Here is a 62,037-nt window from a genome sequence, read left to right as displayed (position 1 = left end):
ACAATTATGGGTTTGTGTGTCTTCCTGCCACATGACAGGTCTTTTGCCCACTGTGTGTGTGTGTGTGTGTGTGTGTGCGTGCGTTATCTCCCTGTACAACCTGGTTTGAGGCTGAATACAGATTTTAAGATTGACAGGGAGACCTGCCAACAGAACTGGGGACCGCCGTTCTATATTATGAAGGTGTCATGTTCAGCGTTTTTTCTTTTTGACACATATATGGCCTCTGCTCTTACTGCCCTCATTCTGGGTATATGCAGTTACATTTAAAGCACACCATTATCTCTGACATTTACAAAAAATAGGACATAGGAAGACAGCAGGTGCGATTCACTCGATGGTTGTTTTACTGTCTCTTTTTCTCCTGGTCCTTCATCCCTGACTGCACACATCTCTTTTAAATATATCTACAAAGAAAACCATGAAACTATAAACTTATATTTATCAGTTTTATGCGTGCTTTGCAGTTGTGTAGTTTGTTTTACTTGTATATTAGTTTCCATGATGGTACTTGGGTAATAATGGTACTTTGGGAATAATGTTATCGTGCCACTCAATTTCATTTTTGGAATGCTGTATTTAGCTATGAAGCCTAGTAAACAGAGTATATGCATATATAACACAGAATATATATATATATATATATATATATATATATATATATATATATATATATATATATATATATATATATATATACATATACACACTTAAAAAAATGCTGGGTAAAATATGGACGAACTTGATTGAAAACAACCCAGCATGTGTTCTGTGCAATATTTACCCAGCACTGGGTTGTATTTAAACCATCATTTTTAGAGTATTTTTAGATATAGCTGATATCACTATTTTTAATTGTTTGTTTGAATAAAATCTATGTTTCAGAGCCAATGCATAATGCATATATGTGGTCTTATAATATGTAAATACTGTAAAAATATGGTATTTTCCATGAATTTGTCAGAAAACGTATTCAGCCATGTTGTTATAAAAGATAATCATAGAAAATTCAATTTTATTAGCATTAAATTCTTAACTGTGCACTTTTATTTCCACTATCTATTACATAGGGCCTATATTATAATATATATTAAGTTTGTATATATGTAGATTATGAATATGGAGCACAGCTTTCATCAAGCATAGCTGGGCAGAAATCTAGAAAGGATATTTTCCATAAACTCATTCAGTTATGGTTTTATGAAAGAATATATATATATTATATATTATATATATATATATATTATTAGATTTATTTCTTAACTTTGCATGTAAAGAAAGTTACTACTTAATCCTCTTTGTCCCACGTGAGACATAAGGCCATGTATAAAGAAAGTTGAGATGCTTTAAAAGTTTAAATATTTTTTTAATTTATGTATTTAAATGCACACAGTATAAAATATATATTTTACATGTTTTTATAAATATTTCTATACATTTTTTCCAAGTATAAATATTTTTTATAATAGTAAAAATGATGCTTACTCCCCATGCTTACATTTACTGTACCAGTGAATATGTGTGCATATGTATGTGTGTGGCATCAGCCTTCCTATTGTTTCATGGGGGTCCATATCCACCCACCCACATATAATCTCTCTATTTCAAAAGACGTCAATACCTATACCACTCATACAAATGCACAGAGACAAAAAAAATCCTTTTAAACGGTTCACATTTTCATGCCACGCGTCACACCAATCTTGACATCTGCCTCAGAGCTTTTAAAGTGATTAGCAAGCCTTCAATGCACTTCAATACGACACTCCGCAGCATCTCCATTTATTACAGCTAATTAAAGACTTTAAAAGAAGTCTTAAGAGATTGTCGCATTTAATTCAATCTACAAGTGCCAATATTGCATCCTAAAGTGGCTAATTCATTTTTGGGGGGGTTGTGTGAAAATGTAGGCACATTTCCGGGGGCAACGGGTGGTGTCGGGTTGTTCTTTCTGCGTGTTTGATATTTCCTGTGGTGGCATTAATAGCAAAAGAGCTCTGCTTAATGACACCACACTTTGACTTTCCGGAAGGAGCGAGGAGGGTATATGTTGGTGTGAATAAGTGTGTGTTATTCCTGTATCGTTTATTACTGTGTATAGATGTGTGTGATTTACGTTATCTTAGAAATAAGGTAAAAGAGAGAAATGGAAAGATAGCATGAACCATGAAGACGTGTTGAAGATCTCCACAGAGAGAAACACACAACCATCTCGTTATCACATTGTTTAGCACTTCATAAAATTGCAGTAGTCACAAGACTGTGAAAAAACGTAGACTCTGACATTCTTCACACTGCTGGAGCTTCATATAATCACACAAGAGCAAAGTAAATATTCGTTTAATGACGTAATATAGCCCCAGGTCCATTAGCCCCCAGCGGTTGATGCAGTTCTCCAAGAGCTTTAGATTAACTGATGTGTAAACAATGTGTTTTCATTATGCAGTTTGTTTTGCTGTAATTGTCCATATTTTGATTTTAAATCGCACCGTGTAATGTCTGTAATATGTGTGTGTTTTGATTTCATACTTGAGCGATGATGACAATGATTATTTTGAGTAAACAAAGACATTAACATGTTCATTCATCCAATTTACTGTTTTCCCTGACTCTCTCTCTCACTAAACCAATTCCTTGTTTTGCTTACTTAACTTTAATTAAGTTGCTATAAAAATGAAATCTCCACAAAGTGGCGATTATATATGTATGAACTATATATGTGTATGAGCTGATTTGTGACTGCGTATTTTGAATTTGAGCTCCATCAGATTGATTCTTTATCGTCTATTTTCTATCTTAAAAACTATTTTATACACTATCATTTTTGTTTCTATAACGTGTGAATATATACCCTATAGCATTCTAAAACAAAACCAATCAGAGTGCCTTGTTATCACTAGTTTTATTTTGATTTCTCGAGTCTGCTATTAGCTTATAGCCTGTTAGCATCGGCAACGTGGCTGCCGCTAATCTCGCTTACATTGCTAATACTCAATTCACACACATCACCATTGTTTCACTGTTACTTGCTTAAATGGTGGATCTGTGTCTACCTTTGAGTGCAGGTGAGGACACATTCAAGCTGCATTCGGTGCAGCTGGAGCTGGAGGCCGTGGAGAAGCAGATCCGCGACCTGGTGGAGAAGCAGGCCCAGCTGAGAGAGCGGAGAGTCGCGCTGGAAACATCCGCTCACAAGTCCGGGGTAAGTATACAGCACGCTGCTAACACTTCCACCACCTCTACTCCGTGTGTTTCTCTGCACAGACCCTGTTCACCCAGGACGCAATCTTCCCAGATGTCCTTCACTCCGGCGGCGGGATGTCAAGGACCCTGGGTGCACCAGCAGCGGAAGATGAGAGCCAGGCCCCGGGCGACGACCTCTCCCCCTCCGCCGCCTCCGGTCTTCGAGATCTCCACCCGGAACCGCTTTGCTCCCCTCTGCGAGACAGAACGCGACGCTGTGATCGTTGGAGACTCCATCGTCCGGCACGTCCGTGCTACGTTAGCTGAAGGTAAAGTGCGCACTCACTGTTCCCCGGTGCTCGTGTTCTCGATGTTTCTGATGCCTGCAGATACCCGCGATCCTGAAGGGCGACGAGAGCATCGGTGCTGTCATGCTGCATGCCGGGGTTAACGACACCAAGCTGCGGCAGACGGAGACACTGAAGAGGGACTTCAGGAGCCTGATCGAGACGGTACGCAGCACATCGCCCACGACGACGATCATCGTGTCATTACCGCTTCCCACGTATCGACGAGGACATGAAAGATTCAGTAGACTGTTTGCTTTAAACGAATTGTTATTGTCATGGTGTAAAGAACAGAAACTGCTCTTTGTTAATAATTGGAATCTTTTCTGGGAGCGTCCTAGGCTTTTCCGTGCTGATGGCCTGCACCCCAGTAGAGTCGGAGCGGAACTCCTGTCGGACAACATCTCCAGGACGCTACGCTCCATCTGACTAGTAAGCCAACTCTCAAATAACTGCTATGATGACTTTTGTTCTACCCACTGAAAGGATAGAAGTACTTGCGTTGTCCAATCTATACAGACTGTGTCTGTTCCCCCAATAGCGAGGTCAAAATATAAATTTAATGCAGGATCTAGAAAAAAATCTGATCGTGATTAAACCAGAAAAACGCAAAATAAATGAACAAAAACAATTTTTAAAGCTTGGGCTCCTAAACATTAGATCACTCGCACCCAAAGCAGTTATTGTAAATGAAATGATCACAGATAATAATTTTGATGTACTCTGCCTGACTGAAACCTGGCTTAAACCAAATTAATATTTTGGTCTAAATGAGTCTACTCCACCAAGCTACTGTTATAAACATGAGCCCCTTCAGACTGGTCGTAGCGGCGGTGTTGCAATATATAGTGATATTCTCAATGTTACTCAGAAAACAGGATACACAAAGTTTAACTCATTCAAAATACTTCTGCTTAATGTTACACTGTTAGATATGCAAAATAAATCTCTCCTATCTCTTGCTCTGGCTACTGTGTATAGACCGCCAGGGCCATATACAGATTTCCTAAAATAATTTGCAGATTTCCTCTCAGATCTATTAGTTAATGTTGATAAAGTGCTAATTGTCGGAGATTTTAACATTCACGTTGACAATACAAATGATGCGTTAAGACTTGCGTTTACTGACCTAATAAACTCTTTTGGAGTCAAGCAAAACGTCACCGGGCCCACTCATCGTTTTAATCATACGCTAGATTTAATTATATATTGAATTGATCTTACCGATATAGATATTGAATAATTATATATTGAATTGATCTTACCGATATTGATATCGTACCTCAAAGTGGTGCTGTTACTGATCATTTCTTTGTATTGTGCATGCTGCGTAGTACTGATATTAATTATATGGCTCCGCGTTATCGTCCGGGCAGAACTATTGTTCCAGCCACCAAAGATAGATTCACAAATAACCTGCCTGATTTATCTCAACTGCTCTGTGTACCCATAAATACACATGAACTAGACGAAATGACTAGCAACATGGGCACTATCTTCTCTAATACATTAGAAGCTGTTGCCCCCCTCAAATTGAAAAAGGTTAGAGAAAAACGTACTGCGCCATGGTACAACAGTTATACCCATTCTCTCAAGAAAGAAACTCGTAATCTTGAGCGCAAATGGAGAAAAACTAACTTGGAAGTTTTTAGAATTGCGTGGAAAAACAGTATGTCCAGCTATAGACAGGCTCTAAAAGCTGCCAGGGCAGAGCATATCCGCAAACTCATAGATAATAACCAAAACAATCCAAGGTTCTTATTTAGCACAGTGGCTAGATTAACAAATAAACACACGCCACCCGATCTAAATATTCCCTAAATAGTTAAATAGTAATGAATTTATGAATTTCTTTACTGATAAAATAGATAACATCAGAAATACAATATCAACTGTATATTCTACTGCGTCTAGTATTTCAGCTTCATTCATCGCACCCAAAGAAAAACTGCAGTGTTTTACAACTATAGGACAGGAAGAGCTAAATAAACTTAGTGCATCTAAACCAACAACATGTTTATTAGATCCTGTACCCACTAAAGTCGTGACGTATTGTCAAGTATGGTGACCCATACTCGAAATTGGTGCTCTGCGTTTAACCCATCCAAGTGCACACACACATCAGTGAGTAGTGAACAAATGCACACACACACACACACACACACACACACACACACACACACACACACACACACACACACACACACACACACACACACACACACACACACACACACCGTGAACACACACCCGGAGCAGTGGGCAGCCATGCTGCGGCGCCCGGGGAGCAATTGGGGGTTCGGTGCCTTGCTCAAGGGCACCTCAGTCGTGGTATTGAGGGTGGAGAGAGCGCTGTACATTCACTCCCCCCACCTACAATCCCTGCCGGCCGGGGACTCGAACCCGCAACCTTTCGATTACGAGTCCGACTCTCTAACCATTAGGCCACGATTTCACAACTTTAGTTCACGACTAAACTACTGAAAGAGTTGTTAACCGTAGCAGAAGAACCGCTTCTCAATATTATTAACTCATCGTTATCTTTAGGTCACATCCCAAAACCATTCAAGCTGGCAGTTATTAAGCCTCTTATTAATAAACCACAACTAGATTGTAATGAACTGGCAAATTACAGACCCATTTCAAATCTTCCGTTTATGTCTAAAATTTTTGAAAAAGTTGTGTCTGCTCAATTGTGCTCCTTCTTGCAAAAAAATTATCTCTATGAAGAATTTCAGTCAGGTTTCAGGCTTCACCATAGTACAGAAACTGCACTTGTTAAAATTACAAATGACTTGCTTCTTGCTTCAGACCAAGGCTGCATCTCATTGCTAGTATTACTTGATCTTAGTGCTACGTTCAACACCATAGACCATGACATACTCACAGATCGATTACAAAACTATACTGGTATTCAAGGGCAGGCTGTAAGATGGTTTAGATCCTACCTGTCCGATCGCTACCACTTTGTTCATTTAAATGGGGAGTCATCTCAATTATCACCAGTAAAGTATGGAGTACCACAAGGATCTGTCCTAGGTCCTCTGCTATTTTCAATATACATGTTGCCCCTTGGTAATATTATTAGAAAATACGGTATTAGTTTTCATTGTTATGCTGATGATACTCAACTATATATCTCAACAAGACCAGATGAAACTTCTAAACTATCTAAGCTAATAGCTAAGCTAAAGAAGACAGAGATATTACTTATTGGACCAAAAAACAATACACAAAATCTCTTGGATTACAATTTGCAACTAGACGGATGTACTGTTACGTCCTCTAAAGTAAAAAATCTGGGTGTTATATTAGACAGCAACTTGTCCTTTGAAAATCATATTTCCCATGTTGCAAAAACAACATTCTTCCATCTTAGAAACATTGCCAAGCTTCGAAACATGCTACCTGTTTCTGATGCAGAAAAGCTAGTTCATGAATTCATGACCTCTAGACTGGACTATTGTAATGCATTGCTAGGTGGTTGTCCTGCATCTTCAATAAACAAGCTACAGATAGTCCAAAATGCAGCGGCTAGAGTTGTTACCAGGTCAAGAAAATATGATCATATTACCCCAATTTTACAGTCTCTGCACTGGCTACCTATTAAGTGCTGTATAATTTACAAAATATTATTACTTGCCTATAAAGACCTAAATGGTTTAGCTCCTGCATACCTAACTTGTCTTCTACCACGCTACAATCCAACCCACTCCCTAAAGTCGCAAAACTCTCGACTTTTGGTAGTACCTAGGATGGCAAAGTCCACTAAAGGAGGTAGAGCTTTTTCACATTTGGCTCCCAAACTCTGGAATAGCCTTCCTGATAACGTTCGGTGTTCAGATACACTTTCTCTGTTTAAATCTAGATTAAAGACACATCTTTTTAGCCAAGCATTCACATAATGCATCTTATAATCTTGTACTGCAGTTATATCTGATCAAATGTACATTATTATTATTCTTTAGCTTGGGTGAACAAATCATTTTTGCTTAGATGGAACAGCAGCTACGCTAATTATGTCTCTATTTATTTCTCTGTTTCTGCCACGGGATTAACATCCCATGGTAACTAGGAATGACAGAAGCTTCAGTCTGGATCCAACCCTTAAATGATCTGAGATGACCGAACACCTGAGAAAAGATGATGCCAACCCCTCAGAGGACCTCAGAGGATGCCAAATCTCAGACAACATACAGAATTACCAAATTGTGCCGTAAATTAAATATATTAAGGTTCTGCAATATATAAATATATTGTGGAAACTTAATTTCCTGTAGAGTGGCTTTGCAAAGACTTGTATCGTAAAAAGCGCTATACAAATAAACTTGAACTTGATGTACATTTTTTGAATAAAATGTGATTTGTGATTGCTGTGGACAAACAATGGCACTATTGGATTGGGTGCAGAGGTGAAATTTTAAAAGTAAAAGCCTGAAAAGTTTTTATTCCCATAATATTTACTTAACAACTTAAATAATAATAATAATAATAATTAAAAATTACAGTGTAAAACAATATGACATTTTACAATCATTTTACACTTATTGGCTTTCAAAATATCTTTTTATTTCGCATAAGATTGATCACCCTTTTTTTGGTGAACTATTCCTTAAAGTGTTTTAAACCTTTAAACATGGCAAACTTTGTCAAATCCATTATTTCATGCCCTAAAGCACTCGCCAGCATCTTATAAACAACTTTTTTTTCACACATGCATACACTCTTATTCTAAATCTATTAAACACTGTTCCTTCATGAGGGGTTTGTTCCCTGAAACATGGGGAGGTTAATTCAGTTCCCCCCTTAAACTCAAAAGCATTCTCCTGATCTGATCATGTTCATGCATCCCGGAGCAGTTCCATGTCTCTTTTGGGGATTCAGAACTGATTCAAATTTGAGTTGGATCCCTCTCTTGAGAGCCAAAACTGCCAGTATCTAAGTAATTGGATGCAGGTGTGAAGATATAATGTCTTTTTGGGGGAGCAACCAACGTAAGAGAGACCCCAAGAGGGAAACATCCAAACTTAGAATTTTAAAAATGTCAGAAACAAACTCAGAAAATGAGACACTGCTGTGTGAATGAGGAGAAAAGGCCTTTGGCTGTGCGAGTTCTCGTGGAGAAATACGTAAGTGTCATAGAGTGTTAAACTGGATTTCTCCATGCTTTAATAATGTGAACAGATAAGCATTGTCTCTCTCTCCCACACCACACGCAAAAACACAAAGTGCAATCATGAGAATCTAAATCTATGATGGGTTAGTAATGATGTCTACAGAGAGCTGAAAACTCAATCAGAGTCTCAGCATGTGTGTGTGTGTGTGCATATTTGCATGTGTAGTCTTTGCAAATGCGACCAGGTCTGTCTGCCTGTGTTTTTCTCCATCATTAGCAGCTCTCAGGGGGGCAGTGGCCCGCGGGGTTTGTATGCTGATGACATAGCACCCCTTGCACTTACTCCTAATGGCATACTTTCCTCATAACTCATTAAATCTCTCTTCCTCTCTGTGAAGGGAGTGTGAATGTATTTCTGTAAACTAGCCTTTGAAATTTCGATAATCTTTCATTCATTTTCAGCCATAATGTACTTCTAAATGATCTTTGTGACACTTCACCCACTTCACTCATAATCTTTCATGATTAGTCGGGGTAGCACCTTATTTTTTCAACTGAGGAAATGTCTTTTTGAAGAAAAAAACTACAAACTTCAAATACAAAAACTCTTAAAACAGTTTTGAACGCGTGCTGTGAAAATTGCGTGATATTGTATGTGTATTGTATGTGATGCTTTTCAAAATGGTGCTATAGGGTGACGCAGAGGAGACAAATTGTTGAATAAAGTTATTATTTTTGTTTTCTTTGCACACAAAAAGTATTCTCGTAGCTTTGTAACATTACGGTTGATCCACTGATGTCACATGGATTATTTTAACGATCTCCTTGCTACGTTTCTGAGCCTTTATCGTGTAAGGATCCTTGCTTTATATAGAAGGGTCAGAGAGCTCTCAGAATTCATCAAAAATATCTTAATTTGTGTTCCGAAGAGGCAAAGGTTTTACGGGTTTGGAACAACATGAGGGTGAATAATTAATGACAGAATTTTCATTTTTGGGTGAACTATGCCTTTTATTGGACGGCAAAACAGTTATTAGGCCTAAATAGGAAATATGACAAAAGTTTGTGAAACAAGCTGATAAGAGTCAAAGATCAGGCTAAACTTGTTCGGGAATCAGGAAACAGTGGTTGTGCTGTGTGTTTTGATTTACTAAAAGATTTGGCTTAGAAGAGTCATTTGTTTGGACTGCATTACTGGCACTGTATATTTTTGATTCGCTAAATAGAACTAGCTCACAAGAGTCATTCGTTCGAAAAATTTAGGCTAAACTGGTTGCGCTGTGTGTTATGATTCATTAAAAGAATCAGTTCATGAGAGTTATTTGTAGAGGAATCTGACTGCATTAGTGGCACTGTATTATTTTGATTCACCTAAAGAATTGGGCTACACTTGTCATGCTGTATATTGATAATGATATTGATTCACTAAATAGAACTGGCTAAAAGTCATTTGTTCGGGAATCAGACTACACTGGTTGTGATGTGTGCTTTTGATTCACTGAAAAGAACAGGCTCATAAAAGTAATTCATGAAAAAGGTTCATGAATTGGGTTGTGTTGTATTGTTTATATGTTTCCATGCAGCCCACGAGGACAACTTAAAAAGATGCTTCTTGGCACAATCTTTTCGCTACTGAAACTCTTTGACGTGGAATTGCATCATAACTCAATCATATTTGCTAAAAACAATGTGATTGATGCTATAATAACTAATCTACTTTTATTCTACAGTATCTCTGTCTTGTCCATCTATGGTATTTCCCCAGCACACCAAGTCTCGGTAAGTCTTGTCAAATGAAGTCAAGTCAAGTCAAGTCACCTTTATTTATATAGCGCTTTTAACAATGTAAATTGTGTCAAAGCAACTGCACAATATCAAAATCAAAATCCTCTGGCCAACAAACCAGCAGTTCAATTTAACTGCAGCAAAGTCAGATTGTAAGGTCTCAACTAGTTCCAGTGGTCATTTGGTAATTCTGTATGTTGTCTGAGCGTTGGCATCCTCTTAGGTCCTCTGAGGGGTTGGCATTATCTTTTCTCAGGTGTTCGGTCATCTCAGATCATTTAGGGGTTGGATCCAGACTGAAGCTTCTGTCATTCCTAATTACCACGGGATGTTAATCCCGTGGCAGAAACAGAGACAAATAGAAACATAATTAGCGTAGCTGCTGTTCCATCTAAGCAAAAAAAAAAAAAAAAAAAAAAAAAATGATTTGTTCATCCCAAGCTAAAGATTAATAATAATGTACATTTGATCAGATATACTACAGTACAAGATTATAAAATGCATTATGTGAATGCTTGGCTAAAGAGATGTGTCTTTAATCTAGATTTAAACATAGAGAGTGTGTCTGAACCCCGAACGTTATCAGGAAGGCTATTCCAAAGTTTAGGAGCCAAATGTGAAAAAGCTCTACCTCCTTTAGTGGACTTTGCTATCCTAGGCACTACCAAAAGTCCAGAGTTTTGCGACCTTAAGGAGTGGGTTGGATTGTAGCGTGGTAGAAGACAAGTTAGGTACGCAGGAGCTAAACCATTTAGGGCCTTATAGGCAAGTAATAATATTTTGTAAATGATACGGAACTGAATAGGTAGCCAGTGCAGAGACTGTAAAATTGGGGTAATATGATCATAAAATGAAACATGTCCATTAGCTGTATTTACATATAATTTGCATAACCATTATTACAACTGACTTGAAAAGCATTGGGGCTAATTGACAGCAGCAGCGTTAGGCTGAAGATCCTCATTTCCACACAGTATGTGTTTAACTGATAAGGAGAGAAGTGGAACGGCTTTGGTGTGTGCTTAACTGGTAAAAATTTAGATTATTTTACAGGATTTCACTGAAATAATGACTTCTCTATTTGCAATAATCTGTTCTCTCGCAATCAATTATTGACGTAGCCAGTGAAACCCCTTTCTGACACAATATACGTTAACACACACACAATTTAAGATGCAAAATCTTGAATACACAATTTTCCACCAATAAAAGCCTATTGTTTTAGCATTCTGTATCACTTTTGTGGAATACCAGACCTTAATATAACATCAAATGCACATTGTTCAGCACACACACTTACTTGATCTCAATATATAAAGCCAATCAAAGACCAACAAGAGGCTTATCCTGGATCTGTCTGAAGATGATTGTCTCTGATCGCTACAGTGATGAGTGGGTCGTGGTTGCTGGTGAAAAGCATTATGGGAGCAGATAGAGATCAGGCAGGATGTGCCTCATGACTTTATCTGAAGGAGCACAAGGATAAGATCATCAGATATTCTTTCTCCTAATACTTATCATCATTATCTTCCTCTATGCCTTTTTTCCCAAAGCCTCGGACAGTGATGTGAGGTGCTGCTGTGTTTGACCTTGACAGGATTATGGGATCAGCAAAGAGGCTGAAGAGGGTAATAGAGGTGAACATCTGTCTCACACTGAGACTTTTATAAGTCAACCACAAACAAATGACAAAGAGGGAAAACAGAACCTGTTGACTTCCAACTTTTGTTTGATGAATAGTATTCATCTCAGCTGGAAACGTATGGAATTATTTTTGTGTCAATAAAAATGAACATAACTTTATAAAAATGAACATAACTTTATAAAAACAAACGTAACTTTTCCAGAAACGATCAAAAATACGCCATTACAAAAGAAGAAAAACACAATGAAAATGAAAAAAATTAACTCAGTCGCACAAATGTAACATGCTCTTCAAATAGGCTTAATTCTTTGTTAATGATTTTCATAGATTCGTTTTCGCAAATCGTGGATTCTGAATGCGTTGCTACAGATTTCGCTTACGCTTCGCAAATTTTCGTTTGCTGTTTTGGCACAAACCTCTCGTGGGGGCGGGCTTAACAGCGATCCACTCTGATTGGCTGGTGAGCTTTTGATGGACAACCCATCAGCTGTAACTCAGTTGACAAGGATTAACACGGTTGACATTGTTGGCAATTCAGGGTCAATTTATGCAATTTATACACACTGAGGAAGGCCTTTGAGCCGAAACATACGTGTCCTTGTCCTATTGGTGATAAAAGGTAGAATAAAACAAAAAGAAAAGACTATTTCATGTGAGTGCGGATCATGGTTTTGTCTAATAAGTGATTTAATGGATCAATGCGCCTAAACGAAAGATCAAGCAACGAAAGAGTGCAGTGCAAACAACTTTTGTGGGTCAAGTTATGCTCCCACTGAGTGCTGTTGATAAAAATAAAATAAAAAATATTCACAAACTATTGTCATTACACAGAAATTACATAGGAATTGCCTAAATACCATGATTTGCATTACAATGGATAAACTTAACTGATCTAATCACGCCCACACTTATATGAACTCAGTAGGCCTATCCATAATATTATATACACATTATATTCACATTCCTCATGATTGACTTAAACCTATATAATATTATAGATTTCGCAGATATCCGTTTCTGTATGGTAAACATACGTGCCATTTTTCCCAGACATGTACTGGCCAGGATTTCTACATTGCCTAAAATATCTAGGTTTTGGCTTTGTTTGCGTGTGGTGTTTGACTTCGGTTCCTTATGTTTTCGAAACGCTCTCGAGGTACTTTGAATCAAAGCAATATAGAAATCCTGGCCAGGACATGTCCGGGAAGAATAGCATGACTGATAAAGTTTTATGATGTTATTGAACAAGTCCTTACAATTTGAAGTGTCATGATGCACTTCATTTAACTTTATAATAATGTAATATAGTCATTAACTTTATAATGTATGTTATTATAATGTGCGTGTGTTTAAATTGCTTTATGGATACTAATTTCATACCCGTCATCTGTGTTACTTTGTCAACTGTGTTATGTGTGGTTTTTATGTTATACATCTTTTAAATGTGAACTAAATCATCAGACAAAAAGATGGGGATATCTCTGGAGATGGATGTCTTTGGTAAGGATGGTGAATAACGCTAAATTCAGCATACTGTGGATTTATGTTGAAGAAAGTTTCATCCTTCATGATAGCATCTCACAGAACGCCCATTATGATGCCCCAAATTCATATTTTCAAACCAGTTAGACAATTAACATCAAAAACTCTGGTGAATAGACTCAAAAACCTTCAAACAAATGCGTCATCAAACATGTGGTACTTCATACATGTTTCCTTTGACACAGCATTTGTCCGTAACACAGTTGACAAAATAATGAATCAAACGATAATTTTCATTAACATATTTAAAAAGTCATCAGAGCGTAAGCTTGCCAAATAATTAATTTAGCACATTAAGGGGATATATTATTCAACCACCTAGTTTATTTATCAAAAACGAATACTCATTTTCTGACTTCTTGGCTGACCTGAAATGTACCCCTAATTATAGAATGACTCTTAAATGTAAATTAAGTAAATTAAGGACAGACAGAAAGAGAAAACGTTTTGGATGATGTCACGTTTTCCTGAAGGGTGAAAAAGAGACAGACAAGGTGTGGAAGATAAATGATGGAAGAGGAAAAAGGTGGGAGGGGATGGAGAGGGAGGGATGAGGTTTCTCTGTTCAGTCTCCATTGTTGTGCTGTCTGTGTGAAGGAGGCCATTACCCTCACAAAGGAGACAAAGTCCTTTAATTCAGGCATTCAAGTAGACAATACAGCCACTGCTGCAGGAGCCTGCTGATAGAACGCCTCTTTAACCCTGAAGCCTCCCACACACACACACATAATCAAAACATACACAAACATGCATGCATGCATATATACAAACTCTAACAAGCATATGCACACATGCACTTACAAACAAATCACATCACCCACTCATATCATGTTTATATATCATCATGTCGCATACATTATCATTATTTGATTCAAGAATGTGTGCATTTGTGTGAGTAGGCTACTATATGCTAATCATCCATTTGGTCATATTTATTATCTGAAGCTGTGGTAATTAATGTCTAAAACAGATATTGAAAAACGTCTCAGGTTACGTATGTAACCATGGTTCCCTGAAGGGAACGAGACGCTGCGTCGAAAACGCATATGGGAACGCCTTCAGCGTGACCAGGCTCTGAATATGATGTGTAATCAGTCAAACAAGGGCGAGGCGTCACGGGCGGGGTGACGTCACGACCAGGAAGCATATAAGCACGTGCGGCGGAGCCGGCTTCAGCTTCAAGTCATGAAGCAAGCGCTGGCAGGGATGCCGGAAGTGTGGCAAAGCGACGCAGCGTCTCGTTCCCTTCAGGGAACCATGGTTACATACGTAACCTGAGACGTTCCCTTCCAGGAACTTCGAGCTGCGTCGAAAACGCATATGGGAACGAGATACCAACGCCGCCAGACTGACAAGTCCCTGCCTGGTGTCAGGACGAAAGGACAGAGGAGCCGGGAGTGGCTCGGATGTCGAGGTCATAGAACCTAACGAAAGTCAGGGGCGTGGACCACCCAGCTGCGTTGCAGATGTCCTGCATGGAACACCTGCCCAGAAGGCCTTGGAGGCCGCCACACCTCGGGTTGAGTGCGCTCTGACTCCCACCGGCGGGGGGAGCTCAGAGGCCTTGTATGCCAAAGCCATGGCACCCACAATCCACCTACTAAGAGGAGGGCTTCGTAGCAGGAAGACCCCTCTTAGGCGGACCATAGCACACGGGCAGCTGGTCCGCTTTCTCCACAGGGAGGACCTGTGGATGTATGCGTCTAGTGCTCGCACTGGACACATACGGTTGTGCTTCTCCTGGTCTGGCTCCCCGAAGGGAGGAGGACAGAAGGTCTGCAGTACGACCGGCTGTGGAACGACCGATGGGACCTTCGGAACATACCCCACACGGGGGTAGAGGAATACTTTCGCCGAACCGGGCGCAAAGTGAATAGAGGCCGTAGTCAGGGACTGAAGGTCACTCACCCTCCTCAGAGAGGTGATAGCCAATAAGAAAACGGTCTTGATAGTGAGGAGTCTCTCAGTTATCTCCTGAATGGGCTCGAAAGGTGCATTGCACAGAGCCTCCAGAACCACAGCCAGATCCCACGTAGGGACGAGATCGTACCGGAGGCCTCAGCGCACCGCGGAGGAAACGTGTAACCAGGGGGTGTCTACCCACTGACTGGCCACCGGTAAGGGCGTGGTATGACGAAATAGCTGCCACGTACACCTTAACAGTGTAATGGGTTACCCCTGCGGAGAAACGGGCCTGCAGGAACTCCAGTACTGCACCAACGGGGCAGTTGACTGGGTCGAGCTGGCGGTCCCCGCACCAAGAAGTGAAGAGCCTCCACTTCAAGGCGTACAGTTTCCTCGTAGAGGGAGCTCTGGATTGGAGGATGGTCTCGACAACCTCGGTTGACAGACCGGAAGCTTTGAGCTGTGCCCCCTCAGGGCGTCACACCAACAGCTTCCATCACTCCGGGCGAGGGTGCACCTCGGTGCCCCCGGCCTGTGAGAGGAGGTCCCTCCTGACGGGCACTTCCCACGGAGTGCCGTCGAGGAGAGATATCAGGTCCGAGAACCATACTCGGCCCGGCCAGAACGGTGCTACTAACAGTAGACTGACCTCGTCCCGGCGCACTCTCGCCAGAACTCCAGGGAGCAGAGCGATCGGGGGGAAGGCGTACAGACGGAACCTCGGCCACGTCTGTACCATAGCGTCCAGTCCCAGAGGAGCTGGAGGGGTCAGCGAGAACCAGAGAGGACATTGTGCTGACTCTTGAGTCGCAAAGAGGTCCACCTGGGCCTGGCCGAAAATACCCCAAATCTGCTTCACCACCTCGGGGTGAAGCCTCCATTCCCCGGGCCTCAGCCCCTGCCTCGACAGGATGTCTGCTCCCACATTGAGATGCCCAGGTATGTGCATAGCTCTCAGAGATAAGAGCTTGCCCTGGGACCACACAAGGATCTGGTGTGCCAGCTTGTACAAGGGGCGCGACCGCAGACCTCCTTGGTGGTTGATGTAAGAGACCACTGCCGTGCTGTCGGTGCACACCAGCACGTGGTGATCTCTCAGGTCTGGGAGGAAGTGCTTGAGTGCACGGAACACCGCTAACATCTCTAGCCGATTGATATGCCACGTCAGGTGGCAACCTCTCCACAGACCGCGGGCAGGGTGGCCACTCATGACCGCACCCCAACCGGTGAGGGAAGCGTCCGTCACTAGCGAGACGCGGCGACAAGGAGCTCCCAACACCGGGCCCTGGGACAAGAACCAAGGATTCCTCCACATGTCGAAGGCACGGACACAACGGCGTGACACTTTGACAGCGCGGAGTGAGTTTCCCCTCAGGGAGACCCCCTTGGTCTTGAGCCACCACTGTAGGGGTCTCATGTACAGCAGGCCAGAAGGTATCACGCTGGACGCAGCTGCCATGAGCCCCAGCAGTCTCTGAAACTGCTTGACAGTGAGTGACTGGCCTTCTCGCACTCTCCTGACTGTAGTAAGGATCGACTCGATCCGAGCAGGGGACAATCGTGCCTGCATCGTGGTCGAATCCCACACCACGCCTAGATAAGTGATTCTCAGAACCGGAGAAAGCACACTTTTCTTGGCGTTCAGTCTCAACCCCAGTTCTTTCATGTGGGCGAGAACGACATCTCGATGCCGAACCGCCAACCGCTCTGATTGAGCGAGGATCAACCAATCGTCGATATAATTGAGTATGCGGATGCCCTGAAGCCGCAACGGGGCCAGTGCCGCATCCACACACTTGGTGAAAGTGCGGGGTGAAAGTGCTAGGCCGAAGGGAAGAACCCGATATTGGTACGCTTTCCCCCCAAAGGAGAACCTCAGGAACTTCCTGTGAGAAGGAAGGATGGAAACATGGAAATATGCGTCTTTGAGATCTATCGTGACAAACCAGTCCTCGGACCTGATTTGAGTCACGACCTGCTTGATAGTAAGCATCCTGAACTTCAGCTTTCTGACTGAGCGGTTCAGTAGACGCAGATCCAGTATGGGCCTCAGCCCTCCATCCTTCTTCGGAACAATGAAGTACCGGCTGTAGAAACCGGACTGGGTCTCGTGAGGAGGAACCAACTCGATGGCTTCCTTCCTCAGCAGAGTACCAACTTCCTGTTCCAAAACCAGAGCCTGCCCGGGGCGGACCGCAGTCATAACAACCCCGCAGAACGGCGGGGGTGGCCCGCCGAACTGAATACGATAGCCTCTCGCTACGGTTTGCAGGACCCAAGGAGACACATTCGGCAGCCGCTTTTTTTTTTGCCAGGCTGTCAAATGCTCTACTAAGGGAATCAGTCTCTCGAGACTGACCTCTGGTGCAGCCAGACCGCTGTCTCGAAGCGGCGCACCGGAAGGAGGCACGTGGCCTGGCTGCTGGAGCGAGTTTATCGGCTCCGCGCTGCCGGGCGGACAAACCTGAGAAATATACTCGCTGGGACCGGCTGTGCCCTGGAACAGCGGCAGGGTCAGCAGACAAGTCCCTGGAGGGCACCGAGGTGAAGTGGTCACCGAGTGCCACGGTGCAAGCCACTCCACCCCAGTAGGGGTCGCCCTCCGCGGTCCTGGGGCTCGCCCGTCAGGACCTTTTGCGCGAGGAGCTGGTATGCAGAGGAGGCTGCACCCGCCCAGCAGCCACCTGAGATTATAGAGAGCGCATACCTTCTGCCCACCAAAGATGTTGTAAGCAGAGCAGGAGCCTTCAAAGGCGATGCCGTAGAGGGAGACAGACAGCTCGCAAGCGTCTGTTCAACCCGCGGCATCGCCGCATACCCGCGCTCTTTCAGTTCCCGCGGGAACGAATGGCCGGGACGAAAAGATTTCACCCGCGATCTCGACACCTCGGTGAGGAGATCGGGGAAAACGTAAGGCTCCTGTGTAGAAGTAGCTCTCTGGGGCGAGAGAGGCGGCGAAACCTCGTCAACGCTCGTCACATCAACCTCCTCGGAGGACGCAGCGTCAAGCCCTCGTCTCGGGGGAAGAGAAGAGACCGCTTCCGAACCGAGAGACGGAGCGCCAGATCAGGCGCGGGAGGAGATAGGGACATGCCCGTCTGACTCTCGCCAGCCAGATCAGCCTTTTTCTCTTTTTTTTTTTCTCTCCGCAAGCCCCGCGAGCGCAGCCGCCGCTCTACCTTTTTTTCTCTGATTTAAAGGCAGAAGCGGGACCGGCTTTATTCATTTTATGCTTGTGCAAACACTGCAGCTTACAAAGCTTTCATAGTTATATCATATTGGGGTGACAGAGGCGGCGAAACCTCGTGAACGCTTGTCACATCAACCTCCTCAGAGGAAGAGAGACGAAGCATTGAGCCCTCGTCTCGGGGGAAGAGACAGCTTCCACACCGAGAGACGGGGCGCCAGATCTGGCTGATACGGGAGGAGATAGGGACATGCCCGTCTCACACTCGCCAGCCAGATCAGCCTGCGAGCCCCACGAGTGCAGCCGCCGCTCTGCCTCGGCAGCAGCGGGACCGGCACCGCGTGGGGAGCTAGCGAAGGCTCCCTTCTCGAAGAGAGCCCTCCGGGTGCGGAGACCGATTTTGCGTGCTCCGCACCCAGGCAGACCACGCGCAAATCGTGTGTGTCCTCGCTCGTGATATAGCGAGGGCAAGGATGCACGCACGACTCAAAACATGGTCTGAAAGCTTCACCCCTGAGCTTGCCCTTGGCTTTGGCATGATACTGAATGCTTTCCACTTAAAACTAGGACAAACAACAGTAAATAAGACTGACACACACAGAGCTCTTCGCTGAATGACAAAAAGCTGAAGCCGGCTCCGCCGCACGTGCTTATATGCTTCCTGGTCGTGACGTCACCCCGCCCGTGACGCCTCGCCCTTGTTTGACTGATCACACATCATATTCAGAGCCTGGTCACGCTGAAGGCGTTCCCATATGCGTTTTCGACGCAGCTCGAAGTTCCTGGAAGGGAACCTAGCATTTTCATCATGGCCATGGACATAACCATCATCTTTCACAACAAAAAAGGTTATTGTGATGAGAAACACTTTACCTGTATTTCATGGTCACTGACACATGCATATACACAGATTGTGCTGAAAGATCTTCTGGCTGATAGTGTTTGACAGACCTAAATATGTGACTAATGTGTGATTCATTTCATAAAGTCAGCCATGACTCGAAATGAGAAGAATATTGAGCAGAACTGTTTACCGAGTTTGTGTTTGCCTGCCGTGGAGTCATTTATCTTGGATATTTATTGATTAAAGTATGAAGCATCTGAGGGAAACAGGGTCAGTTTAATGTGTGGTAAAATATATTAAAGATCTCTAGACCTGCACACACACAGCTCATTAAATGCAATTAAACTTTAGCACTGAAATACGAGTAATTATCTTTCAATAGAGTTTGGAAATAAAGTTTTCAAAATGTGCCCCAGGTGGGACATGAAAGAGATAAAATAATACAAAGACATACACAAAATGAAATGGATGTGCGCATGTTTTCAGAGTTGGAATTGCTCATTAAGTATGTATATTTTCAATATTGGAAGCTATTATTTCAGTGCCTACTATCTCTCCAGTAAACGGCAGTATGTAAATAAGTAAGATTATTCATGAAACAATACATGAACAATACCCAGATTGCTTTGTGTGCATGAAGTAGGGGAGCGCGGGGCTCAACCTAACACTTTTTAACTTTCTCAATTTGTGTAAATCCACAGGGGGTATTTTTTTTCAGAGTATTTTTTTTTTCACAATAATTTCACACTTGTCTAGTACAAATATCAAATATGTCACTTTGTTTCATAATTACAGTGTAGCCTATACTGATTTTATGCTGTGTTCCGGGCAACTCGTAACCCGTGTTTTTCCAACCTTTCTCACATTTGAAGTCGTGACTTACTGGCTCAAAAACCTGCCTGGAACGCAGCATTATATTCAGCATTTGTTACACCTACGTCATACGCTCGACTGCCTTGTCGTGAACGCACCTGCTTGAGATACTGGAAGCTGCACATACATAACAGTTTATAAAGTTTTAAGAATCAACATTTTTCTTAAACTAACGCATCATTTTGCTTCAGAAGGCCTTTATTAACACCCCGGAGCCATGTGGAGTAGTTTTATGATGGATGCATACTTAACAAAAACAAAATCTTTGCTTGCTTTATTGACTTTGAAAAAGCTTTTGATTCAATCTGGCATGAAGGACTAAAACTACTGGAAAACGGGACTGGAGGGAAAACTTTCGATTTAATCAGTATTATGTATAAAAACAATACATGTGCTATAAAAATGGGGAACAAATGAACAGAATTATTCTCTCAACGACGAGGAGTTAGACAAGGTTGCCCATTGAGCCCCACTCTGTTTAACATTTATATAAATGAATTAGCCAAAGAATTAATTCGACTGCCCCCGGCCCAACCCTAACTGAATCAGAAATTAAATGTCTCCTCCTTGCAGATGATTTAGTCATTCTGTCAAAAACAAAAGAGGGACTACAACAGCTCCTCGAAATCATAGAGACATTCAGTGGGCTCTTAAAATGAATCTAACAAAAACTAAAATAATAATTTTTCAAAAGAGACCCATGTGTAAGGAAAATAAATACACTTTCAGAGCAGGAAACCAGGTCCTCCAACACACCCATGAATAAACCTATCTGGGACTAAAAATCAGCTCAATAGGAAACTTCAATCTGGCTGTGAAGGCACTGAGAGTCTTCTACATGATCAAAAATACAATTCAGTATGAAATTCCAATTCAAACCTGGCTAAAAATCCTGAAAGCAATAATCGAACCAATTGCACTATATGGCAGTGAGATATGGGGACCTCTAAAAAAACAAGATTTCTCTAAATGGGAAAAAGAAAAAATTGAAATTATGCACACCCAAATTTGTAAAAACATCTTAAAAGTTAACAGAGCGACCCCAAACAACTCGTGCAGAGCTGAATTAGGACAATATCAACTATTAATTAATATTCAAACGAGAGCTGTGAAATTCCACCAGCACCTGAGATACAGTGATCCGAGCTCTTACCAGGCTGAAGCCCTGCAGTGGCAGGAGCAGAACCTGCAGAAGAGTGCACCCAAACCAGCACAGCACAATCAGACCCAACCAAATCACACAGTTACAAAAACAAAATGACATCGCCTATTGGAAAGAGGCCACTAAAATACAAAAGAAGATGGAGCTGTATTTACACCTGAAAAGAGACTACAAACCAGCAGAATACCTGAGCTGTATAAAAGATAACAAATTAAGAAAGACACTAACGAAGTACAGACTGAGTCTGGCTATAGAGAGAGCATGGCACAGACAAAGATGCCACTGTGCTCGCAGAAAGAGCTGGAAACAGAAGAACATTTCTTACTGCACTGTGATTACTATCACAACATTAGAGCTGCATATTTCCCCAAATTCCAACAAATTTTATGGTCACATTTTAGGGGAAAATTCCAAAATGATCACAACAGCAGCAAGATATGTATCAGCCTGTCACAAACTAAGACTGTCAGCCAGTGGACAAAACTGATGCAAGATCATTTCTTGCATGTTGTACAAAGGTGATTATTTTTTTTTATTTTTTTTTAAGCAATGCCTTAAATATTTTTCTTGTTTGTGGAAAAAGAAAGAAAGAAAGAATGCATGTACTTTTTTACCTAATTATTTTACAGATCTATTCTGTTTTATGTATTATATAATCGTTTGTTCCTTATTCATTTAATGGATAATGCTTTGGCAATACTGTGCAAGTCATGCCAATAAAGCTTATTTAAATTTGAAGTTGCATACTGTTTTCCCCCGATTCAGAAACAGGGCACCATTCACTGCAATTATACAGATTGGAACAGACAGGACAATGTGGAATATAACTCCGATTGTGTTCGTCTGAAAGAGGAATGTCAGACATGCCTAGGATGCCCTGATGGTGAATAAATCTTTGGCTAATTTTCATTTTTGGGTGAACTATCCCTTTAAGCCAAAAATGTACTTTTACTATGGTTAAATAATGATATCTTCAAATTATTTTTGAATTGTGGCACACTTTTTTCTCTATGTAGTGTTGATATGGCAACCAGTAAATACTGTAAATTTGGTTATGCTAGCATGTGTGGAAATATTTAAACCACATGTGTTACTAACCCTGTGTTAGTTTGTGCCCCGCTCAACCTGTTGGCAATATGTTACTCTGCCTTTACAAAACATTGCCATGGCAATTACTACTACATAGCTGCTACTATGGCAAGATCATTATAAATGAAAACCGATGTAAAGAAGATAACAAAACAACAATAAAAATTATTATAACTTATTATTTAAGAACAGTGGTGGCTAATTACTTGCAAAATGGCATTTCTTGGGATCTTCATGTAACGTAGTATCAGCCTCATGTAACGTTACCGGACGATCTGCTGTGTTTTGGTTACCGTAGTTTAGTGAGACCTTACCTTGCGCTGAAAGTTAGCATTACTGGCCAACTTTAAACTTTGAAACTTTTTTCTCTCTTCCTACCTTGCCATGTTTCCTTTAAACTGTCGTACAATTTTCTTATAAACATTTATGAAAACTAATCTCAGTGTGACTAGGAGTTCGCTCATGAATATTAATACTGCAATGTTGACGTTACTTGATAACTTTACTGAAGCGTCTAGTCACGTAAACTAATTTAAATTCATGAGTCAAGCAGTCAGCATACTAGGAGCGGAAAGGAGTTTGTCATCTGGCTTGCAGAGCTTGCAAAGGTGGTCAACTGTTCCCTCTAGAGGTCAAAAGGCTCTCCATTCAATTCTATTGACTGTCATCTATCCACTGCAATTATCCAAGGCAATCTTTTACAGTGGCAGCTGCCATTTAGAAGACATTCTTTATCCAGAGTGATAGTGCACTGATTCTGTCCTCCTAAAGCACCTGGGGTTAAGTACCTTGCTTAAGGGCACAATGGTAGTAATGCTGGATTTTGATCTTAGTTACTCAGTTACCATGACCTGTAACTGGACCTTCACCCATTAATGATCTGGCAACACAGAACTCAGTCATCTGCTTTTACAAAGTTCATATTTACAATGATCATTTTGCTCTATGTCCCCTTTGCTCTTTTGTGTTTTTGGTGTCTTTCACACATTCTCATTGCTTTTCTAAAACAGCTCATTACCCACCTGTCGACTATAGCAGTGTTGTTCTAATAGTGCAATTACCTCTCTCTCGCTATATCTCATACTGAGAGAGAAAACAGCAGGATATGGATCTTTCTGGAATTAAAGGACTTTTGGTTTAAACACATTAATCAGCTCCCATCACCCACAGTGATCACCCATTAGAAATCAGGATTAAACACACATACTTAGAGGTGACCTCAAACAAGGACAGGTGTTACCTAGTGGCCATTGAACACATTACGCAAAATTAGAAAAAAATCACTTGAAGTCAATTAATGTAATATGTGAGCTAACATCATTGACAGCTGTTATGGGGTAAATATGTTTGATGCTATTCCTACTGTAATCTTGGCGGTCAAGTATAATTGTAATCCTGAACCACAAAACCAGTCATAAGTCGCATGTGTATATTTTTAGCAATAACCAACAATACAAATAACTTCATTTGGACAATTTTAAAGGCGATTTTCTCAATATTTAGATTTTTTTGCACCCTCAGATTACAGATTTTCAAATAATTGTACCTCGGCTAAATATTGTCCTATCCTGACAAACCATATGGAAAGCATATTTATTCAGCTTTCAGATGATGTGTAAATGACCCTTATGGTACAGGGTCACAAATATCTTAAAATCATATGAAATAAGATTATCATCTAAGTATGTCAAAATATGGCTTGAGGCTTTGTAGGCCCTTGGCGATACAAAGTACTGGCCCCGCAGGCCCAGTCTATACTCTATAGCTCGGGTCTTTGTTAGAAAGTGGCACAAAGCATGATAAATATAGAAAATAATGAAACTATACTTAATCCAAATCCATTTCAGACAACATTTTAATTAATCTGCCTGGTGCTGCTACATTAAATATTTGTTCATGTCCATATTATTTTGTGAACATCACAAAATCGGAGGGGTAATTTCACCTGTGCATAAAAATGTTTGGTTGCTTTTTGTTTTAAATGCACATATAATTTATCCTGCCATGATGTCTTCCTCTTTATGCAAATTGCTACTTGCATTGTTAAAAACACCATCCACGTGTTGTTGTTATCGTTGTTTATACTGAGTATGTCTCTTTTGTGCAACTAGCTGCGTGAGGAAACACAAACTTCCACCCCGCCCCGAGTCCCGACACACACACACACACACACACACACTCAGAGTCCGTGTGGGAGAGAACTCATTGTAAACAGTTGCAATGTGACGTGTGGAGAAAAACTAGAGTTCAGACAAGAATGCAGCACCTTTCCAACTAACAGAAGAATTTATAGTCATGGAGCTTACACGGTGAGAACTTTCTTTTACTTCTTCAGCTTCTCTCTTCTGTAGGCTAAGGTATCTAGATTCCATCGAAAATAATACCAGTCTGTTCTTATCATCAACAATCTTTCATTATAACCAGCTTGGAATTCATTTTTATTTAATTATATATATATATTTTTTATTAATTTTAATTTTTACGTATTTAGTCTACGTGGGAATTCCTTATGGGGTCAACATCATTTAAGAGAATTCCTGTCTGTAACTTTGCCACTGAAATATGTGTTTTTTGCCAATTTTTTCACGCCAATTATTTTATGGTTACCACTATTTGTGTTCGCCTGTGAATATCAAGTCAAGTCCAGTCAAGTCAGCTTTATTGTCAATTCTTCCACATGTACAGCACATACATACAGAGAATTGAAATTGCGTTACTCTCAGACCCTTGGTGCATACAGTTAACATTAAACACGTTCAGATACAGATAAATACAGTTTAAACAGTTTGAATATTTAGAGCAATCTGTAATGTAACATCTTTACTCACTTAATGGAATATTTGACAAATTTTGTTTAATATCAATGTCTGAAATGTTGAATTTGATGTTGTGGTTTAAATAAAATGCCTTTATACACAGTGTCATTGTGATCTTGGCCCAGTGCGTATGGCCCTTGTGGACTCAAGTCATCCACCTAACAGACATGTATGGGACCATCAAGTCTCCAAACTTTCCTGAACCCTATCCGAAAGAGATAGATTTACAGTGGAATATAACTGTACCAGATGGATATCAAATCCAACTCTATTTTATGCACTTTGACATAGAGCCATCATACTTATGTGAGTACGACTACTTGAAGGTAAGTCAATATTTACAAATGTTTCTTACCAGATTTGCAGAAGCAAGTGCTGTCTAGAATTGATCTTAATCGGGTCAACTGAATTTAACCTGAGGCTGTGAGGGATGAACTTATAGTCTGTACAATGGCACACACCGTATTGGTTGTTAATTATGACATTTTCACGACTTACAACTTTCAAAACTGTTTAATAGTGTCTTTGTTTACTGAAAGTTTTTTCAGAAAGACAATTTCTCAGCTGAACAGTCAGTATGTTGTTAAACAACCGTGCAATCCATTCCCTCATTGCCTTGTTTTCATTTTTATATGGCACTACCCTGACTAAGGTCTATTGTGGTAATATGGTGGTATCAGATGGTAAAACCATTGTACTGAATGATTATTATTATTATGATATTTTTATGGTACTCCAAGGGAATTGTATTATGTAATGCATTATGTATTTATATAAATGTCTAAAAAAACATAGTAGTACTTTGGTACATACATATGTTAGTGTTTCAAAAGTTTAAATGACCCGTTTATCACCTTTTCTTGGTGTCGATTTCAAAAGCTCTTAATTTCCTACAGTTAAAGAGCAGCTCGATTCGTCTAGACGTGCTCCCAGGCCTTTTATTATAAACATCTTATTTCCAGTCTCAGGATCTCGTTGTTTAAATGGGTAAGAATGGGTGAGAACAGCGTTTGACGGACAGGTCTGTGGCAGATGCCCTGGTACCCCGGGTGGATGGAGTTAGCAGTATTTATTTAACAGGAACCAATGTGTTGCCCACACCACAGGGGGCCATATTCATATTCAAATACCCCCAGTGGGTGCCACAGCAACCTGCTATGGTAACAAACCCCCACAGTGGACCAAAAACTGGGTGGCAGACAAAAAATAAAAAGGGCACAGAAAAAACTCAGACACACATATGACCGTTGCAAACACACTACATATAAATGCATTTGGGGATTTAATGTATAGGGTTTGCATGCATTCTGTGTGACATTGCAGCGAAACGCAGCTTGTCCTGAACTTGAACTCTTTTGTCCTTTTTATATGTGTTATTAACCTGCTTGTGCAACTATTTTGCTTGAGGTGTGTCTGGTGAAAGCTGTGCAGTTAGGATTCTTGCATTGGCATACGCATATCTCCCACACATATTGGATTTTAATTGCTGTATCTCTGTGTTGTCTGTGTTTGTGAGGATGCTTGTCTGTGCATTGTGCTCAGGATTTAATTGCCTACAGACATCTTTGGTAACCGTAGGTTACCCTCCGTTCACTGACACGGCTAAAGTAAACACTCAAGCTGGGAGCCAGATAAGAGACACATTCAGGGCTGTTTGTGTGTGTGTATTTGTAGAAGCACAATGAAGACTTGGCTGTGGTCTCGGTCGGCCGTACTTGTGCGTGACTTTGGTTTGATTGACAGTTTGGCTGTCTGCTGAGTGTAATTGTGTTCATGTGCATGCCAGTTTTTGTGTTTGTGCAGATATTTCTTAAATTGAGGGTTTGCCAGCATTCTTTTGGGTAATTTGTGTGGGTACATCCAAATCAAGAAGCTGGGAGTGTTTGAATTGTGTGGCTTTTTATATGTTCATGCAGGTATATTTAGAAAATGAGAACATTTTCAGTTCTCTGATTGTGTCTTTTATTCTCCCTCATGTTGTTCCAAATCAGTTTGACTTACTTTCTTCTGTAGAAAAAAGGGGAAATGTTGTGTAAAAAGCAGCATGAACATTTTGTACAATATCTCCTTTTATGTGTAACGAAAGAGACAAAGTCATAGTTTGAAACAACATGAATGTGATTCAATTGTGATACATTTCTTTCAGGATTCTTTGATGAATAGAGAGTTCAATGGAACAGCATTAATTTAAAATAGAAATCTGTTTGCTCACGCAGGTATACTCAGACTCCGAAGAGCTGGCCGTATTTTGTGGAAAAGAGAATACAGACACGGAACAGGTTCCTACTGATAATGTCATCACGTCCCCTAGGAACGTGCTCAGTGTGGCGTTCCGTTCAGACTTTTCCGATGAGGAACGCTACTCTGGCTTTGAGGCTCACTTTAGTGCGGTTGGTGAGTGTTTGGAGCAACAAAACAATGCACATTAATTTCAGTTTCCAACGTCCAATTTGCTCATTTTCTTTTCTTCTTCCTGCAGATGTAGATGAATGCAGAGACAGAAATGATGAAGATCTCGTTTGTGATCATTTCTGTCACAACTACATCGGTGGCTTCTACTGTTCTTGTCGTTATGGGTTCCTGCTTCATTCTGACAACAGAACTTGCAAAAGTAACATTTCAAAATAGCAAAATTGCTACATTTTCTATATTTGATCAGAACAACCTCATTTGTGTTATAGTTGGATTTTCCTCTAATGTAACAAACTTGCATGTTTGACACATTTTGCAATTCACGTCAACTTAGTGACCCACTTGTTGCTCTGTAACAAACGTAATAGGCTGATGCCAACGGTGGTAGAGTTTAAACTTTATTTATATGTGGCTTGATGAGGAAAATCCTTTAAGTCTCCTAATACTCTTGAAAAGTTGGATAGTCAGTTAAGTTCAGGGCACAACTAAAGAGATCATTCCCTTTGCATGTGTGTGTGCACGACTTTGTGACCTAACGCGCTTATAAGAGTGCACTAGCTGTATACTTATTTTTAACATCAGTTCAGTTATCAGTTTTATTTGATGAAAAACGAATGCAATATAGTTGTGTAGGTGGGCTCTTCTCAAACATTTGCTCTAAATTGCATAGATTTTTGTAACCAATCTTGTATCGTTGGATTATCCAGGATTAGTTGTTAGAAATGGAATTCCTAATTATAAAGCCGTACTTTAGGAAAAACCTTGCAGCAGGTTTTTTGGAGATTACATTGTAGAAGTAATTAGAAATGTACACATATGTATATAATGTTGCCTCACATACACAATTTTGAAATTGTAATATGATTTATGTTGCTGTAATGTGTTGTAGGGGTAGTTAAATTGTGTGTTGGAGTGTGTCTGTTTTTTGTCTAGCCTTTGCCCCCTCCTCAGCTGATTGTAGCTAAGCACCAATGACTAAATATTTACATTGTGGTAGTCAGTGAGATGTGGATAAACTTGTGAACTTCAAACACCCGATTAGAATGGGAGCTTCCATGCATTTCAATGCAAGCATAATTTTTATGTTTGAGGGATTTTTAGCAGAAGATTTACAGTAAAAGGACTTATTTAGTAATTGTATGATCGCTGTTAATGTGTTCATTTTGAATGTTATACTGAATGATAGTGAATTATATAAATGTGTGTTTGTAATCATTGCAGTGGAGTGTAATGAAAGCGCGTACACGGAGCGCTCTGGAGAGATCACCAGTGCTGATTTTCCTAAACCTTACCCCAAAAGCTCTGACTGCACATACCGCATTGAGCTGGAGGAGGGTTTTCAAATCACTCTGGAGTTTGATGACACCTTTGACATTGAAGACCACCCTGAAGTCACCTGCCCCTACGACTTTATCAAAGTGAGAGAATTTGTTTTGCAGTGTTTTTTGAAATACACACATACACAGTTTAACCATCATTATACAAAAATATTGACAGAGCATTGCATTTGACAAATTCAAATGAAGTATTACAGCTTGTAATTAGTTAATATATTTAAATATAATTTGTTATATTATTAATATATGTCACTTAACATTACATTTACCTAAAGAAATTCTAAAGAGGTGCATTTTGTTAAATATATGCACTATATTACATATTCATTACATTTTAAATTAACCTGTTTTCTTAACAGGTTTGAATAAATCTTGAGTCGTGAAAAAAATTTTTTTTGACATCAGCAATTTTTTTTAACAATGAATAATATATCATTAAAAAGTTGATGTAGGAACAGCCTTATGGGCTATTTAATTTTTATATACAACTCAGCTTTTAGTATTGAATATTAAATAAATTTGATCAATTAATAGATTATTTCAGTTTTCATTGTCGGGTTTTGGCTAAATATAAGCTTTCATTTCAGTTTCAGTGTTTCATTAAAAAAAATTATTTCAGTACATCACTAATCATAATGCAATATTATGATAATAGTTAATAGGTGCTTTTGGCACACTGTTCATGAAGCTTTGAAATCTTTGCGAATCATTAGTTTTCAAACCAGTGATTCGGAGTGTGTATCAACTCAAAAGTGACTTGATTTCTGTAAATGAGGTTTCATTACATCATAACTGTTCTAAAATTTCAGTGGTGAACTGTGAACTGTGAACATGAACTGTTATCTATATTGTTTTTAATGACAATTGTATAATAAAAAGGAAGAATTGTAGTTTAATCTTTTATTGGCCTGATTAACCAAGTTCTCCATAAACAACAAAACAAGCCCTGCACATTAATAGAGTAATGCATATGACTGCATATTATACAGACATTTCATATTTAATGGTATTAGATTAGATTGTGTTTTAATAAAACATACATTGGTCTGTGTGCTTTGAAAATTTACACAATTTTGTGCAGCAATTGCACCAAAGTTTCAAAAAAGCTTAGTTTTCTCCATCACTAATGATACATATTGATAGATTTGGTTGAAAAAATAAAACATGAAAAAATTCATAATGATAATGGTGCTTTATCCACAGATTAATGCAGGAGACAAGGATTTTGGCCCATTTTGTGGTGAGCAGTCACCAGGGAAGATCCAGACAGGAAGTAACATAGTAAACATCCTGTTTCACAGTGACGGCACTGGAGATAATCTTGGCTGGAAACTTACATACACCTCCACCGGTCAGAGATTGACCAATGCGCATTACTACTAAAATTAATTGCATCATATTAATTACTTTTGAAGTATGTGGCAGAGATGCAAATGATGTTATCTTCAGGTTCTGAATGCTCTCCTCTTGCGGCGCCCCTTAATGGAAACCTGGAGCCTCTGCAGTCTAACTACATCTTCAAAGATCACATTATGCTGAGCTGTGACCCTGGATACTCGCTGAGACAGGTCAGAGAGAAGTCACCATTCACTTCTGCTGATAAAGCCAGTGACTGATGCAAACTAATTGAAACAAATCAGTTCTGTTTTACATCACACTAACACTCACATTCTCTCTTACAGGGTGATAAAGAATTTGAGCACTATCAGATTGAGTGTCAGAGGGATGGGAAATGGAGCGCTGACGTCCCGCTGTGTAAAAGTAAGTCTATTAACAGAGACTCTCTAATTCTGTTTTCCTCCTGTCTTTTTTTCTCACTTGCCCTTTCTCTCTCTTTTCTTATTCTTCTTCTGCCGTCAGAGGAGGCATCGTTCTCTACCAAGCATTTTAAACAATCAAATACTGAGTTAAAATCTAAAGGGATTGGTTGATAGCCAGTCACCTTCCACTATGAACTACAACCCCCATAGTACATTGTGGATGTAGAGCTGGCGATATACACCACTGATAAAAAGTTTATATCCGTTGATCAAATGTGACAGTAACGGCATTTATATCGTTACAAAATATTTTTTTTAACATTCTGCTCATCAAAGAATCTTGAAAAAAATGTATCAGTTTCCACAGACATATTAATTATTTCCATTACATTACATATGATTTCTGAAGGATCATGTGATGCTAAAGACTGGAGTAATGATGCTGAAAATTCAGCTTTGATTTGAACTATATTTCTGTTTTTACTGTATTATTTATCAAATAAATCCAGCTTTATTGCGTATAAAAGTCTAGCGGAGCTTTGTGTTTCTTTTTAATATTCCAAAGCATTCAGTTATTATTCTTCAACCATATTTTAAGTATCTCATGACAAAGATGAATTTCCTAAATCTCTGTATTTTTACTAGGTTTGCTTACCAGTTTACAACCAGGTTTTAGACTAGTCCTAGACTTAATGGAAGTTTAGTTTGGGTTCTTTCAGGCTTTAATTTGTGCCTGTGAATAAAACCAAACCTAAAATTACAACAATTCTTACTCAGAGTTTATTGTAGTTTGAGGTTTGGTTCTATTGTGAAAAAAGGCAAAAATGCATTTAATTAAAAAAAAGATTGAATACATTGAAATTAGTTAAAAAACAATAATGTTAATAAATCATGTTTTTACTCAGTTCAGTTGTGTATGAGTATGTAAGGTGCATTTTTACTTATAAGCACTTATTCTGATAAATTCACAGCAAATTTGAAAATAATGATCTGTCACTTTGTTTTGATGATAGATTTGATATCGGATTGTGTTGCTACAGCTAATACAAGCTGTCTGCGCTAAACATTTTCAGTATTAAGTTTACATCCTGCATGCCTAAGTCTAGTTTTCTTGTTCTGACAGTGAAAGTGTGGTTTGAAGGCCGCACTGAGTTAATGTATCATAGAATGTCTCCATCTACTGGTCATTAATGCTGTTTGACAAATAGGGCCTCTGAGCTGAAATAAACCAGTGAGCATGTACATGTAAGGATGTGAAAATGATCTTTAGTCAGATATTTTTTGGAGTATGTATTTATACATCCCTTAGTCAGTAGTACATTTTCCTTTCACTATTTGGTTTATTTTGAGACAGAAATACATAAATGCACTTAGACTTTCAGACAGGACAGACTACAAAACTGCCTCACCTGTTGGGAATGGACAGCACATGTTGAAGAGTGGACACTTACTGTTTGGTATGATTGTGATCTTCACCATTTAAATGGTTTATTTGTTCATCACATTAAGTCCCTTCCATCATGAGTCCTCTCATAATACGCATGGAATGTTCTAATTTAAAATCATTTGAGAATACCTATAATTATTTTTCTATAATTTATGATTCATTCTTAACATCCTGTGAGTCACTGTTTTCATTTCATCCTGCTCAAATAAATCCTTCCATCTAATCCATTAAACAAACAATGCCATACTTGTATTGTGTCAAACTTAAAAACAAATTTTAATAACGATAATATGAATCAAACCATAATCATCATCCAAAGAATAAAAAAAAATACTTGTATAGCTTTGTGACTCAATTTCTTTCTCATGATCTCCTTTAGTGGTTGACTGTGGTCCAGTGGATGTAGTTCTGGGTGAGGTGATTTTTGAGAGTTCTGGAAACCGTACTGTGTTTGGATGCAGAATACAGTACAACTGCAGAGACTCTCCCCAGGTCAACAGTGAGTATCAGTCACTGATGCATTTCAAGTCAGGTCATATTAGATATCACTGTGGATTTGACTCTGACTGGCCTTACAGACACTTACACCTGTCATCAGAGTGGGGAATGGGTGAGTGAGGACGGGACACCTCTGCCCACCTGTCTACCAGGTATGGTGTGTTACTGAGTCACTTATTATAAAATCACTACTGCATTAATTAATGTCTAGTTTGTTTATAGTCATAGTCTTGTTTAGTTGTTTTATTATAAACAGGACTTCTTGTTCATAGTTTTTGCATGGTAAAACCTACAGTATCTGCCAATGTTGTTTATGTATTCACTTTAGGAGATTTGGAAGGAACCTTGAGTTCCAATCCTGAATCTCAACTTCCTACTCCACTAGCAAGCACTCCTCTTGGTAAGACTCAAACTTCAAATGCAATGCTTTGGAAATGTTTTGCAGGACACCAGACCATGACTAAAATGAGAAAAAAACTTTAATCATTCAAAAATCATTACGCAGTTCATAACTGACCTCAATGAACCTCGACTTGACTTGACTGGGAGACATTTTTGTGAGTTACACATTCAGGTTCGTGAGGCATCATTCTGTTTACTTACTAAAGTGACATGTGGCCAAGTATGGTGACCGATACTCGGAATTTGTGCTCTGCATTTAACCCATCCTAAGTGCACACACACAGCAGTGAACACACACCTGGAGCAGTGGGCAGCCATTTATGCTGCGGCGCCCAGGGAGCAGTTGGGGATTCGGTGCCTTGCTCAAGGGCACCTCAGTCGTGGTATTGAGGGTGGAGAGAGCACTGTACATTCACTCCCCCCACCTACAATCCCTGCCGGACCTGAGACTCGAACCCGTGACCTTTGGGTTACAAGTCCGACTCTATCTATTAGGCCACAACTGCCCCATTAGTCAGTCATATAAACAATTAGTCATATAAACTAATTGTTTATATGACTACTAAAGATACAAATTCACAACATTATTTTACATGTAATTACATTATATTATATATAATTTAAATTAAATATATATATTAAACTGTACACTAATTTTCATAAGTTTGGGGTCAATAAGATTAGATTTTTTTAAAGAATTTAATATTTTTATTTAGCAGTAACGCTTTAAGTTGATGCGACACTAAATACTTACACTTTTTTTTACAAAAAATGTTTTCACCTGCCTCAACATCTCTCACTGTTTACACTCGGATTGATGCACATAAGCAAACAGACAGTGCTATTCGACACTTATTTACTACCTTAGCCTATATTTTATTACTCTTTTATTTTTAATCCGTAAAATAACGCGTGTTCCATGGCACCTGAACAGGGACGTGCAGAGAGTTCCTCAGGGGCAGGGCTTTGGGGGCTTGAGCCCCTGCCCTTTTTTAAAAATTATTAAAAAGTGCCCCTCTCAGACAAATATCAATGATATTGTAGTCAATAAAACAAAATGCATTTGAATTCTAATTAACGTGACAATGTGTTGAACTAATCGCTCAAAAGTCTGAAAATTCCTGTTTATTTTTACATATCTGTCAATCTGAGGCATTGCTATGAGTTGGGTGCATTTTGCTTGACTGACTGATATTCCACAGTCTGGTCGGAAACCAAACCATAGCCTATGGCCATATGGTTCTTTCAGTGAGTGGGTGGACGGAAGGAAAAAAAATAAACCAAACAATATTTTAAACTTTTTTCCATCAATAATCAAAGCTAGTGTGTCAATTGAATTAAAAATCCATAGGCCTATATTATATATTTTAGAATATTAGGCTACATAATTCATCAATACCCGATTGTCATGTACAGTACACCAACCGATCATGATCTGGCTCAAGTTCAATTTTCATTGGACAATAATGTGAAGTGGAGCGGATATTTTCCGTTCTTATTCATAAATCGGTAGAAAATGACATGGGACAGACAAGCTTATTTGTGGAGCGATCTGGATCTGCGGTTTGTCTCATTTGATAAATCAAATTAGCCTACTGAATGACTACAGAAGCGCTGCACAAAACAAAAGTCGCAATAATGGTAATCTGTAGGCTATTCAATTCACTTATATTTATGTATGATATCTTACAGTTTCCTATTTCATGAAACTCTCATAGTTAAATGAAGACCAAGTGCCACCTACAGGCCTATTACGTGAAGTGGGCTGGCGAAATGGTGACGTGAAAGGACTTTATTATTTGACCATTTTTGATAATTATGCAGTATTATGAAAGTGTCTTATGCTCATCAAGCCTGCATTTATTTGATCAAAAATACAGAAAAACTGTAATATTGTGAAATATTACAATTTAAAAGAATGTTTTTCTATTTTAATATACTTTAAAATATCATTTATTTCTGTGATTCAAAGCTGAATTTTCAGCATCATTACTTCAGTCTTCAGTGCATGGTCCTTAAGAAATCATTCTAAAATGCTGATTTATTATCAATGTTGGTAACAGTTGTGCTGCTTAATTTTTTGCTTTTTTATTTTAATTTCATTTATTTATTTTGAAGCCTGTGATACTTTTTTGGGGTTCATTGATAAATAAAAAGTTAAAAAGAACAGCATTTATTCAAAATAGAGATGTTTTGTAACAATATCGATCTTTACTATCTGTTTCTATTTAACAAATCCTTGCTGAATAAAAACAAATTTCTTAAAAAAAAAAAAATACTGACCGCAAGTTTTTGAACGGTAGTGTATATTGTTACAAAAGTTATATTTTAAATAAACACTGTTCTTATTTAAGTTTTTATTCATCAAAAGAATCCAGAAAAAATATGACTGGTTTCCAACATTGCTATTAAATCAGCATTGCATAAAATGTATTTTAAAGTATATTACAATTTTGTGACTTATTGCAAAAATATAAAATAGTAATGTATCCAAACTTTTGACCTACAATTTTTTATTTTTTCACATTGCCCCTCTTTTTTTTTTTTTACATTTGAGCCCCTGAGGAACTCTCTGCACGTCCCTGTTCAGGTGCCATGGAACACACGCTATTTTACGGATTAAAAATAAAAGAGTAATAAAATATAAGGTAAGGTAGTACATATGTGTAGAATAGCAATAGTCTGTTTGCTTTTGTGCATCAATCCGAGTGTAAACGGTGAGAGATGTTCAGGCAGGCGAAAAGCGTTTGGTTAATGGTGAATATTGACCTATCGTGCGTCCTGTTGCTCAGCACGGAATGCATTTTCAAATCCACAATGACTTAAACTATATTCATCGCGGGGTATTTCATGAAAATGCAGTTGAGGCGTCATATATGTAAGTGTCAATGCATTTAAGAAAAATAAAAGACATTTAAATCACCATTTTGCTACCCCTTTGCTGCACCTTTGGCTCATTTGCATTTTGCAAACTCAGAATGCATTTTGAAACTCTCATTAAATTTTGCTACAATTATCCCACGGTATCACGATGAAAATGCAATCCCAAGTATCCTACCCCTAAGTCTAAATGCATTTAGGAAAAACTGCATTTAAATGATAATTTTGCTACAGTTTTTGCTTGGACATGTTAAACATTTCTAATCAATGTACATAATACATTTTTTATTTTAATTTTGCCACTACAGTATAAAGCTTTAAAATATGTTTTTAAGTTGCATATTAAAACTAGTGTAGAAAATTATATAATTTAATTTTCATTTTCATTTTGCACTAAATGTTGCACATATGAATGGACAAATTTTAATTTAAATACAGAAATACATTGCCATTTCACATATTGCATTGCCATTTTGCATATTTCATTTCAAATTGAATTTTGTCTACACATATGCTTCCACAGTTTGGGACCCTGTGTCTCTGTTTGCTTTAAGTTACTTGTATTTGTTTCTAAGATTGTATATCTCTGTTAACTTGCATAAGTTTTTGTTTCAGCGTGTGGTGAGCAGTCACAGCTCTTCCCAGCGCAGCAGAAGCGAATCGTTGGTGGGAGAACAGCATCTCCTGGTCTGTTCCCCTGGCAGGTTCTGCTCTCAGTAGAGGACGTGTCCCGTGTGCCCGAGAATCGCTGGTTTGGCAGCGGCGCTCTTCTCTCCTCCACTTGGGTTCTCACAGCCGCTCACGTTCTCAGATCTCACCGCCGTGATCTTTCCGTCGTCCCTGTCGCTTCTGAACACATCCGAGTCCACTTGGGCCTCACAGATGTACGGGATAAACACCTGGCCACCAACCGGTCTGTAGCAAAATTCATCCTCCATCCTCAGTTTGATCCTCAAAACTATAACAATGATATCGCTCTGGTTAAACTCAGCCAGGAGGTGGTGCTGTCTGCATTAATACGACCCGTGTGTCTACCAAAGCCTGGTGTAAAAGGTCATGCCCGGTTGCCTCTGCCCAACACATTGGGTATAGTGGCTGGTTGGGGCATTAACACAGCCAACGCTTCTGCTTCCACCAGTGGCTTGACCTCAGATTTAGGCACCGTCTCCGAGCTGCTCCAGTATGTCAAACTCCCGGTTGTGCCTCAGGATGAATGTGAAGCTAGTTATGCATCACGCTCCGTCAACTACAACATCACCAGCAATATGTTCTGCGCTGGCTTCTACGAGGGCGGTCAGGACACCTGTTTGGGGGACAGTGGGGGAGCGTTTGTCACCCAGGATGCCCACAGTGGGAGATGGGTGGCACAAGGACTGGTGTCCTGGGGCGGGCCAGAGGAGTGTGGCAGTCATAGGGTGTATGGGGTGTACACTCGGGTGGCAAACTACATCCACTGGCTACACAGGCACATGGATGTGGACCGCTGATGGTGAGGAAGTTGGAAAAGTGTAGTGGAGCTGGAAGTCTCTCCTTATTTTTGTCATCTTATTTTATCTTTCTTATCATTTTCCACAAACTAACTTAAAGCAAGGCAATAATTACACCCAGAAGGGTTCACAATCTGAGGCTAGCAGTTTGTGAACTTATTTGTAGTACAGATGGTACGAACTTGTGCTGGCCGCTTGAGTCAACTAGAAAGAACCATATATTCCTCAAGACAATAGCACTTTACTCATCTCATTTTGGGCCCATCTGCTTGGATCCTTCATCCTTTTTCAACATCTGCTGTTGTTTAAAACGTATAATACTCTCATAAAATCATATTACCCTTCAGTGCTGGTTAAGGTTTTTAGCCAATGAAGACAGCATGTATTTTACACTACCGTTTAAAAGTTTGGGGTCTGTAAGTGTTTTAAGATTTAGTATTTAAAATAAATTAATGCATCCTTGCTGAAAAAAAAGTATTAAATTGATCAAAAGAGAGAGTAAATGTCTATTTCCAATGGAAATAGTAAGCAGCACAACCATTTTCAAGATTGATCATAATATTTCATAATCATAATGTTTCTTGAGCACCAAAATGATATTGGTAAGCATATTAGAATGATTTTTGGAGGATCATGTGACACTGAAGCCAGGAGCTGAAAATGTTGCTTCTCTATCACAGGAATAAATTACATTTTAAAATATATTAAAATAAAAAAGTTATTTTCAATTGTTTTACCTACCCCAAGTATTTTAATGACACCATACATAAGCAAAAGATTTAATATACATCGTTATATTTAAAATGATATAAATCATTTTGTAGTTTTATACACCTATCTCAGCACAAATGCAGTAGCGTGTTTAGGCACCACGCAATTGCGTGGGGCCCTGCAGTCATAGCATGATCAAACATTTAATTACATATTTTTTTTCGGAAAAGTCTAAAAATTCCCCCCTCCACCACTCAAAAAGAAAAAAAAAAATCCTCCCTCCCACAAGAGTCATCTAAGAGGGGAATTCACCCCATTGTCAAAAATGAAACTCAGGACCTGAATGAATGTCTGATTGGAGAATCACTATAAATAAGTCTACATGTTAAAAAGAAGCCTTTTTTATCATGTAGATAAAAACAGAGATAAAAAAAGTCCCTCTAAAACATAGAGGGACACTCTCTGTTAGGAGAAATCACACCCGCTCCCTGAGAAAGTCAATATTTTAATTTTCTTTAATAAAAATAGCTAGAGACGCCAGAATTCTCTATTACTTTCTGTTGTGCTCCTATGCACACGATGTTCATATATGTTGTGCTATGGTATGCTCAGGAAATCTCTCTCTCGCTCTCTTTTTGAAGGGCCTTTTTATTTTAAAAATGTGCTTTATGTGCCTTTTTCTGTTTGCTTGGAGGCATTTGTAAACTGCAGTAATAAAACAACTTGAAATTTTCAACATCTTTTTACATCATTTATTTTTGCACCAAATTATAGAGAGTAGTATGGATAACTGTATTGATAAGTATTGTATCAGTATCGATAAAATGTAAACGATACCCATCCCTACCCCAGAATCGATCGCAAAATCCACTGAGCCGGGCCCCTCTGGGAACACTTGCTGAAGGCCCCCAAAACACTAAACACGCCCCTGCACAAATGTAGAATGTTATATACTTTCAGAAAAATGGTTACACTCCTATTAAAAGACACTAGATATTTCTATAAAAAATAACGCGTATATGTTCCCTAATCAGCACCAGAATTAAGTTGCAATCTCATTTATTCTGTAAATATTTTAGCAGCTTGCATTAATAAATTGAAATAAGACAGAAAGATTGTAGATTTTCATCTGTTTTATTGTCAAGGCTGAACAGCCTCCAGTCAAAGTGAGAAAATGACAATAGTTATGTATATTACAGCAAGCAAGAAGTCGTAAGGCACTGGAGTAAATATTGAGAAGTGCAATAATAAATTGAAATAAGACAGAAAGATTGTAGATTTTCATCTGTTTTATTGTCAAGGCTGAACAGCCTCCAGTCAAAGTGAGAAAATGACAATAGTTATGTATATTACAGCAAGCAAGAAGTCGTAAGGCACTGGAGTAAATATTGAGAAGTGCAATAATGGAAGCCACGAGCAGATTCCTCTCTGATTGGCTAATGCTTCTGACATCATAAACAGAACTCATTTCATGAAAGCAATACAGTTTAGATGTTGAATTTATATGATGATGAGTCAGAACTGGAAATAAACAGTTGGATTGGATATTGAAGGTCTAAATCAGTAATCGGTGAGAAAGAACAGCTCTGGAGCAGTGATGATTAAAATTGAGAACGCTGAGATCATTCAGTGGTTAGTGAGTTGTGTTTGCTGCTGTGCTTATCATGCATATCATTACCCTCTGTGGAACAAAGAACAAACAAAATATATTATACTGTATGCTGAATATAATTTGCAGTATATTTAGTATGTTATTTTCATCTTACAATACATTTAACGTAAAAGCTGACGATAAACGAGGTGTTTCCGTTGATCTTACGTACCTGCTTGTCGGGGCGTGGTCAGAGGCGGAGTCTATCCTCGGCTGCTGGGAAGACGGCCTACGCCAATCCTGTCAATCGGAACGCTGACTCGTCGCCGTGGCAACTCAACGACCTTCCTGCTGACATAAAGCAAATAAATCAGCCATTTCCTTTAGATTACTGTTAAATCGATCACTCAGTAGTGTGGATTACTGTTTTTTCCCATTTTCCTCCACATACTGCAGAGTGAAAAGACACGCCAGTCTAAATGAAGCTAATGCTGCGTTCCAGGCAGATTTTTGAGCCCGTAAGTCACGACTTCAAACCACGACTCACGACTTTGTAGCGCTCCAGCCAAGTCACGCCAAACTGCCTGAGCGCAAGGAATTGTGGTAGCTAGATGTAAACAAACCATGGCAGACCGTATGGGGCTTATGTTCATTTACAATCATTTCATTTCTATCGCCAAAGGTGCTTACTCCTTGCTTATTTGAGGGAAATGGAGGAGGAAAAGCAGCGCATAAGGCAAGAGAAGCTGTTATACCTTTTATTTTACGTTATTTGTATATTTTTAGGGGCTGCCATTGTTGTTTCGTGGGCGCGGAACTGGGAGTACATCGATCTAGTACGAGTTCCCGGGTGGGAAGTCATGGGTTTCGTAATAGCATACTAACATACGGCTCTTAAAGGGATCGTTCACTCAAAAATGAAAATGTGTGGTTCAACCATAATTTTACAAAGCTACAAGAATACTTTTTTGTGTGCAAAGAAAATTTATTCAACAATTCTTCTCCTCTGCATCACCCTAGCGCCATTTTGGAGAGTATCAAGGCGCATGTAAACAATGCATGCTATTGGTGCTGCTGACCTATAACACACATGCGCTGAGTCTTGTTTACATTAAGAGGAAAGCACATGTCGATACTCTCCAAAATGGCGGTAGGGTGACGCGGAGGGGAATAATTGTTGAATAAAGTAGTTATTTTTGTTTTATTTGCACACAAAATGTATTCTCGTAGCTTCCAAAAATTACGGTTGAACCATTGATGTCATATGGACTATTTTGACTATGTTCTTGGTATCTTTCTGGACCTTGATCGTGGTAGTAGTATGGAGGGTCAGAAAGCTCCTGGATTTCATCAAAAATATTTTAATTTGTGTTTCGAAGATGAACTAAGGTCTTATTCGTTTGGAATTATATGAGGGTGAATAATTAATGACAGAATTTTTATTTTTGCTTGAACTATCTCTTTAAGAGCAGGTGCGGCCATTTGTAACTTGAATGTGGCTTTCCTGTGTTATTTCACTTCCAGTTATTTTACCTGTACAAAACAACTCATTGTGCTGCTTGATATTGCAAAATGATATTTCTCATCATATTATTTTAATGCATTGTCATAATTATAAACACACTGTTTTGTAGCGCATATAGTTTTACCATTAACTGTGCTTTGTAATTCTTCTAGTTATTTATCAGTACAGCTAATGAATCCGAAGTCTCGCACATTTACATAAAATAGCTTACTTGTGTGTTGCAAAATAAGGTGGATAGAATGTACACTTGGCACATTTTACAAAAGTTCTGTATACATAGAATACCTGGAATTACCTACTAACATTTGCTAAAATGTATATTACAGAGAATACTATATGAAAGATTATATTTCACAAAGCATGGACAACTTGCAATGCACTCAACTCGACCTTTCATTTCCAAAGTGATGAATCAACCAAATTTTTGCCATGGTCTTTAACTTTTTTTTTTCATCACTATATCATCAGAGTGACAATTATTAAAATAAAAATGTACAAATTTTTTAAAAAACAATAATAAATGGATGACATACAACATGATAAGGTCATGATAAGGCCATAAAAATATGTCCCAATGTACTGTTAATATGAAGTAATTTTCCATATTGATTTTTTTTTTACAGGTTTTGAAGCAAATGTCCAAATGTAACAAAAAATTTACTGGTAATTTCTAATATTTGTTTTTTTCTTATACTACAGGGTTTTTGTTAAATTGAGTGTATACTGAAGTATTTATGTATAAATTTTAAGTATTTATGTATAAAACTTTTATTATATTTATTCACTGAGTAGGAGGCTAGTTTTCCAGTGCTACTAGTAATAGTCTATTAGTATTGCTACCTAGGGTCAGAGGTTTTTTAAACCCACATTTGTTCTATGGTCATATCTCGATTTTTGTCTGGAAAACTCAAGATTTGGAAAAAGATCTGAAAGATTTCTTGAGAAAATGTAAAAGTCTAGTAAGAAAATGTAACAGGCTTTCAAGGTGAATATCTTTACTGAGGATCCATGGAACAGTCACATAACTACGCAGTGGTTTTCGTGAGCTTTCATGTGTTTATCAGGCTCATGACAGATGGAGTCGGGTGTTGAGATTTGATAATGCATGGCGTGGTGCTTTCGCTGCTGTTCTTGGCTTCTGTCCTGATCTTATCAAGTGCTGAGGATCATTTAGATAGAGCCTTGTCAGAGCCTCAGGCCATGCTGAGTAACACTGCATGTTCCGTCCAGCAGGGAGATCAAATCATTCACAGAGATAAAACAGTTTTGATCATTGACTGGAAGTCCGATGCTACAGTCATCAGCACAGTTGGACTGTACGTTCCCATAAATCAGCATCAGACACTTATTATGTCATACAAAACCTCAATCCACACCACAGTGACTCCACCCAAGAAATAGAAGTAACCTTAACTGTGGGGCTACAGACAAAACATTAATTGCACTTAGTGAACTGTAAAAGCACAAACAGGCTCACACAAAGCTATCAAGCTGTGCATGACAGACTTCAGCCAATAAAAACTGTACATGTTCGAGCCATGGCCAGTCAAAGCTACCTATGGTTCATCATCTGTTCGGGATCATTAAATCAAAAGTGTGTTTTGTAGGTTTTTCAGGCTTTAGGCCAGAACCGACAATACAATTGCAGTGATGTGACGATACGACATAAAAACAACCAATAAAGAACCAAGGTATTAATTTAAAAACGTACAAATTTGAAAATATTATTGAATTATTATTAATGAAATATTTTAATAATATTTTATTAGCGGTTTATATTGTTTCGCAGGCTAAGGGGGGAGTCATTTTTACTTCTGTTTCTAAACGAAAAGAAGAGAGTTTTCTCTTTTCTTACCTCTGCTTGTTGCTTTTGGGATCCATGGTGCTGATTGACAGGCGGTCAAGAGGAGTGTTGGATCCAGGGAAGCTGCGTTTCCTCTTGGTCTCAATGACATCGTTCTCCAGTCGAACCAGCTGGTTGTGCAGGAAGAGTTTAGCGTTCACGGCTCCTGAGGTCTTCTGCTCGGTCTGGCCTCGCTGGACACTGTGGCCCTCCACGACAGATGGTTCCACATGCTAGATTTCAAATAAATGGAAATGCATGCTGTAATGCAAATTATGTCTAAATCAGTTACACCAGTTTTCAAATTTGTCTTCCTAAAAAATCTTCATTCTCTCTGATGAACAATTCATCGTCATAAACACCATTTTAGACTGGTTTTACATGGGTTCTGGCTGGACCAAGCAAGATATTTATGGGCCCAAGTTCACTGGGTCCAGCTGATGGATATGGTTTCGACCTTTATCAAGGAAATTATAGCTGGTCGACCACTTTGGGCTTGTGAAAAACAACAGCTTGATCACCTTAGAGAGACCAACTCAAGACCATTTAAAATGCAATAATAAAGTTGGTTTATTTCCTATGAAGAAATGGGAAGAGTGACAAACTGGGTGACCCAGTGGGTCAGTTCTCAGACAGGAAGCTCGTGTTCATAAGGAGAGGGTGATGGTTGTCTCCTGCAGAGGCTCTCAAGGGGAATCCCCACTGTATTTATAGAACACCCAGACAGATGACAGTTTATCTCTCTCTTGTACCAGTTAGTCTTATCATCTACATTAAGTTTGTTTTTGTGTTTCAGAGTGAACGTCCTCACAAAATGCATAATATAACATTATTCACTCTCTCTCTAATGCAGTTTGTATATGTATATATCAGTGAGACTTGGACTCACCTCTGATCTTTCTTGTGGTACATGAAGACTTTCCGCACCGCAGTGGAACAAGGTCAGTGTCAGCAGACCAGAGAGCAGCACACATCCGCAGCCCAGCATCTACAATACAATTACAATACAATTACAATGCGATTATTGACAATCAAATAGCCAATTATAAAAAAAAAATATATATATATCAAAAAGTTTGGGATCTTTGAGTCTCTTATGCTCTGCAAGGCTGCTTTTATTTGATCGAAAATGCAGTACATGGTAATACTGTGAAATATTATTTCAATTTAAAATAGCTGTTTTCAATTCTAACACATTTTAAAATGTAATTTATTCCTGTGCTAGTAAAGCAGATTTTTTGGCAGCCATTACTAAAGTCTTCAGAAATATGTATATATATATATATATATAAATATATATATACACACACACACACACACATATATACAGCAACATAATTTCAGTGATTACAGTTTTCATGTGTCAGTGCATTGTCAATTGAGTGTGTGCACACACACTTCAGCTTCAGCACCGTGTTAAATTACAGTGATACAGGGTGGTGTTTACATTCATCCAGACTCCATCTGTGAAAATACACTCTGACTGGGCGGTCCGGCAGCCGCAAGAGTGTGAGAATGCTTCTAACACACACCCTCTACACAAACACATGAACTCAGCCCAAACACACTCTGACCTGCACCCCTACCTGTGTGTCCCCTAAACACACTCTTAACCACACTCACACAAAAACATCCTCGCGGCGGGACTGCACGTTACTGTAGTTTCACATCACTTGAGTAAATGTTTTATAGTGATGATCAGTTTATTTACAGTAAATATTTTATAAGTACACTATTGCCTTAGCTCTTTCACTTTTTGATTTCTAAAACCACCTTATTTAGATTATGATGCTGCAATGAATCTTACATTTTGACAGCCATCTGCTGGCAGATGTGTTAACTGCAACTATAGAAATGACATTCTTCTTAGTGATAGATGTGACACTTTCTTTTAAACATTATTTATTTTTAAATTACTTATATAGAATATAAATGAAATATATACAAAATGCAGTGACTGGTAAAAACCTCTACCACATCTAAAGATAGATAGATAGATAGATAGATAGATAGATAGATAGATAGATAGATAGATAGATAGATAGATAGATAGATAGATAGATAGATAGATAGATAGATAGATAGATAGATAGATAGATAGATAGGATTTTTTTTACAAGAAAATACAATTTCTTTCTACTTTGAAATTTCATGTTTAATTCAGTGTGTTACTTGCCATTTGTTTGTAATTAATAGTGAAGTTTAAGTGAAAAATGTTTCTACAACAATTCTTTTTTTCATTATAGATATATAGATATATAGCTAAGATAAACAAAAGAAAGCTAAGATAAACAAAAATCAAAACAAAGCTAAATGTTGTATTTGCGAAATTCTGACCTTGAATCATGTAATCCATGATTTTCATAACACATTATTATTATTATTATTTTTTTTTATAAATTTTAATTTTTACAGATGTATACCTCATTTTCTCTACCAAATATGAACACCTGCCACAGTATTTCCTAGAAATTTTTCAAAACTCCTTTGCAGGATTGCAGGGTATCTTTAAAAACTGCCCAGTAATGCATTTTCACCTATCATTAGTCCCAGAGTGTCCCGTCCTTGGCATTTGAGGTCTGGTGCGTTGATGTGGCCCCTCTCCCGCCCCACGACTGGGGAAATGCATTGTCCAGCAACATGGGCTAACTTTAGCATTTTCCGTCCCCAAAAATAAACAACTCCAGCCATCTCCCGTTGCCCACACACACTTCACTGGACACCCTGCTTGCACACACACACACTTGCTCTCTCAAAGACACTCTCAACGGTTCTCTGATACCAGACATGATTTCACACCTCTTTGTCACTATTGCAGCAATGCAACATCAACAGGATGTTTCCGATACTGGTTCATCCGTAACCCTGGGGCTCAAACAAATTCACAGTTGCTTATCAAACAGCAGATTCTGTACCAACTAACCAGCATTATTCTACTGCAACTCCTAACAAATGTCTTCAAATACACCTGTCTGCTCACCTTTCCACCCAAACACACACCGAAACACACACTCTCACAGCCCTATAGGAACATGCAGGTTGGTCTTTCTCCAAGGCTCCTTACCCTTAATCTGATTCGGTTTCAGTCACACGGGGACGGACAGATGGACACTGTGCAGTTCCTGGAATTTCTCACGTTCTCTGCCTTTGCTGGTTCCTGCTGTTGTCTTTCCCGGTTTTATAGTCTCTCGACGGGAATCTCCACTCCAATCGGTGGTCTCGATTGCTCTGACATCATTTCTGCAGGTTTTCCACTGTGGCTCGCCCTGAAGCCGCTCTCCCCAACTCTCTCATCCTCATTACGATTACAAACTAATAGCAACCCGAGGGAGCAGCTGACACGTTTGAATGTGCATGTCACTTCTGTCTCTTTCTGTCCTTCTTTCTTGGCCAAGAGTGCCTGGAAGGTCATCTTCTAACTGAGAACCTGCTGTGTTTGCACAAGTTTGAGAGAGAGTGTGTGTGTGTTGGAGGACAGTGTGTGTAGGTGGTTTATCTCTCTCTGGCGTGCAATCCTATCTCTTGTGGATAAACTACACTGTATTTGGCCACATGAGTGTGTGTACTGATGGTTGTTGATGACTTGCATCTTGTAATTCACTCAACTTTTCTCTCGGTCTCTGAAAGTTAGGTGGTGTTAGGTTGTGAAGAGTTCCCCAGCAGACTGCCTGTTCTCACACTATATTTATCTGCACAGACAGTGCTCATCTCTCTTTACTCCCACTGTTAAATAAAGAGCAGACCGGGCAGGCCTGTCTACCACACCAAAATTTCCACAGAGACCCTGTGATGATCCCTCTCTCTCGCTCTCTTTCTCACTCACTCCCTCACTAAGATGTTTTGGAAAATCAGAGCACACCAAAGAGGGGAAGCCAGGGGACGTGCGTGTGTGTGTGTGTGTGTGTGTGTACAGATACAATCAGCGTCTTTGTCTATACCAGAGAAAAATTGTATTGTTCTTTCATCGCTCAAGAGGCTCAATGGGGTTCACAGTTAAGAATGTTACTCCAACAATTCCTTGGGAGCAATAAAAATAGACAAAAATGTTAATTAGACAATAGACAAATAGACAACAATTGTCTTTCAACAACAACTGACAACATAAAGTAAGAGTAGAGAGCTAAAATGTGGTTTACTCAGATTATTTGGTCTTGGTATAATTCAATGAAAAATGCTTGGTTTGGTATAACCAACCAACCAAACCAAACCAAACCAATTCTTGAGTTATACGGAAATCTCTTACTTTTGATTGCAGACTTTGAAATCTTGGAAAATCTTCAAACTCAGATCTCTTTTGGAAATCTGAAGGAAACGTGAGATTATAGGGTCTTTCCTCATAAGAAAAACCTGAGAAGCAGGAGACTTAAAATAGCAACAGGTCTCTTTTTCCATATTGTCACCCAAAATGGATTATCAAAAATGAAAAATAAATTATAGGTTGATAATTGCATTGAGGCAGACCTTAATGCGATCTTAAAGTCGGGCAGAGGTTTAAGCGGACTAAATGACTGGAGAAGTCTAGCATCACAAGAAACATTTGGTGCTTCACTGATAACAACTTTAAAGCAAATGTGTCCAGTTGATATCCATCTAATCTCGTTGCTGTCTAGAAGAACCTATTATAGTAGCAATGAATCTTTCTTTTGAAATAGATCATTTCAATGAATCGCTTGATTCAGTTCGCAAAACCTGAACGACTCACCAGTTCATTCACAAATCAGACTGAATCAGTTTTCAAACTCACTTGCTCAATGATTTGGTTTCAGCTCACTAGAGGTGAAGATAATCAGGAAGTACCAACATAAATTTAGTCTGTTTGCAACACAAAGTTATTGTACATCTTTAGAAGACTTAAAACATAGCACACACTATTTTCTTTAATTTTTTTTTTCTTTGATATTTTTGAAAGCTCTTGTGTCCAACTGCATTTAAAATCTGTTCATAATCTTTTTTGCTTTACAGAAAAAAGTCATACTGTTTTGAAATGACATGATGGTGAGTAAAAGATGACAATATTTTCATTTTATATGTGAATTATCTTGTTTTCTTTTGTTAAAAGCTTTTGTCTCATGGGCATGATATAGAAAATGAACAAGATGAAGTGCAAAATCCGTATGAGAAAAGTGAAAGTAAGAGATTGAAAGAAAGAAAGAAACGGGATGAAACGAGAGAAAGGAAACCTGTTTCTACACTTATTGAGATGTGGATCTGCAGTGTTCCGTTACCCAAAATCCTTAGGGTGAGCCCAGATCTGTGTGTATAGCGACCAGACTCAACACAACCCCATTTAACTATAATCAGACATGAAGATGTGTGCGTGAGATCGTATCTGTGTTTTTGATTGCTTATCTTCAAGTCCATCGGTTGGCAAGCTTCTCGCTGAGACTCTAACATCCAGGTGGATGTGAAATGAAGAACACCTCTTTAATTGCACGCATTTGCTGTTGCGTGTGTGCGTGCAACTGAATATCTCTTGCGGCTCTGCCATTTAACATTGTGTGGTGTCGGAAGCGTCTCCATGACGATGCTCTTTTAAAAGAGGAAGACCGTCATGTCTGGCCCGAGCTTTCAGGATCCCCATGCTCTCTTGAACATGATAGCTTTCACAGTGATCCAGGCGTCACATGAGAGTGCAAGTGATTTGGGGAGTTTTGAAAGTACCCAAAATGAGATAATATTTGGGTGCACCAATGTACGCAAGCATACATCAGTCTACATCTCAAGAACAATGACCAAAAATAAGAAAAATCCAAGAAATAATATGGTTGTTTCATATAATCAAATCTATAATCCAAACATAGTCAATAAAGTTAGGATTTTGTTATGTTACATGTTTAGATTAATATATAAAATGTTTGATTATTTGGTAAATTTTTTATCATTAACGGCCATTAAAATTAATGAATGTATCACAAAACACTAAATATAAAGAATATTTGAATATATAAATATTAAACAAAAAAATTTATAAAATGTAATACTGGTGTTCTTGTATATTTTGTGCGCCAATAATGAAGCCCATAATTTCAATGAAAACATATTGTTCATGAAAATTTGACAAGAAGAAACAATATTGCAAGATCTTAAGAAAATAGAGGAAGAATATGAATGTTTTATTTAATTATAATGAAGTCAGGATTTTGTATAATATTTTAATGATAATATATATATATATATATATAAATTATATAAAATGTTTGAATATTTGTTTTAATTTTGCACTCTCATAATTAAAATGTAGCTTTTGTCATCTGAAATTAGTTGCTATTTTAAAATTAAAATGAATGAATATGAAATGAAAACATTCATTAAATATAAAGGATATTTTCATCAACACAAAAACTATATTGTATATATATATATATATATATATATATATATATGTATACTATACATATAAACTGCAACATTATATGTTCATATAATGAACATATAATACTGGAGTACATGCATAAATGTACATTACGTGTCACCATACAATAATGAAGACCAGATGGATCATAATGAAAAATGTAAATAAAAACATTTTAATGTTTTACTAAATACACCAATAATGAGATGAAAAATATTAATAAAAAAATACTGTTGACCAAAATATGACAAAAAAAGTACCTAAGATCTAGAAATTTCTTGAAAATATATGATTCTAGATTATGGTTTTATTTAATCATAAGCAATGATCAGGATTTTGTTAAATGTTATGTTAAAATTATATAAAATGTAATTTTGATCAACTGAAATTAATTGTTATTTTAGTAAGATTAAAATAAATGAATATGTCAAAGGATATTTTTCATCAAGACAAAAAGCAATGACTAAAATAAAAATAAATCGACCATTATGTGTCGCTGCAGCTTAGATTCATAAATTGTGAACTCAGTTTGACTTTTGGAGGTTCATGGTACCTATGCGTGTGAGAAGACTCTCGTGTCGGCAACACGGCGCCCTGTCCCATCTCAATCTTGGCCCACATAGTGTCTATTCAGAGCGACGAAGGGTTTGCTCACTGTGAAAACACACCTGGCCTAATAATGACACTACTAATACAACAATAATGTGGGAGTAATGTCAGAATAATGTCGGAAAAAACAGCCAATCCCCCTGCTCGTCATTAACGGGACCCTCTCCGATGGTGATGTAACCCACTCCCACCTACCGTAGCGAAGAAAGGACTTCCATGGGCTCCAAGGAGACAGGGGTCACGGGGTCAACCACTTAGCGTTCGCGTGAAAGGAAGGCTAAGTGTTGCCAAGCTAGTCACCGGAGTGACGTTGCCGCACACAAACACACTCACCTCACAGTAGCCCGAGCTGGAAAAAGTGAGCATGTGGCCGTGTAGTTACGTGCTACGCTAAGCGTGTAAAGGTGGCTTTCTCTCTCGGCTTCTGCCTCCTGGCTCTTCGCTGTGTTGTTTTAGTGGTCTGATCCTAATCTCCTTTGAAATGTCAGTTTTCACGTAATCAAAACACCATCTATATTTAGTTTCCTGCAGGCGGTCCATTATCTTTTATGTGCTACGCTTGATAGCCTAGCCGGACACACTCATTTGGACATAACCTCAGCTTTAAAAACTATTAAGATCTTGTCGTTTGGATGCACTCTGTAGCAAAGGTCTCAACGGTATATTTGAGTCAGTTTTGAGGCAATTTTTTTTAAAGTTCACTGTAATTGTGGCAACTGACAGGATGTTAGCACTAATGCAACTAGCTAGTTTCTATGGTAATTCCGCCCATGTGTTTACAATCACAGAGGATTTTTTTCCCTTGATTTCAATTGGTGTTTCAAAATTCCTGGATTGCATCTATGGGATTCTCTCTTAAAATATGCTCTGTGTTTTCCTGGCGATCCTTTAAAATACAGATGATAGCGGTGTGTGTGCGAAAGAGGTGGATTAAAAGAAGCGTGCAGCTGTGCAGAGCGACTCCGGGAGGGAAACCTGATCGGATGAGAAGTCCGGACAGAAGACGAAACAGGGTGCGAGGGTGCCGAAAATGAGAGAAAGAAGGCTCTTTTTTTCAGTCCGCAGATACAGCGAGATAGTTTTCTCAGGCTGTTGTTTTAGCCACTGAGAGAAAAACCATGTGTGTGTTTTTCCATTTTTGTGTGAGAAGACCCTGAGAAGCAGAGAAATTCCCACTCTACTTAATACCTCTGTATGATGGGACTTGTCATTTGGCCGGCTGCAGGTTCTGTGCACCTGTCCCAAGCTTAAGATACAAGAAAGCATCATGCTGTAGAGCAATGGTGGTCAACTGGTGGCACGCAGGTCTTTTCTGTAAGGGTCATGGATAGAACAGCAAAAACAACACTCGATGCAAAACAATAAAATGCAACATGGGGAGAAAACATTTAGTTTTTTTTTGTTGTTGACATTGTTGACAAGTTTTTGCGAAACTGCTTAGTAAAACTCAAAGCATATGGACAGGCTGTGTGGCATAACCTCCTCTTCGAAAAACATGAACAAAACTACACAAGGTAAAAGACAATACAACCCAGATTAAAGGCAGGGTAAGCTAATTCTGGAAGCCAATGCTGATATTTGAAATCACCAAAACAAACCCAACCCCAAAAGGGTCTCGCTCCTATTTTGATAGATCCACCCCACATATATGTAGCCTACGCAACCCAGGCAATGATTAGTTCTGTGAAACATAAGCCGCTTTTCCACCGAAATTACCTAGAAAAATATGTCCGAGGAGCCCCCAGACCGGTTGCTGTCTGCGTTTCCATCGTGGTCTAAAGTATCGAGAAGATTAGGAAAATAGTCTGGTGACGTAACGTTAGGTCTGCGCGCGTTTCTTAATACCAAGTATGCAAATTTTGGCCTTGCATCCTCGGTAGTTCGGACTTCACGAGTTAGACTTGGGAGTGTGAACCCCTGCGGACGGAACAACGAAAGTCTGGTAATTCTGCAAAGAGCAGCGTACTTGATAACATCAGTCAGCTTGCCTTGGCTGCTGCAGGCTTCCTCAGACGAAATATGTCAAATATTGCCTCTTTTCGTTTTAATTTAAACATATTAATAGAACAATAGAATAAAGACCAAAAATTACCTGTTAGATTTACCCAAAAAGAATTATATCTTATGTTTATCCACTACAGAGACATCAGAGCCAGCGGCAAATGTCAGAAGGACTAGCCGAGGTAATGCTCCTCTCTTCGGGATACATGAGCACTGAGCGCCTGGTGATCACATAGAGCTCATGTCTCTGAAATCGGCAAAGCACATTTTCAAATAGGCGCTGTTTTTAAAAATAAACCACAGATTTGAGTTTTAAACAACTACATTCTAGGCTGAAATACACGCGTCCAGTGTAGGCAGACTTTAACTGTTAACATCGCGGTGCGTCCGGTGTAGACATGGTGTTGCTCACCTATCGAGAAGAAACAAAGGGCCTTCCGCTCCTTGAGTTCTCTCCAGCGCTGGAAAGCTAATCCGATATTTACACGGGTCCTACTTCTTGCCTTATCTTTCCACTGTCGTTTTCCTCTTTTTGTTTTTTATCCGTCATCTCTATCTTTCTGTCGCTCGGCTCGGCTGTTCACTGAACGCTCTCTCCTCCACATCACGATTAGACACACCCCTTTCTGCTGATTGGCTATGAGATTGTTTTGGTACTCGTCCCCGACTCAGTTTTCTAAAGCGTTTTTGAAAAATTACATAGGCAGTATAATATAAAATAAAAAAAATTAATCCAAAGAACATTTAGAAAGTAAAAATTCAAAGTCAAATTTCAACTGTTTTCTTTATTGAAAATAATAATAAATGTTTCTTGAGCAGCAAATTAGCATATTAGCATGATTTGTGAAAGATCATGTGACACTGAAGACTGAGAAATGATGCTGAAAATTCAGCTTTGTCATCGTCAGAATAAATACAAAACAGTTGTTATAAATGCTAATAATATTTTACAATATTTTACTGTATTTTTGATTATGGTGAGCATAAGAGATTTCTTTAAAAAACATTGAAAAATCTTACCGACAAATGAAACCAATTTATATTTCTCAAAATAGGTCTGTTTTTTTTTTTCTTTTTCTTTTTGCATATTATTAGCCTTACGCAGATGAATTGTAAATTGCATTGACTGATTTTAAGAACGTTTTTGTTTACATTATTATTTGCTACTTAAAAATACTAAAATCCAGCTCCCAAACAAACCAGTTGGTATAAAGATTGAGATCATTTAGTATCATTCATTAAACAGAAGGAGTACAAATACTGATGCATGTTTTGCTAACAGTTATAAAGGACAGAAAGGAGAAAAGAGAAAGAACAGAATGAAGGATAAATGTGGTAAGAGTGTCAATACCAAGACAGCATTTCAGGGGAATAGTCATATGATATTGCTAGAAAGGGAAAAAGAAGCAAGCGATTATCGTGACACACTTTTTCCCAATCTGAACTCATAATCACTTGCTCCAAAGCACTGGGGACTGAGTCCACCTCACAGACAGAGAGAAACAGAACGAGAGAGCGAGAGAAATGATGATGACGCTCGTCACCCTGGAAACGGGCAGTGGTTACCCTAGTTTAAGGTAAACGTCCTGTCCACCCACCTCCCCACTCCATCTCTCTGCTTCTCTGGGAGGAAATTGGGGTTACGCTCTCACCAGAGGGCCAAATCTAAAGTTTCCCCACATTTATTCTGAGGGGAAGCAAAGCCAGAGCAGTGCCTCGGGTTACGGCCCAGACTGAGAGAAAGACACACAGAGAGAGGTGAGGATGGAGTGAAGGGGTCAAAGGGTGAAGACGGGGGAGAAAGAGGATGGGAAAATTTGAGGATTGTTCAACAAAACATGTGCCATTTGTGTCAATTGTATAAATATTAGCTGATGCCAACTTCACAATGTGTTTGTGCATATATTTTCCTAAATAAAATACAGTGATTCTAGACTTGAAGTCCTATGCTTCCAAATTTTGATGGAGAAAAATATGGAAACGAAATATAAATTCACTAGTGTTCGAAAATTTGGGGTATGTAGGATTTTCTTTTGGTTTGTTTTTGAAAGAAGTCTCTTATGTTCACTAAAGCTGCATTTATTTGATCAAAAATACAGTAAAGAAAATAGTAATATTGTGAAATATTATTACAATGTAAAATAACTTTATATTTTAAAATATATTTTAAAATTGTATTTATTTTTTGGGATGAAAACCTGAATTTTTTGCAACTTCAGTGTCATATGATCCTTTAGACATCATCCTAATATTCCGATTTGGTGCTCAATAAATATTTCTTAATATTGAAATCAGTTTATGCTGCTTTATATTTTGTGGAAACCATGAAACTTTTTTTTTCAGGATTCTTTGATTAATAGAAAACAGCATTTATTTGAAATATAAACCTTTTGTAACATTGTAAATGTCTTTACTGTCACTTTTGATCAGTTTTTAAGGGTTAGTTCACCCAAAAATGAAAATTAGCCTATGTTTTACTCACTCTCAACGCATCAGAGGTGTATATAACTTTCTTCAGTTATCGGAAGTGAGAGAAAAGTGTTTATAACGTTATAAATATGGTTATTGTTCTTACAAAAATGCATCGATTCGCTACAGGAGGCCTTTATTCACCCCCCGGAGCTGTGTGAGGCATGTTTTATTACAGATGGATGTGCTTTATTTGACTACTTTTGGACTGTTAATAATAAATACACCCGCCTATACAAAAAAATAAAAAAAAATAAATAAAAAATAAAAATAAAATAAATACACCCGCCTACTGCCATTCTAAAGCTTGGAAGAGCAAGGAAAATGTTTTATATAACTTTTGTCTGAAAGAAGAAAGTCATGTGCACCTATAGGATGCCTTGAGGGTGAGTAAAACATAGGCTAATTTCCTTTTTTGGGTGAACTAACCCTTTAATGCATCCTTGTAAGTATTAATTTGAAACAGAATGTTTCAAATCTTACAAAGGTCATTAATTTGAAAAGGCATTGTTTCATATTATGACCCTGGAATCGAGGGACGAGAAGAAGTGAATGAGAAGAGAGGGAGCTAAAGGTGCAGTCTGGGTCTTGAGGTTCGTCGAGCCGTTGAAGCGTGTGATTGCGATCATTGTTGAGTAAACATCGGCTGACAAGGAAAACAGTAATGCTTCCTCTTTCCCAGAAACCCACTAGGGCTCCTCAAAAACATTGAAGGGCCACAGTGTGTGGCTGCAGAGCCAATCAGATAACTTACAACGTGTGAGGGGGATTTTGAGTAGAATTTCAGGATAAAGATGTGCACATGATCGACGGTGGGCCTGAGAGAGAAGAGAAGAGTAATAAATAAAGTTTCCCACAAGAGGTGAAAATAATGACTAGTGCTGATTAGAGCAGAGGTCATAATGCAGACAGCTTATGATTGCATTTGATTAACAGTCAGTATATGATTATGATTATAGCGCTATTAGTTTAGATTGTCTTTAGCAAATGTTGAAAAAGCAGTTTTGCCAATGTGACTGATTTGTACCTGTGCAAAGGCCAGTCAGGAGTTTATATATATGTGTGTGTGTGTGTATTAAATCAACATGTGCATCAGCTTTAGATGGTCTATGAGCAGGCTTCCTGCTAGCTCTTTACTGGTGGGACTGATTTGCATTGCAAACAGTGAAAGGCCGCAGGGCAGCTCTCTGAATCACAGCCACAATCAGCTGTAAACAGCTTTACTGACACACGGTATAATTTATGAAGTGTGTTAAAGCCCTCAGCGCTGCCAATCATTCTCTCTGAGTCTCACGCACACATGCCTTAGATGTAAAACAACATTGATGTACCATTCAATATATCAAATAAATAAATGTTTTCTTTGGCAACTCTGTTATATACCTGTAATAGCAAATTCTAAAGATTTGGAGGTCACTTAAAATGTCAATTTAATAAAGTAAAAAAGAAAACAAAATACAATAAAAATATTTTGTAAATCAGAATTAATGTCCTGCATTTCTCGAAGTGGTATATTTGTTAATTACAAACCACTATGAGGCAATTAGGTTTGTAAATATAGCCTAAACACACTGCAATTCATTGACCTTTCAGTTTAGAAAATGGCTTTTGGCGTCCTCTAGTGGTTACAAAGATAACATGGTTAGATATTTAGAGGATTGAAATTTGTCGAAATGTGTGAATTATTGTGGCAAACGTCAAATATCAAAAACACTTTTTAAAATATACTTTACACTTATAGGTGTACAACACCGCAATAAAAAGTTTTTTTATTAGGTCGACGTCCGATAAAGATCCATGTTACGTTCGCTAGGTTATTTAGCTACTTTTTTTGTTAGCCTGTTAATTTGTTCTTCTGAAACATACAGTATATCACATTTATGTTAAAACAACAACAACAACAACACTCCAGCCTTCGAGAATAGGGGTTAAATTAGGGGTTTCCGATTCCCATAAACCCCCCATAATTCATAACCTAAAATGAATTAACATGACGAGAAAAGTATTCTCTTTTCTTAAATTGACACAGTCTACTGATATAATATAATGTCTACCAAATTGCAACAGACGTTTCTAAACAAATTTCATCCCCTTGTTTCGTCAGGGTGTTGGATGCAGAACTTATTTCCAGCAGCAGATGACGCCATATCACTGCTACCTCATACTAATGGCATTTCATTCATGTTATGTGAGTGTGTGTACACCTGCATGTGTCGGGAACGCTTCCCACAAGGTTTGTAAAAGGCTTGTAATTTCTGGATTGGTTCCTTTTTCCTCCTTTGAATCTTTTTTTTTGTCCTTCTCTTTCTCATGTCACCCCTGCAGGCTTGGCCCCTGTCCAGATCTAACCCTTTTAAATCTGGCACACTTGGCGTCCAAGACACACACAAACACACACAACAAATTTTAGGGTCCAAGCTCTAAAAACAAACACACACACACACACACACACACACACACCACAAATTTAATTTAGGACCTTTATGTCTACAAATCTACCAATACAGTGTTTATATCTGGCCTCTTAATCAAGTTGAAACAATAACGGAGATTGAGCCACTATAATTGTATGAAATCGTCTGAAAACTATGCTATGCATTATTTTGAAACTTCTGCCCTACGTATTATAAAATTTAAAGCGTTCTTGTTGAAATTTTAGGCCTGGTTGTTTTGTTTTGAAGATGTTGCAAACTAGGACTTATGACAGACTTAAGGTTGCTCAACACTGTGAAGGTGCTCCAGTTGGGATGGTTGAGATTTGGACTGATTTTGGGTCTCATTATGGACTGGAGAGGGGCTAATGGGGGTGCAGCTGGGGTCCATGCCAGGGCCCCCTCGAAGCAAGAAGTGCACAACAATCAGGAGCTCTGATTGGACAATAGGGTCATCATCCGAGCGACGCTGACAGCCGGCAAAGAGCCACACACACAAACTCCCTGTGTCCCGCTTTCTATGTACCTATCTTTCTTTCAGTCATGAACAGTCATTTACATGAACAGGGTTTATTTAACTTCACGTTTCCCTACTAAGTATCAGCTTGCTAAAAAAGTGACATATTAGGAGTATAAAAAACATTTATGCTTTTGTTTTATATGTGTACAAAGCTTTGGGATTCTAGGATTCATAAGGAGTAACCCCCCCCCCCCCCCCCCACACACACACAACTTAAAATAAATTTGGACAGGAAAACTCATTTCAACTACACAAGTTGTGTGTTTGTATGTTCAGACAAAAAGGGTACAGACCCCCTCAAAAGACCCCCAAAAGTCTGAACTCTCTCAACTTTCTCCCCTCCCTTTCTACTTCCCAACACACATATAAAACTCTAAAGTGAGGTCACCTGAGGTCAGTAAAGCAGAATAGTCCACTAATAACACACATAACAATCATAAATGCATATACATTAATGCAAAGCATTTCCCCATTCTTTGATTATATTATAAAATCCGTGTATTTACACTACCACTTGGCTTTTTTCAATCTTCGTTCAGCAAGAATTTATAAAATTGAGAGTAAAAAATGGTTCAGTTTCAAATAAATGCTATTCTATTTAATCTTCTATTTACCAAAGAATCCTAAAAATGTACTTCATCATTGTTTCCACAAAATGTTAAGCAGGATCATGTGGCACTGAAAACGGCTGCTCTGAATTCAGGTTTGTCATCAGGAATACATTACATTAGAAAACAGTTATTATAAATTGTAATAATACTGCACAATATTACTGTTTTATTATATTTGATCAAATAATCGCAGCCTTGGTGAGAAAAAGAAACTTTCAAAAACATTTGAAAATCTTACCGACTTGAAACTTTTGAACGCTAAAGTAAATGGCAAGAAAAAAAGTGCAGCTTTGGTTTAACAGGGAGGATAACCTCAGCTTTCAAGAAAAAATATTAAAGGATGAATGAGTTATTCACTCAGAATGAGCTGTAATTGTTCCAGAATATAAATAGTTCTGTCATGACAACTCTCAGAGGGATTGGCATGGTAATGTACATGACAATGTTAATGTATTTGGTATTGATCTGCTACGCTGCTGCTGCGGCAGAGCAAGTACCAAGACCTGCTACTGCCAATACATCCACAACATGCTGCTGTGAGCATGTAGGAAATACTGCTGCTGCACATATAATGCATATGAATAACCCCATATAGCATACATGAATCACCTCGTAGCAGATCTATACAGGTGGAGCACGGGAAGGTGGAGGGTTTCTGAAGTGCGCTGCCAACTGCTACAGCCAAAGCCAGGTATTTGAATACTGAGCTCATTGGCTACTGATACAGGAGAAAACCAATCAGCTGAGCCATATGTTAATGATGTCAGATTGAGTTGGACCTATCAGACTGCGCCAACTTAGAGTTTCATGCCAGAACTCTATGGCCGTTTCTCAAACGGAAGGCTGCATCCTCCGGAGGTCGCATTTGTAGGCTGCATACGTCATAAAGAAGATCTTATTTTAGAATATTAACAGTTATAAATTTGACCATTATTCTTAGTTAAGTGTAAGTTGTTGTAATATGCTTATGACTCGCGAATGTAATGGTCAGTTAACTGAAATAAACCAGGCTTGATGTCATATGCAGCTTACAAATGCGACCTCCGGAGGATGCAGCCTTCCGTTTGAGAAACGGCCTACATATACATTCAAAAAATAAACTTTAATTTGGTTACAGGAAATACAAAAAAATAAAGGTTCCAAAAGGGTGTTTTTGTAGTGATGCCATAGAATAACCTTTATTTTATAAGAGTGCTATAATAAAAAAAAAAAAAAAAAGAAATATATATATATTCCATGGTTAGAAAAGATGGTTAAGACTTGTAATACCTCCCCCACTATATTTACTTGATCTTCCTCTCTCAATAAAAGATGCCAATTTAAACAATCAAGACTTTCAATACCCATAAGTCATCTAAATTCTCAACAATTAGTCTGATATGTCATCTCACGTTCAACCAAAGCCAGTTTACTAGTCTATTAAATATAGAACCTTTTAGAACATCATTTAGACAACCTTTGAAACATTATTAATCCTGTGCTTTGTTCCAAACCCTTCACATCTCAAAACATTATTCTGTTATGCCAACAAATCAATGAAACATATGATCCATAATAGGTGTAACCTAACACTTGAGAGGTAGTTTTATATTTCCAACATCAGGGTGGGGTCCTTACAGAATCATAGAGGAGTCGTTGTTTAAAAGCACTTGTCGTTTACCTTTCATCAACTGTGGACGCCACGTCTGAAATCTCAGTTCCAGTTCTCCAGCATTGCTTTTACACTCAAGACAATCGTTCAGAGGGTTCAGAGCTCTGAAAAAGATGGAGAAGAGAAAGAGAATCTGGCTCAGCCAAAAGGGATGCTGTTGGAAGATTAGAAAGATGAGACACTTAAACCATCATCCTCCCCCTGTCAAGACACATTCTGCATCATTTGTTTTGCTTTAATGTTCAGTGATCAGTACAAGTGTGTGGGATTTACAAGCTATCAATTATGTGATCGTGTTTTCTCTTTCAATACATGCAGTCTGAAATCTTTTATGTCATGTCAGATTATCTGATTGTAGGATTTCTCTGTCATTAGGTCTCAGAGACACTCCTGGAGATCAGATAAATGATAGGCGATCATCCCAAGTGCTGACGTCCCAAGACGGTGCGTATGGCCATTCAGGAAAAACAGACTCTTCAACAAGTTGCTCAAATGGCAAGGGTTGTTAAAAGGTTAACCTCAATAAAACAAACCTCTGAATTAGTGCAAATCCTCCCAATTAGGGTGAAAAGGTTATTCTTTAAAGCTGAGACAGTTCATTGCTTATGACATATCTAATGGAAAAAAAATAATCTAGATCTTGAGGGATTTGTGCTCCTATAAAAGACAGCAATGTGGCAGTTTGCAGCTATCATTTGTCACATGTCTCTTAAAAATAAAAATAATGTTTCCATGAAGAACCTTAACATCCATGGAACCTTTCCATTCATCAAAAGGTTCTTAATAGTTAAGGAATGGTCTTTATATTAAAAAAAGAAAGTTTTTCACACTAAGAAAATAAAGATTCTTTTAAGAACTCTTATTGAAAAGTTCTTTGGAGAACCAAAAATGGTTCATGTCATCAATATGAAACTATGAAAGAGTGTACATACAATTTTGAGCAAAGTATCTAGTATCATCTTTTAAGGTTATACAGTGACCTCAAACGTATTTGGACACTTAAGCCACATTTAAAAATATACAATGCAACAAAATATCAAACCAAGTGAAATGTATTAGCATATAAGAACATTAGCACAACACACTTTCGATTTGTGGATCTCTGGGTGCTGATCCACCATCCACCAACGGTGGCTACGGTGACCTCGGAATAAGAGAGAAACAGACTAATATTAGCGTAGATGTCAATCTTCTTACGATGTAACAAGTACATTGTGTGTTTTGGGAAGTGTTCCCGGTTCCGGTTGACCTAGTTAATGCAGCCAAACAATACTTGAATATTAGAAGTGTATTAGTGTGTTATGTGTAAACCAGGTTAAAGAGATGGGTCTTTAATCTAGATTTAAACTGACAGAGTGTGTCTGCCTCCTGAACAGTGTTAGGTAGACTGTTCCAGAGTTTGGGTGCTAGAAAAAGGATCTGCCCCCCGCAGTTGATTTTGATATTCTAGGTATTATCAAATAGCCAGAGTTTTGAGAACGTAATGGACGTGGATGACTATAATGAAATAAGAGCTCGCTCAAGTACAGAGGAGCTAAACCATTCAGGGCTTTATAAGTAATTAACCAGCATCACTCCATTTATAGTGAGCAACTGTTGCTTTCGTTTTCGCATTTCTTGTATCAAACATTCACTTCTGTTGTTCTGATCTCATCACAAGTCATTTAAATAGAACTTAAGGTGTTTGATAAAATCAATAGTTTTTAATCCTCAGCAAGAATTCATTTATTTGATGAAATATAGTAAAATGTAATTTATTGCTGTGATGCAAAGCTGAATGTTCTTTCCAGTCTTTAGTGTCACATGATTCTTCAGAAAGCATTCTAATATGCTGATTTGATTAATATGCTGGTTTAACTCTAAAGGAAAATACAGACACAACTACTAAATTAGTTTTACCAGTTGTGTCTGACAATTTGACTTTCAGTACTGATCAGTACTCGGTTCAGATTTTCAAAAATATTTTAAGACCACTAAATAATAGGAGATTTGAGAGTTCATGCGA

At 38.6% G+C, this 62,037-nt stretch overlaps 2 protein-coding genes across 4 annotated transcripts; one reads left to right on the top strand and one right to left on the bottom strand.

The window, feature by feature from the left end:
• Positions 1-24,831: 24,831 nt before the first annotated feature.
• On the top strand, positions 24,832-39,162 carry LOC306854182 (mannan-binding lectin serine protease 1-like). Of its 2 annotated transcripts, XM_079392003.1 has the most exons (12): positions 24,832-24,987; positions 25,598-25,820; positions 27,711-27,888; positions 27,974-28,105; positions 29,128-29,324; positions 30,447-30,594; positions 30,693-30,811; positions 30,926-31,004; positions 32,830-32,949; positions 33,029-33,100; positions 33,277-33,348; positions 36,846-39,162. In XM_079392003.1, the coding sequence occupies exons 1-12, from the start codon at positions 24,974-24,976 to the stop codon at positions 37,715-37,717; spliced, it is 2,226 nt and encodes a 741-aa protein (XP_079248129.1). In that variant the 5' UTR covers positions 24,832-24,973; the 3' UTR covers positions 37,718-39,162. The 2 variants fall into 2 exon arrangements, with proteins under 2 accessions (XP_079248129.1, XP_079248130.1); XM_079392004.1 differs by lacking the exons at positions 32,830-32,949; positions 33,029-33,100; positions 33,277-33,348; positions 36,846-39,162 and adding an exon at positions 31,104-31,531 and having other exon boundaries at positions 24,844-24,987.
• A 392-nt stretch (positions 39,163-39,554) lies between these two features.
• LOC306854375 (osteocrin-like) lies at positions 39,555-46,752 on the bottom strand. Of its 2 annotated transcripts, none has more exons than XM_079392321.1 (5): positions 46,452-46,752; positions 44,277-44,375; positions 43,400-43,620; positions 40,252-40,367; positions 39,555-40,109 (listed from the first exon to the last, which is right to left on the bottom strand). In XM_079392321.1, exons 2-4 carry the CDS (start codon positions 44,373-44,375, stop codon positions 40,283-40,285), a joined length of 405 nt encoding a protein of 134 aa, XP_079248447.1. In that variant the 5' UTR covers positions 46,452-46,752; the 3' UTR covers positions 39,555-40,109; positions 40,252-40,282. The 2 variants fall into 2 exon arrangements, with proteins under 2 accessions (XP_079248447.1, XP_079248446.1); XM_079392320.1 differs by having other exon boundaries at positions 39,998-40,109; positions 40,252-40,370; positions 46,452-46,527.
• Between the last annotated feature and the right edge of the window lie 15,285 nt (positions 46,753-62,037).

Source organism: Barbus barbus, assembly GCF_936440315.1.
Source record: "Barbus barbus genome assembly, chromosome: 34".
Taxonomy (NCBI): Eukaryota; Metazoa; Chordata; class Actinopteri; order Cypriniformes; family Cyprinidae; genus Barbus; species Barbus barbus.
Note: the sequence above shows the minus strand (reverse complement) of the source record. Positions and strands in the feature narration are given on the sequence as shown.

What these genes read in the sequence shown, in the direction of transcription:
- LOC306854375 (XM_079392320.1), bottom strand. Translation starts at nt 44,375, where the DNA reads ATGCTGGGCTGCGGATGTGTGCTGCTCTCTGGTCTGCTGACACTGACC. An exon ending in TACCACAAGAAAGATCAGAG is followed by an intron (nt 43,621 to 44,276) that starts GTGAGTCCAAGT and finishes TTTGAAATCTAG; the next exon opens with CATGTGGAACCATCTGTCGT. An exon ending in CCCAAAAGCAACAAGCAGAG is followed by an intron (nt 40,371 to 43,399) that starts GTAAGAAAAGAG and finishes GCTTTATGTCAG; the next exon opens with CAGGAAGGTCGTTGAGTTGC.
- LOC306854182 (XM_079392003.1), top strand. An exon ending in CTGGATACTCGCTGAGACAG is followed by an intron (nt 30,812 to 30,925) that starts GTCAGAGAGAAG and finishes TCTCTCTTACAG; the next exon opens with GGTGATAAAGAATTTGAGCA. An exon ending in TGACGTCCCGCTGTGTAAAA is followed by an intron (nt 31,005 to 32,829) that starts GTAAGTCTATTA and finishes GATCTCCTTTAG; the next exon opens with TGGTTGACTGTGGTCCAGTG.